The 70,185-nt window shown below is 34.7% G+C and overlaps 10 protein-coding genes across 12 annotated transcripts; 3 read left to right on the top strand and 7 right to left on the bottom strand.

Moving 5' to 3' along the window:
* Positions 1–12,380: 12,380 nt before the first annotated feature.
* On the bottom strand, positions 12,381–18,003 carry LOC106395066 (phosphatidylinositol 4-phosphate 5-kinase 5-like). 2 transcript variants are annotated; one of them, XM_022701075.2, is made up of 9 exons: positions 16,645–18,003; positions 15,340–16,532; positions 15,036–15,203; positions 14,770–14,935; positions 14,561–14,677; positions 14,283–14,476; positions 14,071–14,201; positions 13,916–13,988; positions 12,381–13,827 (listed from the first exon to the last, which is right to left on the bottom strand). In XM_022701075.2, exons 2-9 carry the CDS (start codon positions 16,521–16,523, stop codon positions 13,539–13,541), a joined length of 2,322 nt encoding a protein of 773 aa, XP_022556796.1. In that variant the 5' UTR covers positions 16,524–16,532; positions 16,645–18,003; the 3' UTR covers positions 12,381–13,538. The 2 variants fall into 2 exon arrangements, with proteins under 2 accessions (XP_022556796.1, XP_013691051.1); XM_013835597.3 differs by having other exon boundaries at positions 15,340–18,003.
* A 1,390-nt stretch (positions 18,004–19,393) lies between these two features.
* LOC106395075 (amino acid transporter AVT1A-like) lies at positions 19,394–22,812 on the top strand. Its single transcript, XM_048754436.1, has 11 exons — positions 19,394–19,876; positions 19,956–20,230; positions 20,329–20,543; positions 20,753–20,776; positions 20,858–21,038; positions 21,124–21,343; positions 21,469–21,604; positions 21,988–22,153; positions 22,233–22,276; positions 22,368–22,430; positions 22,531–22,812. Exons 1-11 carry the CDS (start codon positions 19,707–19,709, stop codon positions 22,624–22,626), a joined length of 1,590 nt encoding a protein of 529 aa, XP_048610393.1. The 5' UTR covers positions 19,394–19,706; the 3' UTR covers positions 22,627–22,812.
* Positions 22,813–24,759: 1,947 nt separating this feature from the next.
* Positions 24,760–25,555, bottom strand: LOC106394434 (sigma factor binding protein 2, chloroplastic-like). The gene has a single exon (XM_013835004.3). The coding sequence runs from the start codon at positions 25,422–25,424 to the stop codon at positions 24,999–25,001; it is 426 nt and encodes a 141-aa protein (XP_013690458.1). The 5' UTR covers positions 25,425–25,555; the 3' UTR covers positions 24,760–24,998.
* Positions 25,556–28,984: 3,429 nt separating this feature from the next.
* Positions 28,985–29,860, bottom strand: LOC106392472. The gene has a single exon (XM_013833283.1). The coding sequence runs from the start codon at positions 29,858–29,860 to the stop codon at positions 28,985–28,987; it is 876 nt and encodes a 291-aa protein (XP_013688737.1).
* Positions 29,861–39,157: 9,297 nt separating this feature from the next.
* LOC106396335 (F-box protein At2g41170-like) lies at positions 39,158–41,429 on the top strand. Its single transcript, XM_013836695.3, has 4 exons — positions 39,158–40,002; positions 40,619–40,698; positions 40,770–41,014; positions 41,116–41,429. Exons 1-4 carry the CDS (start codon positions 39,340–39,342, stop codon positions 41,301–41,303), a joined length of 1,176 nt encoding a protein of 391 aa, XP_013692149.1. The 5' UTR covers positions 39,158–39,339; the 3' UTR covers positions 41,304–41,429.
* Positions 41,430–41,912: 483 nt separating this feature from the next.
* Positions 41,913–44,356, top strand: LOC106396336 (rhomboid-like protein 18). Of its 2 annotated transcripts, none has more exons than XM_048754435.1 (8): positions 41,913–42,130; positions 42,242–42,354; positions 42,759–42,899; positions 43,052–43,118; positions 43,333–43,475; positions 43,573–43,674; positions 43,755–43,862; positions 43,942–44,356. In XM_048754435.1, exons 1-8 carry the CDS (start codon positions 42,106–42,108, stop codon positions 44,107–44,109), a joined length of 867 nt encoding a protein of 288 aa, XP_048610392.1. In that variant the 5' UTR covers positions 41,913–42,105; the 3' UTR covers positions 44,110–44,356. The 2 variants fall into 2 exon arrangements, with proteins under 2 accessions (XP_048610392.1, XP_048610391.1); XM_048754434.1 differs by having other exon boundaries at positions 41,914–42,130; positions 43,324–43,475.
* Positions 44,357–44,530: 174 nt separating this feature from the next.
* On the bottom strand, positions 44,531–46,618 carry BNAC04G01650D. Its single transcript, XM_013835352.3, has 5 exons — positions 45,922–46,618; positions 45,598–45,831; positions 45,322–45,424; positions 45,013–45,242; positions 44,531–44,931 (listed from the first exon to the last, which is right to left on the bottom strand). Exons 1-5 carry the CDS (start codon positions 46,314–46,316, stop codon positions 44,694–44,696), a joined length of 1,200 nt encoding a protein of 399 aa, XP_013690806.1. The 5' UTR covers positions 46,317–46,618; the 3' UTR covers positions 44,531–44,693.
* A 533-nt stretch (positions 46,619–47,151) lies between these two features.
* Positions 47,152–50,898, bottom strand: LOC106396376 (CDPK-related kinase 1). Its single transcript, XM_013836747.3, has 11 exons — positions 49,991–50,898; positions 49,499–49,629; positions 49,377–49,418; positions 49,192–49,300; positions 48,720–48,798; positions 48,329–48,625; positions 48,147–48,259; positions 47,948–48,055; positions 47,813–47,875; positions 47,571–47,738; positions 47,152–47,502 (listed from the first exon to the last, which is right to left on the bottom strand). The coding sequence occupies exons 1-11, from the start codon at positions 50,477–50,479 to the stop codon at positions 47,365–47,367; spliced, it is 1,737 nt and encodes a 578-aa protein (XP_013692201.1). The 5' UTR covers positions 50,480–50,898; the 3' UTR covers positions 47,152–47,364.
* A 5,976-nt stretch (positions 50,899–56,874) lies between these two features.
* Positions 56,875–58,527, bottom strand: LOC106394605 (transcription factor bHLH106). The gene is made up of 2 exons (XM_013835171.3): positions 58,150–58,527; positions 56,875–57,571 (listed from the first exon to the last, which is right to left on the bottom strand). The coding sequence occupies exons 1-2, from the start codon at positions 58,441–58,443 to the stop codon at positions 57,113–57,115; spliced, it is 753 nt and encodes a 250-aa protein (XP_013690625.2). The 5' UTR covers positions 58,444–58,527; the 3' UTR covers positions 56,875–57,112.
* Positions 58,528–59,877: 1,350 nt separating this feature from the next.
* LOC106391837 (pentatricopeptide repeat-containing protein At2g41080-like) lies at positions 59,878–62,135 on the bottom strand. Its single transcript, XM_013832559.3, has one exon. It carries the CDS (start codon positions 62,013–62,015, stop codon positions 60,072–60,074), a length of 1,944 nt encoding a protein of 647 aa, XP_013688013.1. The 5' UTR covers positions 62,016–62,135; the 3' UTR covers positions 59,878–60,071.
* Between the last annotated feature and the right edge of the window lie 8,050 nt (positions 62,136–70,185).

Here is a 70,185-nt window from a genome sequence, read left to right as displayed (position 1 = left end):
GACACTACCTCTAGTCAAGTAATGTGATTGTCAGACAACGATAGAAATGACACACGCATGTAAAATGCGTCTTCGTTTAATGGGTTTTAATTTCATGTTCCATTTGATGAAATATGTGAATCCATGCAGTTTCATTTGATGTTTTTCTTGTTTTAATGTTTTATTTCATTGTCTTTTCTTTGGGAATTTGAATTGAATACGGGTCACTGTAAAAAGTTTCAAGTTTAATTTATAATCTTCTTATTCCTACGGATCATAAGATTCGGCCATTCGGGATTTCCAAATTTCACTTGAACATGAATTTTCAAAATACGTTATCGAAGTATACAAACAATTTTATTAACAAAATATGCATGCACTATCATAAATTCGAGTTCATTTTTGTTCCTTGTATTTATAAAAACACTTCTGTAACTTGTCGTCACTCATTCATTAAGGAATCATTTCTCGCTCGATTCACTCTCGATAGAAAACTGAGACTGATTAATTTCTCACTCTCGATAGTCGATAGAAATGATCTCGCTCGACTCATTCATTACGAGTCCTTCTTGTTCTTTTTTTTTTTTGTGCACGAGTCCTTGTTTTGTTAGATAATTTGTTATAATGAGTGCCAAAACATTAAACAAAAGAAAAGGAAAATATGACTGCGTAAATCTGCATGGAAGACTTATTGATCGGAAAATCCAAAAAAAAAACTTAGATACTCTGACGTCAATTAAAATAAAATACTAAAATTTATACTAAAATATATTTATTTTATTTTTATATAGGGGGAAAAACTAGTTTAACTCTAATTCATCCGTATGACTCTTATTTTATTTTATTTTAATTACTAGTTTAAATTTTATACCTATTTTACAACCGAGTCCTTTGTTATCAAAAATAATAATTACGAAAATGTCATTACTCACAGAATTATTTTGTCTACGTTTTATGTAGCCACAAACTTATTTTTATTTTATTTTGCGACAAATTTATCTTAAATTCTATAGACTTAATTAGATTTCTACAGATTTATTTTGATATATCTATCATGTTTGGTCACAGATTTATTAAATATTCACAGATTTAATTAGATTTAATTTCTTTGGCCACATATTTACTTATTTTGATAGATTTATATAGGCCTTGATAGATTTCTTTTTCGTTTGACCACCGATTTTTCTATTTTTGACAGATTTATTTAGGTTTTAACTGATTTATTATCCTTTGATCACAAATTTCCTTATTTTTGACAGATTTAATATGAATTTGATAGATTTGTTTATCTTTTTACCACATATTTGTTTATCTTTTGACCACAGATTTAATTACAATTTGACAGATTTTTTTTTTTACTTTGGCGACAGATTTAATCATTCTTTGGCCACATATTAATTAAATTTTCTTTTAACCGAAATGGTTATTGAAAATCAGATTTAACCATTAAATTATGTATTTTTTTTAAAATACAAATATTTCAATTGAAGTAAAACAAAATCTTTCTAACCAACAAATTAAATTAAATAAACCGAAATAAATTAAATAAACCAAACCGTAACCAAAACTTAAGCAATCGCAGCAGCGGAAGCACGTAAGCAATGCATCATATCTATTTATCACCCCTACTATCATAGCGCATACTTGTGGAGCGCTTATTCCACTTCTATAATGCCAAGAGATGTAGCTTCACCGGTTCCAGAAAATATCACAACAAAGATTTATTCCACTTCTATAATGAACGATTCTCTGTTTTTCGTTCTGTTTCTTGAGAGTTCCTTTGTTTCTCTTCTAGCTCTTCTTCTCACACGTGCCTTTCTGTTTTTTTTTTATACTTTGCGAGTTAAAACTTTTGTCCTATATTGGTACTCCAAGTATCAAAGAGATAATTGAACGAGGTTATATGTAACAATAATTAGTAACTCAGTCAGTAAACCAAAGCATACAAATTCTAAAACAGAACAGACGGCCTTATGATAATTATGGACTGCAAATTGTAGCTGAAACACATTTTGATACTAAACATTCAATTTACACGATAAGACACGTTCACTAAGAGAATCTAAAACTGAACGTACTACTTTGGTGAATCAGGAAATAAATGAGTGATTTGAGGTTCTCCGACAGCATCGTAAATCTCAGCAGCTAGCCTCCGTCTGAGATCTTGAATGGTTTCGTCACGTAACCCTTCAAATGTGCAACCAATCGCAAGACACTCAATGTATTTTATGGTATAAACACCATGCACATTCTCCTTGGGAGTCATTCTGTGGAACTTTTTTCAATCTTCTTACATTGAATTGTTTTTCATTCTTCTTCCGAACAATAGCAGGGACCATAGCACTCAGGATGGACAGAATTATCTTGACAAATAGCTATAATAGCTCATAGTCTTTTGCTGACTAGGAGCTTTTCCTTTATTGTAGAATAGACGCGGATAATTTTTCTTACTGCTAGAAGAAGCCATATCTAACAGTGAAAAACAAAAAAAAAGTTGTTACCATGAAATTCTAGTACAAGAACGAGTGTTAGTTGCTACGATACAGTTGAGATGTGCTGGTTACACTCATTCTATTACAAGAACCCACCAAGCATCAACTTTATACAAGCAACTATCCAAAAAATCAAATCACGTGGTAACAAACCTTCTTCTCAAATCATTCACGCTTCACATCCAAGAAATGTACCTATCATTGAACAATGCATAATCAAGTATGAGACGCATATGATGCGTTGTTGTAACAGATATTCTGATCTGTAACACTTAACACCAAATCAAAAGCTATCCAAACTCCAAACTCCATGGAAATCTCAATGTTCCATAATTTTTTTTTATAAATCGGAGGAGGAAACGAAATACATATTCAAAGCCATGAAGTGACAGACGTAATTAATTGATGGGTGAAGATGGTGGTTCTCGTCGTCGGAGTGTTTGACAGTGGAGATATGATGCAGCGGCATCCTTGCAAACTGGCGCCAGTATGATAATTTGAATTATCATCCTTATCTTCAAGTTTCCTTTTCCTGTTAGGTTATGGTTTTAGTGTTCTTCCTTTTCCTAATTTATATCGCTTTCCTTATTTTCGATAGCTTATGATTTTGTATTCACTATATAAGAAGAGCTTAAACCTCTCTTATGGGGACGTTTGATTTTATAATAGAAGAGCTTTTGCTTTTATCCTTTGTTCGATTCGATTCCATTCATCAAACAGGAAGTTGGTCTCAAGAAGCTATCGAAAGAAACTCTTGATCGATCCAAGAACAGGTCTCGAAGAACCCTAAATTCTTAGATCGACCGTTCACCCATTCGTACGCTGCGCCAGGTTGGTATCAGAGCTTTGCTATGCTCCGAAACTTTCTCAACCGCTACGATGGTTCGGAAAACTCGTTCTCAGCAATATCAAGCTGATGATGCTTTCCCCGCTACACAGCAATCCGTTAATGATCTGCAACAACAAGTCGCAAATCTCACCGCCGCAGTAGCTGCTTTGGCAACTCAACACGCCGCACCAGCTATGCCCTGCCGCCATAACGACCAGCTTTCTAACCGGGAAGATTCCGATAATGAAGCCAATCCCTTTGCCCCGCTCCGCCAACAAAACCCTCGACGTCGCAACAACAACAATTCCGAGTCCGATTCAGATACCGACGTTGAACCACGTAACTTTACATGGAAATCGAGTTTCAAACTTGAAATCCCGGAGTTCAAGGGTTCCAACATAGCCGAAGAGCTCCTTGATTGGTTTGTAACCGTAGAAGAAATTCTCGAATTCAAACAAGTTCCAGTCGATCAATGTGTACCTCTTGTTGCAATCCGTTTCCGCGATCGAGCAGCAGCATGGTGGTCGCAGAACAAGACGACTCGAGCTCGCCATGGCAAATCCAAAATCTCAACTTGGGATAAACTCAAGCGTGAGATGAAAAAAAAAATTTTGCCATATAATTACGATCAACTCTTGTTTCAAAAATTCCAGAATTTAAGGCAAGGATCAAGATCCGTTGACGATTACGCAACTAAATTTTTCTTGATGATTAATCGTGTGGAGACTCAGGATTCAGAACAACAACTGGTTATGAGATTTTTCGGAGGACTACGTCAGCAAATACAATTCACCCTGAACTTATTTCGACCTCAGACAATTTCAGAAGCTCACCAGCACGCCATCACTATTGAAGCACAATCGCGTACAGGTTTCCAAGCTTGGGGAACAAATCGACAAACTAGAGCAAACACTGCAGCTGCAACGACCAATGCAATGGACAATACAACAAATAAAACAGAGACTGCCAGAGTTCCGGTTGATCCGCAGAAACAAAACCGCCCGGGTGGCCTTCGATGTTATTCTTGTAGTGAGACTGGTCATCGTCAGTCGGCCTGCCCAAACAAAGCACGACGTGGCCTACTCCTCGACGACCAGAACATCGACAATGAAGAACCCATCTACAATGAAGACGATCAAGATGAAACAGAGGAACTTCATGCTGACTCCGGTCCGTTACTGATGCTTCGACGCTCATGCTTAGCCCCGCATAGTATTTCGGCAAACCTGCAACGGAACAACCTGTTTCACTACAAGTGCACTATCAACGGCAAAGTATGCAATTTCATCATTGATTCTGGAAGCTTTGAGAATGTAATATCCTCTGACACAGTTAAGAAGCTCACCCTACCCGAAGAAAACCATCCAACACCTTATAAGCTCGCATGGTTACAGCAACACACCGACTTATTTATTACAAAGCTCACGATGGTGTCCTTTTCAGTTGGAGATGCTTATCACGATAAGACTTATTGCGATATTGTCCCAATGGATGCTTGCCACCTGCTCCTAGGACGACCTTGGGAGTCGGATCGACGGGTAACTCACGATGGTTTCCTTAACACTTACAGCATTCGATTTAACAATCGAAATTTTGTTTTAAAACCTTCACCACCGGCCTCTCTCGCCACAACTCCCACAACTTCAACATCAACAAATCCGACAACCTCACCTATCCTTCTCCTGCAACGTACACCATTCAAAAGTTTAATGCGCGAGATATGAATTGTTATACTTCTGGTGCTCTCTCCAACATCACAGACGGTTTCTTCGACACAGCCACAACTCGACAACATCCTCACCGATTTTGCGGACGTCTTCCCTGATGACCTCTCGTCCGGCTTACCACCATTGCGGGATATACAACACCACATAGACCTCGTACCCGACGCCTCATTACCTAACCGTTCCCACTACCGAATGAGTCCATCGGAACAAGAAGAACTTCGTCGTCAAGTGGAGGAACTTTTAAAAAAGGGTTTCTTACGCGAGAGCTTAAGTCCTTGTGCTGTCCCCGCCTTACTCATTCCTAAAAAGGATGGAACTTGGCGGATGTGTGTGGATAGTCGCGCTATTAACAAGATTACAGTACGCTACAGATTTCCTATTCCGCGTCTTGACGACTTACTGGACCAAATTGGTTCTACGTCCATCTTCTCCAAGTTGGATTTACGAAGTGGCTACCATCAGATTCGAATTCTCCCTGGTGACGAATGGAAGACTGCATTCAAGACACGGGAAGGTCTATTTGAATGGACAGTGATGCCTTTCGGTCTTTCTAACGGTCTGAGTACATTCATGTGCGTCATGAACCAGGCATTACGACCGTTTATTGGCAAATTTGTGGTACTTTATTTCGATGATATCCTCATCTTTAGCTCCTCCTTAGCAGAGCATGTTGGACATCTGTGCGACGTCTTGTCCGTACTTCGCCGTGATCAATTTTTCGCTACAAGGAAGAAGTGTGCGTTTGGTGTCTCAGAAATCCACTTCCTTGGTATATTGTCTCCACTCAGGGCTTATCAGTCGATCCAAGCAAAGTTGAAGCAATACGCTCTTGGCCTACTCCAACGACAATTACCAAAACTCGCAGTTTTCACAGTCTCGCTTCATTCTACCGCCGTTTTGTCTCTCAATTCAGTAGCCTTATGTCACTTATCACTGATTGCATACGAGAAGGCAAATTCTCTTGGACAACAGCAGCCGATCGTGCATTTCACATTATCAAGGAGAAGCTTTGTTCAACGTCTATCTTGGTTCTTCCCAACTTCACCGAGGTCTTTGAACTCCATACGGATGCTTCCAAGACATGCATAGGCGCGGTTTTAAGTCAGCATAATCGCCCTATTGCTTTCTTCAGTGAGAAATTGTCAAACTCTCGTCTTCGCTACAACACGTATGACGTTGAGTTTTATGCCATCATCCAAGCTATCAAGCATTGGCGTCATTACCTCTTTCATCGCGAGTTCGTTTTGTATACTGACCATGATGCTTTAAAACATCTCAATACACAAGACAAAGTCTCGTCCCACCACGCTTCTTGGATAGCTTACCTCCAGCAATTTACTTTTGTCATCAAGCATACCTCAGGGTCGTCGAACCGCGTCGCAGATGCACTAAGCCGAAGGCATTCTTTACTCGCCACAATGCACACGACCGTCCCCGGTTTCAGTTCTTTCGTAGATCTCTACGAGAGTGATCCCTTCTTTGGGAAGGTTTACGCTGATACTACAGCAGGCCTTCCAACGCCTTATACGCTCTGCGATGGATTCCTCTTTCGCGACAATAGGCTTTGTATCCCGGATTGTAGATTGCGCCTTAAGTTGATTTATGAGTTGCACCACGAGGGACATGTCGGCCGCGATCGAACCCTTCACCTGATCGCTACCTCTTACTTTTGGCCTTCACTACGGCGTGATGTGGAGCGCTTTGTTGAACGGTGCGTTACCTGTCAGAAAGCCAAAGGCCATGCGACTAATTCCGGTTTGTACATGCCTTTGCCGATTCCAACTCAACCATGGACAGATATCAGCATGGATTTTGTGGTCAGTCTTCCGCGTACTCAACGTGGCTTTGATTCCATCTTCGTCATCATCGATTGTTTTTCCAAGATGGTCCATTTTATTCCGTGAAAGAAGACGACAGATGCTCTAGAGGTTGCTACGCTTTTCTTTCGAGAAGTATATCGTTTACACGGTCTTCCTTCATCGATCGTTTCTGATCGTGACTCGCGCTTTCTTGGTCACTTCTGGCGTTCTCTTTGGAAGTTGCTTGACACCAGCCTGGATATGAGCTCCGCATATCATCCTCAAACTGATGGCCAGACAGAGGTTGTTAACCGATACCTTGGCAGTCTCCTGCGTTGTTTAGTAGGTTATGATGTCAAGACTTGGGATTCTCGCCTACCACAGGCGGAATTTGCTCATAACCGTTGTGTCAATAAAAGCTCGGGTTTAAGTCCTTTTCAGGTGATATATGGCATATTCCCGCGTGCTCCACTCGATCTTTCTTCCCTTCCAGATCGTATCTGAATACATGGCGATGCATCTGTTTTTTTCGATACTATCCTTGACATGCATGCTACAACTACCCAACGACTTGAAGCCTCGGCCGCAAAGTACAAATCTACAGCTGATTCACATCGACGACGTCTGGTATTTGATATTGGTGACTTGGTGTGGGTTCATTTAACTCGTGATCGCTTGCCTGCACGAACCTATAACAAGCTCAAGTCCAAGAAAATCGGGCAAGTGGAAATTGTGGAAAGGATCAACGACAATGTTTATCGTCTTAAGCTCCCTGCGGACGTCACTACCTCTGATGTCTTTAACGTCTGCTATCTCACGAAGTTTTTTCCTCCGGACACGCCATCTGATTCGAGGTCGAATCCTACTCACCCAGGGGGACCTGATGCAGCGCCATCCTTGCAAACTGGCGCCAGTATGATAATTTGAATTATCATCCTTATCTTCAAGTTTCCTTTTCCTATTAGGTTATGGTTTTGGTGTTTTTCCTTTTCCTAATTTATATCGCTTTCCTTATTTACGATAGTTTATGATTTTGTATTCAATATATAAGAAGAGCTAAAACCTCTCTTACGGGGACGTTTGATTTTATAATAGAAGAGCTTTTGCTTTTATCCCTTGTTCGATTCGATTCAATTCATCAAACAGGAATTTGGTCTCAAGAAGCTATCGAAAGAAACTCTTGATCGATCCAAGAACAGGTCTCGAAGAACCCTAAATTCTTAGATCGACCATTCACTCATTCGTACGCTGCGCCAAGATAACAAGAGGCCCTCTCACCGGCGAAGTTGACACTACTCGGATGAAGAAGATTAAACCGCCGACAATTTTGAACTCAACATCTTTGACGAAACAGTGGTTTTATTTTTCAGAATGTTTTTCTTGTTCCTGTCGACGGCGGCTAGGGTTTCAATTATTTTTTACTTTTTTAATTTTTTTATTTACTAAGGAATTAAATGAATAACGACAAAATTGTAGTAAAGAGGAACTAGTAGGGTTAATTGGTCCTTTTTATCTATGTTAGATTATATTGATTACACAAAGTTAAACTAGTAATTAAGTAAAAGATTAGAATTAATCTGAGTAATTTTCTCTTATTTTTACTTTAGAAAAGGATATTTGATTTAACTATACTCTGCATTTACCAAAGCAGACAAGGTTAGAGCACCCCTATCCATTAAGTTTTCATTTTGGGGTTCTAAACCCACAAAAACTGACCACAAAAACTAATATTTTAATATTAATTAATAATATAATTAATTAAATTTTCTGTTTTAACTTGGATTAATTATAAAGTGACATTTGTTACAAGAGTATCTAAATGACATCTTACAAGTTTTCAAATGAGTTCTTTTTTTTCTCCAATTTTTATTAATGTATCATTATTTAAATACTAGATATTCATTGAGATATTTCAATAGAATTGCTCTCAGAGCATCAGGAGCGTTTAGTTTCTCAACAAGTGTCTTAGACATAAAATAATAATTTAGTTTAGAATTTTAATTAAATTTAAATAGAAAAAAGTCAAAAACTAAGAGTCTGACTGGTTCAAATACAGCGGTTGCGGTTGCGGCTGCGGGAGTTTGCGGTTGCGGCTGCGGGAGTTTGCGGTTTCTAGCGGTTTTAAGAGATTTGTACGACTGGTTATGCGGTTAGAAATTGATGCGTTTACGGGATACTTATGACTGGTTAACTACCAAATGCAGCAGCTGTTAAATAATAAATTAACAATATTTACATTTTATATGATTATAAAAATATCAAAAATCATAATATTATAATAAATATTAAAATTATATTTAGAAAGTTATAGTTTTAAATTTTTTAAAATTATAGAAAATATTTTTATTTTTAAATTTTATAGTATTAATTAAAATATAATAGATATATATTAGTATTTTATAAAAAAAATATTGAATATTTTTATATTTTATTTATATTGTTTTAAAAAAAAATTATCTTTCCGCAACCGCAAATGCTAGATGGAACCAGCTTTTGAATTTATGAAATTTAGAGCGGTTTGAAACGGTTTAGAGCGGTTTTAGTGATTGTTGCAAAACACCAACAACCGCTACCAACCGCAAAAGCTGCGTTTTGCGGGTGATAGCGGAGAAACCAGTCGTACCCTAAGTTAATTATGTGACGCAAACGTCAAAGTACAAAACTCTTTCATAAGAGATGGGAAGAATTTTCTCTTCATCTCTGTTATTTTTATTTCCCTTTCTATTCTTTTGTCTAATTGATTTATCAAATTAACGCTAAGAGACTTTTGTACATACTAGCGCTGATGTTGCTTTAGCCTTTATGAATACGTAAATGCTTTCTGACGAGTTTGGTTTGCTCCTAGCTCATATTAAAATAAATTATTTGTTTTCTTTGAGTTTGGCTTTTCAAACTTTAGAACAAAGCTGCTTTAGTCCATATTCGGCGTTGACATTTTAGAAACCATAAGCCAAAACCAGTGCCAAAAAAAATTTCAAAAAAAAAAAAAAAACCAGTGCCAAAACTTGTGTCAAACGGAAAAACAAAAAATATTGTAACTACATAATTTCTTTAATTTTTTTTCGTTGGGAAAATGAAGTATAATTTTTTTAAGTTCGAAACCTTTTTAGGAAACATATTGATTTTATTAATTTTAAGTTTGCAATCAGCTACGTAGTCACTTGAATTGATTGCAAATAGATCTACAATCATATAATTTTCCGGACTGAATTACAACAGGATAACCAATCAAGAAGTTGTATTTTGTTATAATGTGTGATTTTTTAAAAATCATTATTTTAATTTTTTTATTAACAGAGTTCTCTCTGAATGTTACTTCTTCTATATATGAAAAAAAATATTTATTATATTGTTTTAAGTTTTTCACACATATTAAAAAGTTAAATACATGCATTTTTATTATTTTATGGTTTTACCAGTACAGTTTTATCATCCATATTTTAAGTTTTAATTTATGTTTTAGTTCTGAAAATAAGTACATTAATTATAATGCAAAAACATTAATCTTTCAAATATAAAAGCAAAATTTAAGACATTAAACAATCAAAATTTATAGCGAAAATTAGCAAAATTTATAGCGAGAAAGTTTTTTAAAAACAAATTGAAACTGAAAGGGAAAATACAATTCATAGACTATAGTTAAGGAGGGAAGAGAAGAGAGGACGTAACGATTTCCCTCGTATATGCAATGAACTTACACTGATCTTCTCCTTAAATCTTATTTTCTGTTTTGGTAAGATTAGTAAACTGACATCTACTGCTTTCGGTGAGGATGCAATGAACGTGTCAATTCCAGTTGTTGATGCTTAGAGAACTTTCTATATTTCAAAGATTGGAAAGTTTCATGGAACACGATTAAACCTAACATCAAGACAAGCACCTTCACACGTGCCAGCTATATCTCTGTTTTGATTCCACGTGAGAGCTGAGACAAGAAGGAATAAACATCAACTTAAATTAAGCTTTTGTCAACCAACACACACGTACCTTTCTCATCGTGACCCATATTACCCATAATGGGGGACCAACAGAAGTATCAGTTCAAGAAAAAATTGAAGTATTAAAATTTTAAGCGTTCAACGTATAAAGAAAATCTAAGACCTTTTTGTCAGAATGTAAAAACGTATAAGGAATCTAATCTTTTATTTCAACGTATAACTTTAATACGATTAACTCAAAAGTTGAATTCAAAACCAAATTGAGCAGACAAAATTTTTGGAGAGGAATCAAAACCGGGCGTAGAGATTGATAGGAGGATATGTCATACGATATGAAGAATTGTAATCTCTCATAAGAATAATAGTTATGATACATACATACTTATATTAGTGATATTTCCTAACCTATATATATATACAAATATATGTAAATATCTTATATAATAAATATAAAATATTTATTAACAATATCTATTATATTATATATTCTTCAATACCGGCAGGTATATACTTTCCGGTGATCCATCTTATAATCTTTAATTTGTATTTTTTTAAAATGTTTTTAAACATTATGAAGATTTTAAACCCCTAAAAGTCATCAATTTATTATCAATGGCTATTATCGTTCTATTTTTTCTATGTTTTGAACCCCCAATACGTAATTCGTCGGAAATGCGTAGGAAATTTCTGACGAATTTATGACGAATTTCCGACGAATATATTTCTGACGAATTGTCGACGAAAATGATATATTCCGACGAATTTCCGATGAAAATGGTATATTCGTCGGAAAATCGTCGGAAAATAAAATTTGTCCGGGAAAAAGCCCGCCTAATTTTTCGCTAAGAACCAAAATAAAAAATTTCGACGGATTTCCGACGAACACGTTCCATCAGAAGTTTTTAATATAAAAGCGTAAGCCCCTTCTTCTTCCCCATTTCTCCTCTCTCTCTCTAAACACACACAAATTCACAAGTTTTGTGAAATTTAAAAAGTTTTTATTATTTTATAAAATGTTTTTCAAATTTTTAAAACCTTTTTGGAGTTTTTATAATTTTTGAAAGTTTTATGTAAATAGATATATATAATTTTCAAGTTTTTATTATTGTTGTTTTTTTAAAACGTTTTTATGATTTTATAAAACTTTTTAAACTTTTTATAAAAAATAATTAAGTTCTTATAAAAAGTTTTTAAGTTTGTTATAATTTATAAAACGTTTTCTAGTTTCAAAAGTTTATCAAAAAAAAATTCACTTTTTTTAGAACTTTTCAATCTATAAAAGGTTTTTGTGTTTTTTAGATTTAATTAAAATATTTTTCAATTTTTAGGAAATGGGTTCAACAATTACAAATTTTTTTAAAAAATTTCTTAAAACGTTTTCTCTTTATCTATAAATATTTTCAATTTATAAAACATTATATTTTTAAAAAATTTCTAATAAAATTTATTATAAACGATTTTAAAAATAATTATATTACAAAAACGTTTTCCTAATTTTAAATTTTATTTTATTTATATATAAAGAATTAAAAAAATTTATTATAAATGATTTTTAAATTTTGTTATTAAGTAATTCAGTAAACTATTATATTTAAAATAATTTTTTTTATTTTTTTAAATAATTTACAAAATTTCCGACGGATATCATTTGTTGGAATTTCGTCGGAATTTTATCCGTCAGAATTTCGTTAGAAATTTATCCGTTGGAATTTCGTCGGAAATATATCCGTCAGAATTTCGTCGGAAATTTATTCGTCGGAATTTGTCTGTCGGAATTTCGTCGAAAATTCGTCAGAAAATCCGACGAAATTCCGACTAATTTTTTTTTCGACGAGTTAGAACCGACGGCCTTTTTTGTCGGAAATTCGTCAGAAGTGGACAAGCTGTTTTCTTGTAGTGCTGGGGTTTGATATTCCCATGAATGCAACATGCAGGATATCCTCCTTTTTTTGCAACTATTTTTTTTTTTTGCAACTAAAAGGGTTAAACCCGGGTCTATTAAAGACACAGACCTAACCCCCGGGTGGGAGGTGCAACCCACGGATGGATCCTCTCCCGGGTATTCAAATGGGCCGTAAGCATGAGCCCATATCCGCGTGGCCACATGTGGAGCTAGTAATTTCGCACTAGAGGGGAATCGATCCCTGGCCTGGACCAACAGGGCAACTCCTCCTCTAGTGGAAACCACTAGGCCACCTCTAGTGGATATCCTCCTTTTATTACGTTCTTTTATTACTAACGACTGGACGAAGTAAACCGAAAGATAGCCGAATCCAGACCGAGTTAGAAAAGAGAATAACCCATGCCAAAATCAAATGGAGAACTTGCTGTAATGTAATAACTAAGAAACTGAGAGACTTTGACTATGCAAAGAAGAAACTACACACATGCTGGGCTAGTTGGTTTCTGGTGGCCTAAAGCTTGGTGATTCAGATGATAAATGGTACCCAACAAGCCATATACCATCTCAAGATTGTGACAATCATTCCGCAGAGCCCTTGCTCAACATATATGTAAAATGACTTTGGTGACGCATGTTTGTTTAGAGGTAAACAAGAACAACTGAACTGAATGAATACATACTACTAATTAATACTGAAAAGGTAATTAATATAGATAAATAAATGGGAAATATTGGAATCTTTACTCTATTTCTTTATTGAAAAAAAAAAGAAATAAATTAGGAGTCAAAAATATAAGTAAAATTATGCATCCTTATTTCTTGGGATACAAGAAACCTAAAAAAAGCACAAAGACAATAGGAACCCTCTCTCTCAATTGTCATCAGTGAATACCTTGAAAATAAAGTCACGGAAACGCCTCGAGTATAATCTTGGATCAACTGCTGAAATAGAGGTAGGATCATATTGTATGCTCTTGTAAGCGTGTTCAAGCTTTTTACTGATATCATAATCTTGAAGAATGTCAATAATACCAAAGATCATCACCACATCGTAGAACTCTCCCGTAGGCTCTCCCACAAGCTCAAGCTCACTGTCATTTTTCCTCATCGTTCTCTCTGCACGCGCTGGCATGTTGGTTCCCAGTCTGATACTAGCCCACCTACAAAACAAAACCAAAACTAATGTTAAGTGTTTCTCTTTTGAGTTTGAAAGGTGTTGGTATTGTTCTCTTGTGTTGTATTATTTACCTTGAGGGTTCTGAAAGTAGGTCATCAACCTCTGATCTAGAGAGACGATGGCCTGCGTCTTCTTCAGATTCACCTGTAAGTAAGAAACCAATCTTAGTTTTCCTCTTATGTGAATGATTCAAAACCAAAGGTTATTTGATTTGACAGAAGCAAACCAATAGGTGTTTGAGCTCCAGAAGGAATCAGCTCTCCAGCGACAGAAGCTTCTCTGAAGTGAATCCCAACTAGAAGACTGTAATCCATGATCCTCTCCTGTTCTAAAAACTCACAGTCTTTATCAATTTGCCTGTAACGTGAACAACAAGCCATGAGAAATAAAACAAGCATGTGTACCTTATGAAGAGTAGAGAATAGTGGTGTTCTTTACCTGATGAATTCTTGGTACCATGCTTTCTGTAATCTGAAAATAAAACCTAGGTCTTGGTCTTTTAAGATGGTATTTGAATCTATTTCTGATTCTGGTTTGTCAGTGGTACGACCAAGAGAAGAACCTTTTAGATCAAAGCGTCTGTGAACGGAGTACTTAGAACAAAACAGATTACCCATTATGACAAACCGCACCTGCATTAGACCAAGAGAGATATAAAATCAAACGTGGCCTTTCTAAAGCCATGTAACGTTAAGTGTTATTGTTTTGTATCTAACTTTTTTTTGTGTTGGTCCATTCAATTTCACACAGTGTAGACCAAAGAATCTGATCACCAAAGAGTTTTCAAATGCTCTAACATGGTTGTAATATGCTGCAAGCATCCTCAGAAGCACCTACACATCAAGAAGAACCAAAAGAAACGTTTCAATCTATGCAACACAAGTAGTTGGTAATAGCAACCGGTAACTTGAGAAAAAAAACTCACTTTTGTTTCAGACTTCTTCATTGTTTTTATCATGTAGCGATCATCATTTGTTAAGTAAAAGAAGCTCCCACTTTTACCAGGAGATGAGAGTTCTCGGAGAGCATCATCCCCACAGATGGATAACATATAATCAGCTGGGTCTACTTTAAATAGCTTCCTCAAGCTCCTGGAAAATTAAATCATAAGCAAAAATAAAACAAGTTAAGCACAAGAAAAACATAACTATTAGCAATGTGAAAAAAGAAGAGTAGCTTTGTAGTTATAACCTGAAAACTAGTGGACAATAATCTTTCCATTTGAACTCAGTAGATTGATGTGGAGGTGTGTACTTGGTTCCTTCACGTGGAAACCTCCTCCATATCTTATCTTTTGGATCAAATGCTGAAGGCTTCAGATCGAGTGATGCAGATGGAGCTTGTCTTCCCACAGAATGCCTGTAGAAACAACATCACTAAACTTGACACCAAAAACACAAGCATTGTATAATTTATAATATATATAATTTGTAATATATATACTAACAAATATCATATTATATAATTTATAATATATAGTTTCTCTAATTTGTACCTGATTCCTAGTTGTAGATTAAGCATAAGATCGTAATTGCGATGGTCTTTGGATATAGTCTCCCCTTGCTTCCTCCCTGCCTTTGGAAGTTTCATAGGCACAGCGCTTGGCTTGAGACTATGAAGACCTTCAGCCTCCAATCTCATCAACTCTGCATCTAACTCCTTCCTCATATCAGCACCTCCTTCACTTGTATCATTCCCCCACATATTCATCTTCTCAAACGCTCTATTATCTACATCCACACTTACCCTCCCATCAACTAACATCCTCCTAGGCTTCTCTATACGCTTAGAAGAGTTCCAAACAGAAAGTTTCTTCTGTGAAGGCAGCATAGGTACTCTCTCTCCGCTACAGATAGTGTACTCACTCAAATTATTGAACAAATCTTTAGGATCCCATTCAAGACTCCCTTCGTTTCCTGATGGATAATAAGTACCATTCATTTCCTCTGGATCTTTAGACCAGTTACCAACATAGAAACTCCCATCATCCCATTTATAAGTCCCATTCCCTCTAGGGAACCCTTCATCCCAACACCCATCGTATCTATTCCCATTTGTCCATACAAAGCTCCCTTTACCAAAAATAGTACCGTTCTTCCACTCACCAGTGTAATGACACCCATCGCTCCATTGATACTTCCCTTGACCTTCTTGTAAACCTCTCCTCCATTCACCATCATATGCATCTCCATTGGCAAAACTCTTGACCCCATGTCCATGCTTCAGGTTCATCACCCACTGACCTTTATAAGCATCTCCACTTGGACCCATGTATGTGCCAATACCATCCATGTAACCACTTTTGAACTCTCCTTCGTACGTTGCACCAGATGGCCACCCGAACTTTCCATGCCCCATGGTTTTTCCATTGTACCATTCTCCGATGTACATGCATCCGTCTGTCCAGAGGTATTTTCCTTGTCCGTGAGGAAAGTTGTCGTACCATTGTCCTGTGTAGTAGTCCCCATTGGGAAGTACTCTCTCTGCATGGTAAAATTCTTCTAAGCTATTCCTGTTTGTGGTGGTCTCATCATCATTTTCATCACTTGTGACATCGTGGTCCGTATGTGGAGCTACCGATACTGTCCCAAAAACGCTGTTTGCCCGCTTCTTCGCTTGTTGGGTCTTGCGCAGGGTCACTTCCCATGCTTTTAGAACATAGCTTTGTTCCTTGCTCATTGTGCTAAACTAAGAAGAAGAAAAATTATCTAAAAAGTATGTTATTAGCACCTAGAAACATGCCCTCATAAAAACATGAACGTTCCTGTCTAGATAACGATCTTAAAGATGTACCACATACCCTAAAAATCAACAAACATGAGTGTCATTGATCTTTTTTTTACACAGATTAGGATTGAATATTGCTCTGGACCATGTTCCAAACCAAACAAAGAAAAAGAGGGTAAACAAATGGCCAAAAAAGAGCTAAAAGAAAACAAATGTCTCCGAGATTTCATCTTTTCTTATCAGTTTTTTTTTCAAACTAATTTTACCATTATTCAAAGAAAAACTCGTTCATGTCCTCAAATCAATGAAAGCCTTGAAAATTAGAGAAACAAGCAAGGCCCTCAGATTCTCTATATTTAGCATCTCCTTGATTCCCGCGCACGCAAAGACATATTTCTTATAAAATACAATGAAGTTTACAAGTAACTTCTCAAATTTGAACTTGTCAACGGTCAGAAACAGAGTTAACGTTCATGTTTTCGAAAACATGAAAATTCAGCTCACACTCGTCCTTGTTTCTATGTATATCAGATACACGCATAATCATCATCCAGTAAAGATTCTTTTAGAAAACAACGCAAAGCTATAAGATATTTAACAAATAGATTCATATCTTTTTGAGCTTGGCGAGAAGGAAAACAGTAGCTGAGGTGACGGCAGGGGTGAACAAATCATTGGGAATGAACGTAGGACCTATGCGGTTCTTGAGGAAGACGGCAAAGGCAGGAACTCCAAATATGAAGAGTAGAAACTCTTTTATTCCTCCGACGCCAGTGAACCCAGCTCCTATCAGAACATCTTGAAGAAGCTTCTGAAATTCTTCTTTCGGTATTTTCTTCCCCTCCCAAAGGTTGAGTCTCTCCGATATGGTTAGACCATGATGTTTTATTGCCTTGTTAGCTTTTGAATTTAGATTTTAATACAGAAAACGACATATTATACAAATAAATATACAATTATTTATAATCACTTTTAGAGATAATATGAATGATATTTCATGAAAATGTCATGTTTTAGCTCTCCTTTGCTTTGGCTTTATCAGTTTATGGTCTAAAATTCATCGTGTTCTTGCATCGCTGTTTTTTTTTTGGTTTGTTTTTTTCTTTTTTTCTTTTTTTCGTTTTTTTTTTATAACCGTAGTGTGATCCCAAAGACTTTCTAGGTCCAAGGACTAATCACTACGAGGCTTACGAAATTGAAGAAGTTACCTCATAAGCTTCTTGTAAATTATCAACACTTGGCACCTTAAGTTGGTACTACCGAGTCTTCTATTAATTTATCACGTCACATGGAATCTATAATTAGGTTCATAGTAGCATATTCATAATATATATCCTGATGCCGACTATTTGCCTCGAAAAAAAAAAACATCTTTCTTTTTTTTTTCATGTTGTGACACATTTGAAGTATAAGAGTAGCATTAACGCAAAAAGGGGAAGGTGGGTTCTTTTTTTTTTTTTTATTGTTTTGTCCGATCTAAAAAAAAAAAAAAAAAATGGACCAATCGCGGCCGCCACGTGTTAGTGGGACCCGCGAACAGTATAAATACTCCACCGGACTCGCCTCTGCCGAAGAGGAAGAAGGACTGAGTTTTAGGTTTTTTGCGAGCCCCATAGCTCTTGAAACCCACTAAGAGCTTGCGTTAATGCTGGCCTAATATTGATAAATAAATGTTGGAGGCGTGGCTTGTGACTTGTGACTTGTGACTTGTGAGAGGTGGGCTCAGTATCTTGGCATTTCCTGATCGATAAGCCACATACCGGTAACGTGACAGGTGAACAAAGGATCAAGAGAAAAAGTGGAGAGTTAATTTCATTTTCCTACTTATTTTGTTCATAGTCAAGATTAGTTTATGTTTTTTTAAATATTCGGTCACTTTATAACTTTTGGAAGCCAAATTGTAGTAGAGTGACTGAAATAATTCGTTATTATTTCTGTTGTAACCAACAATTTTTTTTCCTTCTAAAAATGACATACAACATCATAAGTAACAGATTGTCCTGATTTTGCAAAATATCAACGTGGAAGAGACATGCATATCTATCTTTAATAAGTCCACGTATAAAAGTTCATTGGAGAAAGTTAACCAAAATACATATGCGTCAAAGGATAAATTGTTAAAAACGAAATATGACCATATGAAGCTTTGACACTTGTAGAAAATCACATGCCATGACATAGAGATAACGTATTTCTATTTCTTACTGACAACGATTACAATTACACCCTATTCCCTCGTCGACTTCGCGTCACTCAAATCTTTTTTCTTCTTCTTAATTTGGACTCTTTCGAGACATTAAGATTCAAATCAACGAATGAGTTTTTAGAAAGTACTAAGCATAAGAATCCAGCAACATTCATGATCGATGATTAATTAGTTGTTATCAAAACCAAAAAAAAAAGAATATTAAAAAAACAAACAGATTTACAAAAATAATCTCAGTCTCTCTATGCTATGATAAAGTAGGAGTTGTTCATGTACTTGAGAAGAATACTAGAACATTTAAACACATAATGGAATTTCGATCTTGAACATGATAAACGCGATTTCCACAGACCCGTGTGGACGGTGATCCCACCGCAAAACCATCTCATCTCACCACTTGTTACTGTCTTAAATATCTTGCATTTTTTTTAATTGTGATCTATTTCTTTAAAAACAAACTCTCTCAAAAGTAATATATCTATATATATAATATTAATACAGTTCAGTTTTTTTTATTAAATTTATATACAAAATATTGAACCAATCAGAAAATAATACATATCTAAATAATCTTTTGAAAGTTTTTTTTAGTGAAATTTTTGTTTTCTCTTTCTTTACTACCTTTTCATTATTTTTAATCTTAAAATAATACTCTAAAATCTCCATCGTTGCTGCCAAGTCACCACTTCCCGCCTTATAACAAGGCAAGTAACTCGCAAAACAGAGTCAGATAATTTTAACTGTTTCCCATTTCGTCTCTCTCGCCACCTCCTCCTCGCTTCTCTTTGCAAACTCTGTCTCAAAAACAAAAACACCAATCAAAGGAGATCGAGATCTTGTTTGATTTATTTTGTTTCCTTTTCTTGTGTGATCTTTCTTTATATATCCTCTACCGTTTCTCTCCTTTAGAAAAAAAAAACACTCAGCAAATGGAGAAGAAACCAGAGTTTACGTTCGACGACGATGAAGACAGCAGCAAATACGAGAACGACAGCGAAACTGATCGTAGTGATGTCGCAGATCTTCCTGTTGACGATGACAACAACAACAACGACGAGGATACTTTCGTTTCACAGGTTCAATGGCCTCAGAGCTTTAGGTAATAACAGTAACGTTTTTCTTTATAAAGATCGTGAAAAATATCACTACCCTATTTGATCCTGTTGCATTTGATTCAGGGAAACGACTGATTCGTACACGATAGCTGCATCACCAATCTTCGGATCTCTAAGGAGCAATCCGAGTTTCTACAATACGAGTCAAAAGCCGAGTTTCTACAGACAGAGCAGGAGTAATCTTGATGTTGAGTCTAAAGCTCCTTTCCTCCCTGAGAGGAACGAAGAATCCGACAAAGCCTCAGCTGCACAATCTGTTTGGTCTCGTAGAGGCTCATTTGCTGAAGAGTTAGCTATTGGAGGCTATGGCTGCAGCTTAACTCAAACCATTTTCAATGGTAACCCCAAGAAAAAAATATATATCATATATAGTGTAGAACCGATAGATGTCACGCCTTGTGACTTTTTTATTCTTTAACTTTGTACTTTGTTACAGCGATTAATGTAATGGCTGGAGTTGGACTTCTCTCAACACCTTATACACTGAAAGAATCTGGTTGGGCGGGGATGGTGATTCTTGTCTTGTTTGCTGTTATATGTTGTTACACTGCTACTTTGATGAAAGAGTGTTTCGAGAACAAGACTGGTATCATCACTTATCCTGATATTGGAGAAGCAGCTTTCGGGATATATGGTCGTATTCTCATCTGTGTAAGTTATTAATTAATATTCGATAAATTAATATCTTAAAAAAAAAAATTGTTAGGCTGATATGTTTTGAATATGGTATGACTCGGTAGCATTAGTTGACTACATGGACGTAGCTGATTTGATGAACCATGTTAAATTTCTATATCATTCTTATTTTTTCATTTATCATTTTTCCGCATTGTTATAACATATGAAATGTTTTCTCGCAGGTGCTATTGTACACAGAACTATATGTAAGTGAAGCTTTTTTCTAAAGCTTGTTTCTGTATGTACAATGTGAATTTAATTTAAATCTTTTTCTACTTATTTTGTAGTCATATTGTGTGGAGTTCATCATCTTGGAAGGTGATAACCTGACCGGGCTTTTCCCTGGTACATCACTGGATTGGCTCGGTATCCATATCGACTCTCAACATTTATTTGGAATCTTGACTGCTCTCATTGTTCTTCCAACTGTTTGGCTGAAGGATCTTCGCATCATCTCCTACCTCTCAGGTATAATTTAACTGCTCTTTTCTTTCTTATATTACATCTATTTCTTTAGTCAAGAATCTTGAATCAGCTTTCTTTGGTTCTACAGCTGGTGGAGTTCTTGCAAGTGTTTTGATAGCATTGAGCACGTTTTTCCTCGGAGCAACGAGCGGGATCGGGTTTCATCACACTGGTCATGCTGTGAAATGGAATGGGATACCGTTTGCTATTGGTATATATGGATTTTGCTACTCAGGCCACTCTGTGTTCCCAAATATTTATCAATCCATGGCTGATAAAACTAAATTCACCAAAGCAGTGATCACAACGTAAGCCAAATATATTTTCAACTCTTATATAAGTTTTTGATGCTTTGGTCAAGTTTTTAAACCAAAGAGTTGTTCTTGTTGTTGTTGTTGTTGTTGTGTGTGTGTGTGTGGTGGCTACATTGCAGTTTCGCTTTATGTGTTTTGATGTATGGAGGAGTTGGAATCATGGGTTATCTCATGTTTGGTGAAGCAACCTTGTCTCAGATTACACTAAACATGCCAAAGGACTTGTTCTTTTCCAAAGTGGCTCAATGGACAACGGTTAGAGCACCCACCTCAATGAACTCCCTCTTGGGTTCATCTTTTCAATTTTTTAATATTAAATTATTTTCTTTCTTTTTGATTTTTTTTTTTTTAAAAAAAAAAAAACTAGACCAATCGCAGGCCGCCACGACACGTGGGGCCCGCGCTACAGTGATGAACTTTAGGAGAGAGGGGTTCATCCCAGAGAACTTTAGGAGAGAGGGGTTCATGGGATTGAATTATTTTTTTATTTTTTTTTTCTTGATTTTTGTGTGAACTCCCCCCATAAACCCTCAATGCGGGTGCTATCAGTTGTTTCCCTCTCCATCATCTTTGGAAGTTGCATTTTTATACACTAAACACTTCATCTTGGTTTTGTTTTTATTTATTTTTATCGTCAGGTAGCGAGTCCGTTTACAAAATTCGCTCTTCTGATGAACCCACTAGCTAGGGGTATAGAAGAATTATTACCAGAAGGAATGCCAGAGAACATATGGTGCTTTCTTCTTCTAAGAACAGCACTGGTCGCTTCTTCCGTTTGTGCTGCTTTCCTTATTCCATTTTTTGGTAAGAACGTCAGGCTTATGAAGGTTTTGATAATCAGCCTCAAGACTCATTATTGTTTTGGTTGCAAATTGGGTATTAGGTCTTGTGATGGCTCTGATAGGATCTATACTTAGTATACTCGTGGTTAGTATTCATTATCTTTCTCTACCCACTTCTTTAATATCCTAATAACATTGTTCGTATGAAGACACACATTCTTGTATGTGTGGGTCAGGCAATAATAATGCCAGCTCTATGCTTCATGAGGATAATGGGTAACAAAGCTACAAGAACACAGGTATATATGTAAATTGAGCTTTTAAGTCTCTTCTTGACAGTTCTTGTAAGTAATTTTGGGGGCGAATAACACTGACTTGTGTTGTGATATGTGATACCAGATTATTCTGAGTTGGATAATAGTGGCGATTGGTTTGGTAAGTGGGACCTTGGGGACATACTCTTCGGTTGCAAAGATCATTAAGAACTATGAATGAAGAAGCCACCATAGTCTCTCTTTTTTTTAGTTTAATATTTATGTTTATGCTAATAAAAATCTTTATTAAGATTAATTTGGACTTTTAAGTAATAAGAATTAGTGAAAGGTTTTCCTTTCTCAAAGTTGTCATGCTTGCTTTTTGTAATTTTATGTATTTTTTATTTTTGTGGGCATATTTCTTCTATGTACACGTGAATTGGTTATTTCATTCGCAAACATTAAAAGTTTAAAACCTAAGAAAGAAGACAGTGGAATATTGGGCCTAGCTTGTTTCGAAATTTTGATATTTTCTAAGATTTCTCTCTCTCTACACCAGTTTTATTTTAGAGAGAATAAATCTTAGACATTTTTTTTTGGACTAAAGGCTTAAATCTTAGAAAATATCATAATTTAAGAACTGCAAAAATTCAATTTTTGTTTCGAAATGTTCTTTAAATAATTAATAAAAATATAAACTTGAATATTATATAATGGAAACTTTTTACTTAATCAAAATGTGCACATGATTAATCGAAGAATTTTTAAAAAATTAGTATGAAACCATAATTAGTATTCTTCATTTAATGATTTAATCATTTACCCAAATATCCCAAGTCTCATCATAGCCGACAAAACTTGGTGGATGGAAGTAACGACACTTGAAGGTTGTCGGTCCTGCCAAATGTTTTAATTGTTCAACCAATAGAGTGTTTCATAAATACATACTATAAAGATTTTCACTGTTAGTTGACTTTTTTATTATTTGCTAGATGACTTTTGTTATGAATATTGGTTTTCGTTTCTAATGAATGCAATTTTTTTTTGACAAAAGGGCTGCGATTTCATGAAATATCTCATGAGCGAGTAACAATGACTTCCAGAAATTATAAAGCAGTGGTTTAATGTATGTTCTGATATACAATGGTAGCTCTTCTATATGGAATTGGTGGTGTTCATATACCTTTATTGACAGTAAGGTACATTTCATTTGAATACAAACTTATTAGATTTCTTTTTTTCTTTTGGAGCAAACTTATTAGATTTCTTAAATCAGTAATATGATGGAAGGATGATGACACGTCATAGATAGTCATAGAATTACGTATATAGATAATAAACTATGTACTAACAAGTCAATTCTTGTTGACAAATACTAAGCAAGTTGGATTTATTGGCCCTGCGAAACAAGCGTCAAGACACTAAAATATAAGCGGAGGTTCCGAATGGATGCTACAGTCTACATATTTTTTTATACTGAAGAAGCTAATTCATATCTTCTATCGTCTTCGCTGAAATATAATTTGCATCCAGAAATGTTCGATAAATTATAGTAAATCACCTTGAGGTTAAAAGACTAATGTATTCAGGATATGAACATAGAGAACATTACATGGGTACCTTGTAAGAACTAGAGTGTCCAGAATTTCAACTGAGAAAAACTTACATTTCTTTGTGTTTGTACTTTGTATTATGAAGTATAACCTTTCATCGTGAGGAAAGTAATCATAAGCTTTATAAACTTTATAAATTACAGAAGAACACAACCGACTTAAGAAACTTATTACTTTTGTTTCGGGGTTTAATGTTTTTAAATCGCAAAATCGTTACACAAACTGCGTAAGACTTACATATATCCTAAATGTTCACTATATTAGACTACTATATAACCTTTCACCGTGAGGAAAGTAATTATAAGCTTTAAAAACTTTATAAATTACTGAAGAACACAACCGAGTCAAGCAACATATTACTTTAGTTTCGGGGTTTAATGTTTTTAAATCGCAAAATAGTTACACAAACTGCATAAGACTTGCATATATCCTAAATGTTCTCTATATTAGACTATACTATATATGATTTCATGGAAATTTGAAAAACAATTATTTATTGCTATATAGTTCTGTACTTCTATTACATAAAGATGGGGCCATGCAAAAATAAAAATCTTTCAAAAATCCAAAAAGAAAAGAGACACATCATACACCTATGATCTATCCAAATGTTCTGCTAAAGTCCATAATAACATAAAAGCTTTAGATGTTTCTTTTTCCGTTTCATTCCCGATCATTTTCTACATCGGAGATCGAATTGATTACAGAATTATTGCCACCCAACTAATTCAATATGTTTCAATAATGAAAATGTTGACATGTTACTTCAAAATTTCGATTATAAAACAAAAAATACAATATTTCTTCCTTGAAATGAACACGATTTATTTACTCACAAACACAAATAATTCACCACAAACCAAACGAAAGAAGAAAAACAGAATCCATATGTTATATATCCATATATATAGGTATCGACGAAACCCTAAACTATAAGACGATTTCTTCTTCTGATCGGTGTGACAACTTTTAAATATATATATATATATATATAAGATTTTCAGAGAGAGCCAATGCTCCCTAAGGCATTCACATTGTAAAACCCAGACGAGAAAAACGCAGACAGACCTGCCGACATTTGAGGAGCACTAAAAACTTCTTCATCCAACGGTGAATAATACTCACTGACCCCTTCTTCCAACGGCTCAGGATTTATCTCCTCTTGTTGGGGATCTGCGGCGGCGTAAGTGGTGGGCTCCGGAGGTAGCTCGGCGGCGTCTTGACCGGTGAGTTCTTGAACAAGCTCTCTGAACTTAGAAGGGCAAGTCTCAACTCTCATGGGATTCGATATGTAACGGACTTTGATGGGTTTGTTATCGTTCGTCGTCGTCGTTGCTTTCCTCTTTTGCTTCGGTGGTTTTCTCGTCGGTGATGAAGATGGCTGTCTCTGGTTTAAGCTTGTGAGCAACGTCGATGATGACTTCATCTTCTTGATTCTTTGTAAAGAACCTAAAAGGAAGAAGAAAAAGAATATCCAGAGTGTAAGGTCTCTTGTTTTAGCCTAAATATATAAATACTACAAGCTTCTTTTTAGGGAGGACAGTGGAGATGAATGCGAAGGGAAAGGAAGCAAACAAAAATTTAATGACAAGTGTCACAAATCCCATTGAGTCCTCGGCTGCTGTTAGCCGACGTCGCGTTCGCTCTACGCGCCATAATACTCATTTACTCACCGTTATTTGTCCATGTGATTAGTAGCTTTGCGCTTTAACAAGGTTGATTTATTACCTGTTTCTCTCTTTTAATAATGTAGGTGGACTTTTGATCAAAAATAATAATAATGTAGGTGGGCTTGGTGTGGAATGTGGAGTTTTCATTTCCCTTTTCAGACCTATACATCAATGTTCTATTTTATAATTTATAGTATAAATACGGTACTATATGATATAGTATGTTGATATGGCCAATTTTAAAATGCATAACCAAAACAAGAGTGGTAATCTATTGATCATATGCTTATTTACATACATCAATAACAATAATAGTGTTTTGAAATCAATTTAAACAGTCTAAAATAATGATTCAAATTGTTCAATGGTTATATAAATGTGCGAGTCATGTATTTAAAAATTGAGTCAATTAACTAAAAAATCATAAAAAAATTGGAAATTAGGTAAATACATATGATGTGACAAGTTTTGTATCTATCAACAAATGCACCATTGTGTAAGATTTAAGGTATTGACTTAATTAGGAAAACAAATTGTGTATATAGAATGCAAATGCACTTAAAAAATTTAGTACTCTTTCTGTTTCACAATGATATTTTGCCTTAATGTACAAAAATTAAAAAATTTACTTCTCTAAAAAGTAATTTTAAATATATAATTTAAAAATTATTCAATCAATTACAAAAATGACTACAACATATAATTGATTACATAGTTTTCAATAAATTTTTTAAAAAACATAAAAATATCAAAACATTTTGAAACAGTAAATGTCTTCAAAAACATTATTTATTATGAAATGGAGGGATTAAAAAGTTTTTTTTATAACTTTTTGTTATAATAAGGAAATTACAAAGAAAACATAAGTAACGATACATTAAATGTTTCTCTTTAACATTTACTTATTAGTTACATAAAACGAAATATTATGTCTCAGTTAACAGATCAACTTAATCAGAATTGTTCAAAGGCTTTAGTAGACTCCTCGACGTGTTATGTACGTGAGTGAGAAACAATCGCGTGACAGACAAATGTGACTGAAGTTGAAATAGAAGCCGCCGTCGGCAAATTAGTCATCAAGGTCCACAGAAGCGCCACGTCTATATCGGTGATTTAGACACATAGACGCCATGACGTCACTTGGCCCTACGATAGTGATGTCACCACCTTAATTATAAGTGAAACTGAAGACAAAACAAGTTACACAAATAACGAAGACAAAGAAGAAAAAACAAATTTAACCTTCGCCGGAACCATGGAAGGTCCAGGACTCCATCACGTAATTACGTTGATACTTAGCCATCATGAATTAATCCAAATTAAATTAATATTCTTCTTGACTCTTTTTAACCGACAAATTCGGTAGACACGCACCTTTGTGTACCTTTCTAATTCTTCTTTCAGTGTATCTGTTCAGCATGTTTAGCATGTTTTATGTTAAATATGTCTTTTACGTTCGTTTCGTCTATTGTTTAGTGTTTGCTAAGTTACCAGTTAAACTCATGAATTTACATCTTTAAAATTAATAGTCATGAAGTTAGGTACATCTTTAAAACTAATAGTACATCCAATAGCACTTATTACCAATGATCTTTGGACAAGAAAGAAGATAAGACCATCCAAACGAGATGGTGTACTGTCGATGGTTTGAAAAATAATGGGATCGCGAACATGTCCGATATTGTAGCACTAAGTGCGTTCCTTCCGGAACCGACCGGATCAGCCGATAGTGCCTATAAAAAAAAAGAAGAACATGTCCCTTATGCTTGACATACCTTGCAACACAAAAAGATCAACCTAAAATGCTAGTAACCTCTTCATCTGTTTCGACAACTTACTCACTTGGTATGTATTTACGATATTCAATTTGAATCAATCCAATTGGTGAGCACGGAATCGCAATAAAAAGTGTCTAGCTTTTTCTTTGAGCAAACATAAATTTCATTTCATAAAGAAAGTATTACACCTCCACAAGTGGGGAGGGAACAACAACATTAGCTAGAGCCGATTTAGCTACCTTCTCCAAATTCAACTATGACGTTGTAGACAAAATCCGTGCTTTAGTTTAGTGGATTTTAGTTACTTTTTCAAGAAAACGTGTATATTTTCCATATATCTATTAAAACTTTGTTAAGAGTTACTATAAATTTCAATCAGCTAGTACTATTTTATTTCTAACTATAGTTATTTTAGAGATTTTCTTTTGGCTGACTCCAACAGAAGTTATTTGCTAGAACTTTCTTTAAATATTAATCTTACACTTTCTTTGCAAATTATAAGAATAAACCAAATAGTAGTGTGCTTTATGCGTAAATTTTCAAAAACGTTTTTAGTTTATCAAAACAAATTGCCAAATAGTATTTAATCTTGAAATGTAGTAGTACAGTGTGATTAGAAAGAAAGGAAAAAACTTATAATTTGAGAAGTGATTGACATTAAATGAAGGGGGTCCAAGTGAACTAGTGGGAAGAGGGAGGAGGCACTGGGGGGTATGTGCTGTATGGTCAGGTACTAACTAAAAGGACCCTTAAAATCGGTCTAATGTTAGAGCATCTCCAATGCCATTTTATCTCTTTGTTTTTGCACTCCAACAACTCTTCGTTCCTTCAAATTTTAAAAGGATGAATAGTACACCCTCAAATTTGAAGATGCACCATTCACCACCTTAAAACATTATTTACTTTTTGTTTTAGTCACTACAATTATATATGTTTGACAATAACATGAATAATTTTTTTATATATATTATATTTTAGTACTTATCATTATATTTTCTTTAAATAATTTTGATTTAAATTATTGTATTAACATAATTTGTATTATTTATAGTTATATTTGACTAAATGTTATTATATTCTCTCAAAAATATTTTATTTTAATATGTTTCAATATTTTAATGATTTTTGAAAATTTAGTGATTATATTTAATTATTAATAATTTAAAGACTAAAATGTAAATTATTAACTTTTCTAAGAAGAAATTTGAGAGTGACTGTTGGAGAACTACCCCTTCATCTATTTATTTTAAGAGGGGACCCCATTAAAAATGAAGAGGTTTGTTAGAGATGCTCTTAATGTGGGACCTCTAATCTCCCCCATCCCATTTTTAACTTCTGGTATTAATTAGAAATCAAAACAGAGTACACACAAAGCCCAAACAACAAAAGCACACTAACAACCTAAACACGATCCTTGCCTTGAGCAAACACAATACAAAGGCAAGCTCCTTCACAGAAAGGAGGACACATTAGAGGAATCGGCTTTCATTGACAAAGAATTCAAAAAGCCAAGAAAGGTGTCCATTAGCCACATAAGATTACATTCTTCCTTCTCTGGTAATGCTTTGAGCAATGATTACCGCTCCTCTGTTTTCCTCCTTCAAAACGCTCAAGAGCTGATAATCCGACATCCGCCTCAGAAGCTGATTCAACTCCACCACATGATAACGCAAGGCATGCCAATGGAGTGGTTTCTGCGCCGCCATGAAAATCTCTTTATAATCCCCTGTAAACACCACTTTGTTGTAATGCAGACTCGTCATGCTTTCCACTGCCCAAAGAATTGAAACCAGCCTTGCTTCATCCAAGCTACGTACATTCGAAAACACTCTACGACTATGCATAAGAACCACTCCTCTATGATTCCTTACGACCCACGCAACACCCATCAACTTCGTTTGCTTTACCCAATCAAAGCCCACATTACACATCAACCAATCTTTTCTAGGGGGACTCCATTTCCTTTTAATCGACACTACCTCATTAACACTCCTCTTATTAGTTTCTTCTTCTACTTCTTGAACTAAAAACCATTCCTCTGCTTCATTTACAGCCTTCTCCTTAATCTCTTCAGGTGACCATCTCCTACCCTTAAAAATCAATTCGTTTCTGCTCTTCCAAATACCCCATAACAGCCACGGCCATGTTCTAATCACTTTTACCTCGCCTCGTTTACTGTTCTTCAACTTTAACAGATAGTTTAAGCTTCCAAACATACTTTCTTCCTCAAAACCAATCTCTGAATGAGGAATCTCAGATAATGCCCACACTTGTCTCGCTGGATCACATTGGAAAAGAGCATGTATAATGGACTCTCCCTCGACGCCACACATCTGGCATCTACCATCAATCTGCATTCCTCTTTTGATAATAAGCTCAAACACCGGCAGTGCTTCATTCAACGCTTTCCACATAAAGGTCTTAATCTTGGGAGCCGAGAGGATTTTTCACACTTCTTCTTTAATGAGGTTAAGAGATGGTCGCTCCAGCACCTCAAGAAAATATTCTTTTATCTTTTGATCCCTCGCTAACCAATAAGTCGACTTCACCGTCAAATTACCAGATCTATTGTGAATCCAAGTGAAAGAGTCAGCATGAGATATCGAAGGTTGATATGAAAGAATCAGCTCCACATCTCTAGGAACAAAGATAGCTTGTAAAGCCGACTCATTCCATTTCCTCGACGTTGAGTCAATCAGATCTCTTACCATAAACTTGACATCAAAGGTAATGCATTTAATCCAAGGAGCTCTCAAACCCATCTCCAGATCATCTATCCATTTGTCTAGCCAAACTCTCGTGTCGCCTCCATTCCCTATACTCTTTTTCAACCCTTTTTGAAGAACTCTCCCCCATCCCTTTACTCATCCCTTTACTCCAATAATAATTTCCTTTAACTACTACAGTAGTACACTTTCTTAAGAAACATGATCTGATCTCAAAGTGTTATTTAAAAGCTGGATTATAAGGAAATAGTATAAGTATTGTGTATCAGTTCGCTAATCAAACGCTTCGAGAATTTGTTAGTACTTTTATATTCAATATGTATACATTACCCGGTTTAAGGGTTTTATCCCCTATATATTAATTGAGAAACATTTGAAAAGATGTAACCTCAATTTTGTATTAATTAAAATAGGCCCCAATGCATAGGTGGCACTCAATTAGGTAGTCAATTACATTCAATTGAAAAATAAGTAGGTCCACATTCGATTTTTATATGTTGTTAGATACATAAGTTGGTCAAACTATATGATATAATGATATGATATGCTATTTTCTTTCCTTAAATAAAACCTACGGAATTACCATAAATGACTAATATATATGACAATTAATGATTTTAATAATAAAGATTTGATAACAATTTATATCTCCTCCATCATTTTTTGTTTAATTTTATATTATTAAAATAAATTAAACAATCAAATTAGCTATAAAAGTAAAATTTAGATTTTTTCGTATATGTTATATTTTGAATTTTTAAAAACGACAATAAATGACTAAAACTATTAAAATTATTATGTTAAAAATTAATGATCAATGGTTTAACATTTTTATTATAAGAAGATACACATGATTTTAAAACCATATGAGTAAAAAATATCATTTAATAATAAAATAAAAATATATATATATATATATAAATTAAACACTATATACCATAAGATTACATAAATATTTTAATATTAAAGCTTTCAATGAATTTTCAAGAACATTTATAAATTATAAACTTATTAAAGATTTCAGATTGAAAATTTTGTTATCGATGATTTAAATATTTTGTTATAAAATGATATGAATGATCATAGAACCGTATGATTATAAATTCTTATTTAATAACTAACTATATAAAATATACTATTCTTAGAAAAATAGGTTGGTCCATCTTAACTTATATTACACTTTTTATTAAACTAACTATCAAATTGATAAATAATGTACCAAAAAATGTTTTGTACTTTCCTTAAATAAAAGCTACGAAATTACCTAATATGATTAACATATATGTGAAAATTAATTATTATGAATTATAAATATTTGATAACAATTTTTGTATCTTAGTTCTTTTTTAAAATTTTATATTATTAAAAGATATTAAAAATCATATTAAATATATAATAAAAAAAATTTATATTTTTTTTATATGTTATATTTAAAATTTTTCAAAACGTCTATAAATTATTAGAAATTTGAAGATCCCTACTCTTAAAATTTTGTGAACAATAGATTATTTTTTTTGTCATAATAAGTTACAAATGATCAAAATTGTAGTAATATGAATTTTTATTTAATATTATAAGAAGATACACATGATTTAAAACCATATGAGTAAAAAATATCATTTAATAATAAAACATATATATATATATAGATTAAACTATATACCATAAGATTACATAAATATTTTAATATTAAAACTTTCAATGAATTTTCAAAAACATTTATAAATTATAAACTTATTAAAGATTTCACATTGAAAATTTTGTTATCGTTGATTTAAATATTCAGTTATAAAACGATATGAATGATCATAGAACTGTATGATTATAAATTCTCATTTAATAAATGACTATATAAAATATACTATTCTTAAAAAAATAGGTTGGTCCATCTTAACTTACATTATATTTTTTATTAAACTAACTATCGAATATTCGAATTGATAAATAATCTACCAAATTTTGTTTTTGCACTTTCCTTAATTAGAAGCTACGAAATTACCTAATATGATTAACGTATATATGAAAATTAATTATTATGAATAATAAATATTTGATAACAATTTTGGTATCTTAGTTCTTTTTTTAAATTTCATATTATTAAAAGATATTAAAAAATCACATTAAATATATAATAAAAACATTTATATTTTTTCTTATATGTTATATTTTGAATTTTTTAAAACGTCTATATATTATTAAAAATTTGAAGATTCTCACTCTGAAAATTTTGTGATCAATAGATTATTTTTTTTGTTATAATAAGTTACAAATGATCATAAAATATAACGCATATGATTTTTTATTTAATAAATATTCAAACTAAATAATATATATATATATATATATAAATACTAATGATTTAAAGCAACAAGATTGGCTGATCAATTTAGTTGTCCAGTTGAAATCTTTCAAAAGTATGTGAAAGATTAAAGTCAAAGTAAATATAGATTTAGAATAGTAGTTATATTTTACTAACGAAAATACACAAAAAAACCGAACCGAACCGAAACCAATCTGATATCTGGATTGAACACCCCTAATCCAAATGAAGCCAAACTATTGTTTCATTCTCCAAAATATAATAAAAATAATAACTTAATTCCGCGCAAGGCGCGGATCTTATCCTAGTTCTTAATGATAGATCGAACGAAGCTTTATAGATCCCCAAAGATGTCAAGTTACGGCTGTGGAAAATTAAGAATGGCACGCCTTATTCAACCAATCAGTTGTGGAATTTTTACAATTATGGGGGTCGGACCATAGACCGGTCCTGGCACGGATTCAGTCTAGGGTTAGGAGGTCACGAAAGAATTTCAGATTTGACAAGAGATGGATTGGAAAGCCGGCCTTCAAGGAAGCAGTAACTTCGGGGTGGGGACGATTTGATGAAATTCCAATGATGAATTTTCACCAAAAAGTTACCTCATGTCGAAATAAAATTAGCTCATGGAAGAAGCAAAATCTTACAAATTCTGCTATATTGATAAAAGATCTCAAAGACAAGATAGATTTCGCACATGATGATGAATTCACTACAACAGAAGAATTGGAAGATTTGAGGAAACAACTGATTTTGGCGTTTAGAGAAGAAAATACTTTTTGGGAATAAAAAAACAGAGATCAATGGCATAAATATGGGGACATGAACACAAAATTTTATCATGCCATTACAAAGAAACGGAGAGCACATAATCGGATAATTAGTATCAAAGACAAACATGAGAAGCTGGTAGAGAGTGAAATCGAGGTGGAGAACGTAGCTATTCAATACTTTCGAGATCTCTTCTCTACCTCTTCGCCGACAGAGCTAGACGCCTCAATCCGTTTTATCTCGGAAAAGGTGTCCAATACCGAAAATAGGTTACTCTTAGAGGAACCGTCAGAACATGAAATTAAAAAAGATCTTTTCGATATCAACCCGAAAAAGGCACCCGGTCCTGATGGTATGACTAGTAAATTATTTCAGAAATTCTGGCGCGAGATGTGGCAAGACATTATTAGACTTGTCCGCGATTTCTTTGCGACGGGTAGTTTTGACCCACTTTTGAACCAGACGAATATCTGTCTCATCCCAAAAAAGAAGAAACCCGGGAAATGACTGAGTTTAGATCTATTAGTCTTTGTAATGTCAGTTACAAGATTATATCTAAACTCATATGGAAGAGACTTAACAGAGTTATCCCGCACTTGATCTCCGAAACACAATCGGCCTTTGTGGCAAAACGTTTGATTACTGACAATATCCTGATAGCACAAGAAAACTTTCACGCCCTACGGACGAACCAACGATGTAGAGAAGACTTCATGGCTATCAAAACAGATATGAGCAAAGCTTATGATAGAGTAGAATAAAGCTTTTTAGCTGCTTTGATGATAAAGATGGGCTTTGATGAAAGACTGGTTGACCTCATTATGTGTTGTGTCACGTCGGTCACATATCAAGTCTTAGTCAATGGGCAACCGAGAGGGCGTATCCTACCTAAGAGAGAATTAAGACAAGGCGATCCCCTCTCTCCTTTTCTGTTAATTCTGTGTACGGAGGCATTGATATCACTGCTGAATGGAGCAGAAGCAAATAAGAATATTACGGGTCTACGTGTTGCTAGGGCAAGCCCAAGGATCTCTCATCTTCTTTTTTCCGATGATAGTCTTCTTTTCTGTTAGGCGGAATTAAGCCAATGCAAGGAGATCATAGACATTCTAGATACATATGGGAAGGCATCTGGACAACGACTAAATGCATCAAAGTCATCGACTTTTTTTGGAAATCGAGTGGAACATTCTCGGAAGCAAGACATTAAAGCTGTGTTAGGGTTCTACTCAGAAGGAGGCATGGGGATGTACCTTGGATTACCGGAACAAATTGGTGGCTCGAAGATGAAAGTTTTCTCCTATATACAAGATCAGTTCAATGGGCGAGTCAACACTTGGTCATTAAGACTTATTTCTAAAGGAGGACAAGAAGTTCAAATAAAAGCGGTAGCGTAAGCAGATCCGACATATGTGATGTCGTGTTACTTGCTTCCACAAGGCATAACCGAAAAATTAAAAAGCACGACGTCTAACTTTTGGTGGAGTTCAAAACAGAATAGCAGAGGTTTGCATTGGATAGCATGGGACAAGATCTGTACCCCCAAAGATTTGGGGGGACTAGGTTTTCGAGATCTTCATGATTTCAATATAGCGCTTCTTGCAAAATAATTGTGGAGACTGGTCCATTACCCAAACTCATTACTCGTACGTGTTCTAAAAGGAAGTTACTATAATCACACTACACCATTAGAAGATCGACGTACATACTCACCATCATATGGATGGCATAGTATTATGGCAGCGAAACCGTTACTTATTTCGGGTTTACGGAAAACAATTGGTACGGGTCGAGACACGAGAGTTTGGAGTGAACCTTGGGTTCCAGATGAAGTGGCTCGACCACCTAGACCTGCTGGTCACATTGTATACAGACTACCCCAACTCCTTGTTCAGTCCTTTATTAGGACTGATACCAAGGAGTGGGATACACAGCTCCTCCGTGAGTTTTTTCATCCAGATGATATCCCCTTGATCCTGGGACTGAAACCCTCTAGCTCTCTTGTCCCGTATGGATAGGTCTGGAACCATACAAAATCAGATGTTTACTCTGTTAAAACATGATATGACTTAATCTGATCGACTAAGTTGAGTCTTTTACAAGGAGGGGCCATCGGACCAAGCATTACAGGTCTACAGGGCCATGTGTGGAATGTTAAGGCCCCGAGCAAGATGAAGCATTTTCTGTGGTAAGCTATTTCGGGTTGTGTGGCCACGGCAGAGAGACTCACGTATAGACACATGGGCACTGATAGGAGTTGTCCTAGATGTGTTGGTCCAGTGGAGTCGATAAATCATCTTCTTTTTGAATGCCCCCCAGCCCTTCAGGTGTGGGATTTATCGGACTATCTGTCCCTTCCGGGTTACTTCCCGAGTACTTCCATATATCAAAATATGAAGTTCATGTTTTGGAAGTGAAAAGAGGTGGCTCCCTTGAGACCACAATTTGATACCTTCCCATGGATCTGTTGGTACATTTGGAATGCGAGGAATGATAAACTATTCAATGGGAAAGAAGTATCCCCAATTGATATCCTTCAACATGCATAGAGCTGGAAATTTTAATCATTGCCCGCGGGCCCCGCCCCGTTTGACCCGCTGCGGGTGCGGGTCGAACCATTTGAAATTTTTAAAACGCGGGTGCGGGTGCGGATCGAGATTATTTTGAGCGGGGCGGGTGCGGGTCAGCCGAATTTGAATCGCGGGTACCCGCCAACCCGCAAATTAAAAAAAAAAAACATTTTTGAAAAAAAAAACATTTTTTCGTAAAATATATAAAAAACAATAAATATTTGTATAATTTTAATTATAAATATATTTTTTTAATAGTATTTTTTAAAAATAACTATTATATAAATAAAAAAATAATTATTTTTAATTAAAATAATTATTATATAATTAGAAAATAATCATTTTTAATTAAAATAACTATTTTTAATATAATTAATATTACCCGCGGGTTTGGCGGGTTACTCGCGGGTTTTGGCGGGGCGGGTGCGGATATAAAAGTTTTTGTTTGCGGGTTATGCGGGTCGAGTTTTTGAATCGAAAAAATGATTCGACCCGCGGCGGGACGGGGCGGGTCGGGGCGGGTTGACCCGCGAACCCAGCACTAAACATGCATCTCTGGAGGCAGAATGTTGGAGAAAAGCAAACGAAAAAGAGGAAACAACTGAAGAACAGGAAGACCCTCCTCCTATTGAAACTGAGGCAGTGTCCCCTTGGATGGCCCAAATCCCTACCTGCCAAATTGATGCATCATGGATTAATAATGGCAGCGTCAGTGAATTAAGGTGGAGTCTTAAGGATCAAATGGGCCTAGAACTCTTTGGATTACGTGCTTGCCAGAGGAGCCTCTCAGCCCTGCATGCGGAGATGGATGGTTTCCTTTGGGCAGCCTCTTGTATTAGAGACATGAGGATAACTTCGGTACGGTTCGAGACGGACTGCTCGGACCTAGTGGATATGATAACAAACCCAACGGAGTGGTCATCCTTCTCAACAGAGATCGAGGCTTTTCAGAGGATACATGAGGGCTTCGAGAATGTGAGTCTGTCTCATATTTCTCGGAGTCGTAATGGTTTGGCAGATGCGCTAGCAAAGGATGCAAGGACTATATGCTACCTATTTACCCATATAGATCAGATCCAGACAGATGGAAGTGCTCGTAAGAGAATCAGCTCGTGTGCTCTTCACTTGATCTAGTTTTAGATGGGTTAGGGGAAAAAAAAAAGTAGACATAAAAGATAATTCCAAGTTTACGATTTAGCTCCATGCCCACAAAAGTTAGAAAAATATCGTATATAACGGATGATTTAGTTTTTCCTCATGAGATAACTAGGTCTAGTTTCTACACGTCACGCCGCTGTGAACATGCACGTTTCATTAAAAGGAAGAAGAAAGTTACTACGACCACATGTCGTTGAAATAAAAGAAAAAGCTAACACATTTATAATTATCAATCTCTAGCTAGCTAATTATGACCAACTATGTTGATTGAGATAAAATATTAATTTTGGCCTAATTAATTACAGAGATGGCAGTAAAACAACAACCGAATAAATTGTTGAAACAAAAAAAAAGAACTAAACTGTGAACTAAAAAGTAAAACGGCTTTCGTGCATGGTTGCATCATAAGGAGAACATGTATGTTGACTTTTAAAGTAAACGGATCGATGCAAAGCCAAAGGACTTATTCTGATCGAATCTATAAAGTTGATACGTTCTCTGGAGTTATTGTCTACGAAGTTGATACGTTCTATGGAGTTATGTGTTCTGAGACGTTGATTTGATCTCAAAAGAAGTCGTTTGGATTGATCCGTTTAAGTTTTGTTCTTTGTTATTCGTCGCTGAAAATAGCGATTACTAAATTTACGTAGGATCTGATCTTATATTTTGATCTATGTGCTTTGACTATGTTTTGAGTATACTATTTTTCATAGGATTAAATTAATTCTAAATCTGAAAACATTACACCCAAAGCAGTTGTATGTTTTATGTTTTTTGATTGAGAAGCCCATTGGACTGGATTATAAAATCAAAACCTTCTCCATTAACGATTCTCAAAATCCATATCTGCAAAGATAAATAAAAGAAGCCTATTGGACCTAATTTCCAGTAGATAAATTGTCTTGTTTTAGTATGCAAATTCGCAAATACATTTTGGAGATGGTACGTTAACTAAATAATCTTCAGAAGCAAGAAACATTTAACAAGCTGATGGTCAGAACCCCATCTTCCTTTTCTTTCACTTCCTGAAGGAATGAAATTGCTATGACCTAAAAATACACTTGCATCAGAGACTCCTGTCAAAAAGAAGGTTTCAGAAGCTTCAGTTCACTCTGCCTTCTTCCCCTGGTACTGCTGATAAGGAGTTCACCAACAACACCAGCTTAGGGCATGATTAACCCCGGTCTCTTACCCGGAGTTCTTAATTCATGATTTGACATTTTTTTTTCACTTTTCGGCTAATTAAGAGACGAATCTTAGAGCATGATTATTGGAGGGTTCTTAACGAAATATAAGAACATGTCTTTTAACTTTTAACTAAAAAAATTAAGAACCGGCTCTTAAATAAGAGTTTTAAGAAACGGTTCTTAGTTTTTTTAGTTAAAAGTTGAGAGACGGGTTCTTATATTCCGCTAAGAACCCCTCCCTAAGAACCTCCCAATAATTATGCTCTTTCATCTTTTATCTAAGAGACGGTTCTTACCTTTTTTGGTTAAAATCTAAGAAAAGCTAAGAATAGTCATTTAACCCAAGCTGAGAACCATGGGGTTAACGATGGTCTTAGGGAATTGTTTAAGGCCATGTGGGGCTTGAATTTACGCTTAGGTTATCTGTAACTTAAGAGCATTAGATTCTTACTTAGGAAATTAAAAAAATCTATTGTTTTTAAAACCTAATCAACTGCGTTTGTCGTATAGTCCACGTCACTTTTAGTTGAATTACCACCCAACATGAATTGACCAAGTCGGTTCTGATTTCGTGAGATAGTGGGTCAAAGACTTCTAAGATAACGTGGATAGATCCCTAAACCCAAATTTTGTTCCATAATCTTTAAAACATATACACAAAAGTAGTTGGAACTTTGGTAGAATTAGTCTACACACAAAAATTAAGTCGTTGGAAAGGCGTTCACTAATCCAAAACATTATAAACTTCGACGTTGTTGATAGTTATAATAGTTTAAAGATTAAGTTAGGTGCACCCAGCACCAGCTGTCACACACACGACAGAAACTCTTTAAGGCCATTGTCTCTCATGGTAATGCCAATGGAGTCTTAATGACCAAACCAACAACATTGGTTCTTCCTCTGCCCCACCTAACTCTCACCAGTATTAATTTATTGCTCACCCAATTCAATGTTTTAAAATTTAATAGCCTCACAACGAACGAGTCTTTACAAAATTATAAACAACACTCCTTGCATATTTGCTTCATATTTGTAAAATACATAGGACACACACGCAAAGCATGAGCCACATGAAACAACTCCTCTTGAATTGCGTGTGAATCACCCTAAAGGCAATACAGTATCCTTCAAATCTCTCTCTCTCTCTCTGTATAGCAACTCATGCTATTGTCATTTTGTTCTCTCTGTTTCTCTTTTCTACACCATTTCTTGTTTTCAATGGAGAACAAGTACCTCAACATCCTTTCGTTTTGTTTTTCCAACACTATTTGTGGGTTACTCATAGTTTCTTGGCTCGCAAGAAACATTATCTATACTAATGGATTATCAACAACGCTAACATGGAGAAGGAAAACAAGAAAGAAGAAGAATCAAGATGATGAGAACAAAATGTCACTGCTAGATTTGCCTGACTTAACCTTAGACTGCATCTTAGAGAAGCTCTCCCCATCTGAGCTATGTGCTATGACTTGTGTTTGCTCTGAGCTAAGGGATAAATGTGTGAGCGATCATCTTTGGAAGAAACACATGGAGAAGAGATGGGGGAGATTAATGGGTGATGCAGCGATTAAAGAGTGGAAAACTCATGTCGCCACATTAATGGCATGTCACAAAAACTCGAATCCAAGCAGTTATAGAAGTAACGCACAACAATGGAGGTCGAGGCTTGCTGCGAATCTTAAACCTTTTTCATGGTTAAAAACAAACCATGGTTGCCACAACAGAGGTTCATCATCATCATCTCCTATTGATTCTGTGATGTATTGGTACTCTAATCTGGAGAGTGGCAAGTTCTGGTTTCCTGCTCAGGTCTACAACAGAGAGGTAAAAACATTTCCAACCTATTTCTATTTTTTCTTTATTTTAGAGTTTCTTTAAGGGTTGAAGATAGTTTAATAATCGAATTACACTGAATAAAAAGACTTCAAGTTCTGATGATTTATACTCCCTCTGTTTTTTTTTATGTAGGTAGTTTTAGGTGAATGCACAAATATTAAGAAAATTATTAATTTTTCCAAAAGTAGCATTTGATATATAAATTAGGTGTAGTTAAACCAATTATAAATAAATATATATTATTTGATTGGTCACACTATACCCAATAAAAGTAAAAATTACTTAAAATTATGAAAACTACTTATATTTTGAAACAAACAAATTTTACTTAAATTACTTACAATAAAAAACAGAGGGATACTTCCTCTATTTCAAAATATAAGTAGTTTTAGTATAAAATATTAATATTAATAATTTCATTTATTTTTAATATATATGATCAACCAATTATAAAAAGTAACTATAAATTATTTAATTGGTTACATAAGTATAAAAGTTACATGAAATGTGAAAACTATTTATATTTTTGAATAAAAAAAATATTTTCAAAATTACCTATATAACGTGAAACAAGGGAGTATAATATGTGTTTGGTTTGATGCAGAACGGGCATGTTGGATTCATGATGTCGTGTTACGATGCTAAAGTCAGATACGATAACAGGACTAATACATTTCAAGCAAGGTAAAGAATGACACTCTTGAAAACTTGTTTCTCTCATGTCACTGACTCAATGTTTCTTTCTCTTTATTCAGATACTCAGCGCATGGTCGACGTGCGGCGGAGGAAAACGTGACGTGGCAGAGATTGAGACCGGCTCTAGTGGAGACAGAGTCACGTGACCTACACGTGTCCGACTGTTTGCAGGGACTAAGACCGGGAGACCATTTCGAGATCCAATGGAGAAGAACTAAAGAGTTCCCTTACGGTTGGTGGTTCGGAGTAGTGGGTCACCTTCAAAACTGTGTCGGAGAAGAGAACTGCCGTTGCGTCTCTGACGGTAACATATACGAAACTTATCTTCTTACTTCAGAAACGTTTTGAGTCGTTCACGAGGGAATGAATAGATGTTTCTTGTGTGTGATTATATATATTGGGCAGAGAATGTGGTGATGGAGTTTAGACAGTTCAGACCGGAGTCGCCGTGGAAAACGACGGTGTTAAACCGGAAAGACCACCGTGAGACGGGAAATGAAGTCAGTGGTTTTTACGGTGGTGTGAAGAAACTGGGTACTGAGGAAGAGGTTTCTACGTGGAAGCGGTTATGGCCTTCGCAAGTTTTAGATTAGTATTTATTTAATTTTGGTGGGGAGTTTGCTTAAGAAGTAGCAATCTCATTTAACTAAATTTGGAATTTCTACTCACACTGTAAAAAGAAAAATATAAATCAAAAAGAAAACAGACTTCAGAGAAAAGTGTGTACATTGGCTTTGCTTGAAGAAACCATAAACAGAAACAGACTACTGGTTTGGCGAAAGAAGGGTTTATCACGCATTAAAACTAGAATGTTAGATTTACAAGAAAAAGGAAAAGTAAGGATCTTACTTGTAATATTATTTAATTAATTTATAGCATATGCTGATAATTTATCTCAAAAGGATACGAAATATTCGTTCTAAGAAAAAGAAGATACGAAATATTCCGGAATCTTTGCTGATTTTTATTTATTTACAACTTACTTCTAAATGATAAATATACTAATTTTTTTTTAAGTTTTTAATGGTAACAAAATTTAAAGTGTAAAAATATCTCTTAACCACAATTATATGTATTTTTTGAAGTGGTATTAGTTTTGGAGTTACAGAAAATGATCTAACTTATATTTATATATGTTTAAAGTTAAATTATTATTTTAATATGTGTTTTAGAAATAAAAGGAATAATGATCTCATAAAAAAGTGTATATAAAATTAATATTATTATCCTTATTATTATCTGAGTGATGTTTATTTGAAATTAGAGAGATTACTGAAAATTCCTGGAAAGATCCTTCCTTTCCTTGGGTAGAAAAACACAATTCCAGATTCATTCCACCACGAGCTTCCTCTCCGCGACTGTTTTGTCTTTTTCTGTTCATCCCCGATTACAACGATGAACGGAGGTCCTTCTGGTTTCAGTTACGCACCCTCCCTCAATAACCCATCCCCTCCTTTGATTCGATCAAATTATTGTAATTTTCCATCATGGGTTTTCGATTTAACGATCGAAAGTTTCCAACTTTTTGCAGATAACGCTCCCGTCACGCGAGCCTTCGTCATCACGAGCGTCCTCTTCACTGTCTTCTTCGGGATCCGCGGAGGAGGAGGAGGTTCTTCTTCCAAGCTCGCCTTGTCTTATCAGGTAGTGAATCTCCTTTTTCAAATGTCTTCTCTTTACTCTTTGTTCGATTTCAAGCTCTTATAGGTTACATAAGAACTGTTGTTTATTGTTAGGTTTCCACTTTGGTTTCAAAGGTTGTTGCTTTATTGAGTGGGGGAGAAGCTAAATTAAAGATCTTTAGGCTTCAAAGAGATGTTACCATTATGTTAGATAGTTTGATAATGACCATCATCATGTGTTAGATAACTTGCCTCTGCTCATGTGATTGTGTATGCCAAAGATGTTTGATTGTTTAAAAGCTTCTTGTTTTGGTGTCTCTGTAGAGTAACTGTTATGAAAGTCTCTTCCTTTTTTGTGAAAGGCTTGTAATTTGTAATGAAGAAAAAAAACATTGTATTGATAATCTTATGGCAATTTGATTGTAGGATGTTTTTGAGAAGTTTAGGATATGGAAGCTGATCAAATCGAGTTTCGCCTTCTCCTCCACCTCAGAATTGCTCTTTGGCGTGTATTTGCTTTACTACTTCCGAGTCTTTGAGAGGCAGATTGGTTCGAATAAGCACTCGGTGAGGAGATAGTTCAGCTTCAGTTCTTTCTTCATTGTAGATTTGGTTTGTCATTTCGTTTATGCCTCTTATTCTGGTAACTAGAAAGATGATTGCCTTTTAATCTCTAAACGATTGTGCTTACAAGACATTAACTTGTACTCGTTCTGCAGGTTTTCATCTTGTTCTCTGGGTTTGTATCACTAATTCTACAGACCCTCGTGTTATCACTCTTTAAAGGTATGTATCTTCCAATCTTGTGAACCTACACTGTTTTGGTCAGTTCTGGTACTTTAGAATAATGCAGACAATGGGAAGGGAATATAGTTAATGATTAAGCTTAAATTAGCCTGGTTGCTAGTCTCACCAATCACCAAATTGCATAGGGAGGATTAGGATCGGTGATGATCTATTGTTGGTGTCAAATTCTGATTATTTTTTGTAGATACTACAGCAAACCTACTGACATCTGGACCATACGCTCTCATATTTGCTTCCTTTGTACCCTTCTACTTGGACATTCCTGTTTCAAAGAGGTTCAATGTATTTGGCCTACACTTCTCTGATAAATCATTCATATATCTCGCTGGTGTCCAGGTAAAAACAGTACCATAAATTTTTATTTGTACAATTCTTTTTATACAGTTGAACCCTTTTTTAGATAGACAAGTTACTCGGTTTCCATTTTTTGTAGCTGTTACTATCTTCTTGGAAGAGATCCATGTTACCTGGTATTTGCGGCATAATTGCTGGTTCCTTGTATCGTTTAAACATCTTTGGTATCCGCAAGGCAAAGGTATATGCCTTTCTTACCTTTTGCTAACAGTATTTGTCACTTTACTAACACTAGTTTTTTTGTCTAAAACACCTTCACAGCTCCCTGGGTTCATAGCTTCGTTCTTTTCCCGAATGTCATTGCCATCCTCGAGCAGCCATTCTCAGGCACCAAGAAGGACATCACCCAGCTTAGGTCGCCAAGCAGTGGTAAGGACAACATCTGTTTTTCTTTGCTTCAAACCCCATCTTCATTTGCCGACATGCTGTGTTTGAGTTTTTTTTATAGAGATCTTATCAAGCACCGATACCGTCAAGTATAGAGCCATCTGAGGAAGCTATAGCTACTCTGGTGTCTATGGGATTTGACCAGAACGCAGCTAGGCAGGCTCTTGTACACGCGAGAAACGATGTCAACGCAGCCACCAACATTCTTCTTGAAGCACACTCTCACTAAACCTTTGATAGGAAAGATTCCATTCGAGATGCAGACGGGAGAGGTGTTCTTCTTCTGCTGTGTTCTAACATTGCCTTGACGAAATCATGTCCAGCGAACGATCTGATTTGCATCCTCTTTTTCTTTCTTTTAGCTTTTTTTTTGCCGTTGTATTTTAGGACAACATCTGTAGGTTGTGTCTATGTAGTGCACATTTGCTAGTCTTTTCTTGCAGATTTGAAAGATATATGGAGAGGCCATTCTATGATTTCAATCTTCATATCTTACTGATCTTTCACAGCAAACATAAGTTTGCTCAGTGTTCTAAAAATCGGTTTAAACGGATTTAAACTAAACAATTTTTTGAACGATCAGTTTAAGTGTTTAAAAAATCGGTTTAGACATCCGCCTAATCAATAATCTACTATAAAATGCTTAATGGTAAAAGAATAATTCATTGTGAAAACTTGCTATAAACTATTATTAATGAGTTGATATACATAAACATAACAAACAGACCAGGAAGCAAGAAAAAATAATGCTCAAATAACTCTTTGCCTCTGGTTACACATTATACATACAAAAATTTGTGACTCTTGTCTGGATCAATGCGTAGTCTTTAGTTCTTCCTTGTCTTGATCCATGGTGTAAACTGGTATCTCCCAGTTCTTGTTCTTTTTTGGATCATCTGTTAAAGTAAGATCCGTTTCAAACTCTCTAAACGTCTTGAAGAATGTCTTTGCACCCATCATTACCAGCCTCTCCACCATGAATAACTGATAATTGTTCTCGATTACAGGATCTAAAATCTCACTGAAATTCGACGAATAAACCACTTTGTACCTGTAGTGTAAACAAGAGAGTCTTAAGCTCATCTTTACAAGAACATTCAAACATGTAGTAAACCTATAAACTTGATTTTACCTGGCAGAGAGAGGAGAGAAGAATCCAGGGGTTCTCTCATTAGAACCGATGTAAAGAGTTCTCCCTGGTGGGATCTGCTTCTGTATCCTGCTCATGATAAACTCTGGGCGTGTGTCTCTGTCTAAATGCGGAAACTGTGTTTTTCCAACGTTAAACCTGTCTTTTCTTGTTTTTAGTTTGTCACCTCGACGAACATGGATTGCATCATAGTCACCAAGTTGTGCTTTTATCTGTTCAACCAAAACTTACTTGATATCAAAGCTAAAGACAACCTTCAAAAAGCTAAGATTGTATGGAAACTTCATTAACCTTTTCTGCAGCATTTCTCAATCTTGGTGCTGCCATACTCGGCAGAAACGAATAAGGAAGCATGACGTTGCTACGATCAATTCTATCTTTGCACTCAACAAACCTAACACCAAGAAGATACAAGAATCAACAATGCTCAAGTCCCGGGTAAAGCCGAAAAAAATTTATAGATATAAGCCCCCAAATATGTAAAAATAATTGTTTTTATCGAAATCTTTACTAAATAGCCTACGGTCCCCAAAATCTCAAGGATGGTCCTGGTCACATTGGTCTTACCATGCGAGAGGACTTGCGGTTCGGTTAATGAGCAAAAGATTTGCATAGTGACTAGAGTCATTAACCTCACGCCTACTAGCTCCACTCACATGCGCAATCCCACGCTCCTTCAGCTTCATACCTGTCGATAGCACAATGTGCCACGTCTCCGAGTCGTCCAAGATCACAGGGATCTTCTCAGAGATGAGGTCAACATCATACAATGACTCCATCGCACAAAAACTCACTTCCCAACTAAAAACACACACACAAACACATAAAGAGACATCCATGATCCATCTCTTGTCTTTAAAGTACAAAACACAACAAAAAGTAAGTTCTCACCTTTCATTGTCGGATCCATTGAGTACACCTTTCTTGTTATGTATCGGATTGATGCACATCCGAGAAGGCATTACGAACGTTCTGTTGAGAAACATGGCTTCTTCGAGTGCGCATCTAAGGCTGGATTCTTGGTGACCCAAACCAGCGCAGCTCTCGCAGTTCTTGCCGGGACAGTCGACTCTGTCTCCCCAGTACAAGTACTTGTCCGACAAGGTGTGCTGTCTCTTGGTGCGAGAAGACCTCGAGAAGTAATCAACTAGACCAGATCCTCCGGTGGAGAAGGACGAGGAGAAAAGGAGGAGGAGCAATGCGGCAGCGGCGAGGAGAGATAAAAGGACAAGTCTTTTGGATCCGTGAGTGGTTTTGGACCTATGGGTTTTGCTCATTGTAGCCATTGATGATGATGAAAGGAGGAAGAAGCAAGAGGAAGGAAGAAAGGAACAGTCTTTTGTGATGTATCAGAGATCTGAAGGAAGGTCACGTGGGTTCTCTACGGCGAATGTGAGACAGTGACCACGTGTCTACGGATCATTGCTCTGCTCATGATCCAAAGATGTTTCAAGACGGTTACTGAAAGAGTAGTCAACACGTAAAAAAGTGTAGCAGCGCACGTATCTAATAAAGATTACAAAAAAAACACACACTTTTGAGTTCTATCTACTGTCGGAGACTCTCAGATGTCGTTGTGTATCCCATTTATGGATCTGATCCTTCTCCCCATCTAAGTGAAAGTCAACTGATTTAAACCGAATCTAAACCGAAAGTTGAAGGATACGTTCTAATTTTTGGGTTCTACCACATCAAGTTTTATATGATGTTCAAGTTGATTTCGGATAATAATACTTCGGATTCAGATATGTTTTATCTCTGTTTAAAATTGATTTGAATCAAAACTCATTGTGGATTTGGTTAACAATTTTTTGGGTTCGGTATTTTAGATATCATATAAAAATAAACATGAAATTATTTGATGTACTTACTAAAGTTTCAAATATTTATTTTAAATACGAGTTCCCATATACAGATCATAATTTTTTGAGTTATTCATTTTTTTTTGTTTTTTGATAATCAGTTAGATTTGTTTAATAATATATTGTGGGTCAAAACATTCATACCAGCCTACAAAATTTATTAAATATATTAACATTTTGGATTGAATATATATTTGGGTTTTTCTGTTTAGATTCGGAATTCGAGTTTTTTTGCCCACGCCTAGAGTAACTGGAGCAATCACTTTAAGGGTGATCATATTCAATGTGTAAGAGATATGGAATGTCACATTCCTCTTTTATCTGAAACCACACACATTACACACACATAATTATTGAATCTTTTAGACTCAAAATATTACCACATGAACACAAGAGGAAGAAACACAGAACTACACTTTTTAGTTTGCATCTTTTTTTTTTTCTCAATCTAAAAACAATGTTCGTTGCTCCTCTAAGCTTTCTGTAACGTCCGAGAAGAAACGCCGTGTAGTAGCCTGACAAAACCCAAGAAACTAAGCTTCCCATCTGAATGTCTTATCCAATCCTGAAGCACAACGTGCACTGGAACTGATGGCCCCAGTCCAAGTTCCTGCAGCAATTAACACATTTTCATTAAGTTTCCTTCTTCATGAGTAATAAAGGGTGAGAGTTTCATACCGATGCAAGTTCCTCAATCATGATGGGTCTATTCCCATCTTTCTCAAACAACTCGTAAGCACGCCGTGCGTGTTGCTCCCACGTTTCCATTGCTTCCAGCTGGTAAACACTTAATGCTGATGCACAGAACTCTTCAAAGTCTAGCTTCTTGTATTGAAGACAACTTATCTGCATCCCAAAAAAAAGATTAATAACGTTTAACCACCAAACTTAATAGTAAAGCTTAAGTCTCATTTCCTTACCATGTGAACAAAATCTAATACTCGTGAGTCCTTAGTAGCATCTGTTGCAGTCTTCAGGATTGCCTGAGATTTGCATAAAAAGAAAATCAAGAATCACACAAAGATGTTCCAAATGAAAAAGAGATTAGAACTCACTGTTTTGTAATTCTGCATTGAGATGTATCCATTTTTGCTTGGCCCCAGCAATGTAAACTGCTCCCTCAGATAAGCTAACTGTGGTACAGTTAATGTCTTGGCAAGAGCCTGGAACCATGAATAAAAAGAAAACGCTTTTATTATCAATAATTGAATCTACCAAGTAGTATTAGTCACAGCTTCTTAGAATCAAACTAACCTGCAAAGCAGATTTTCTCAAAGAAGTTGACATTATGTACACTTTCACAAGCTTGTATATGATCATATCAGATGGTATCTTCAGCTCATGGGAAGCAACCAGCCACGGATGACCTGAGGAACAAAGACAAATGATTCTTCAAATAATGCTATAGAGATGAAGTTATGATTATATATACTTACACAAAGCCTGTGCTGCGGTTAGTCTTTTACGGTAATCTTTATTCAGCAATTTTTTCACAAAATCTACAGCATCAGGTGATAGTGAAGGCCAAGGAGCTTCTTCAAAGTTTGGTTCTGCTTTAAGAACAGCTCTAAAGATTCCGGATTCAGTACGTGCCCAAAAGGGTCTGCTCCCACAGAGAAGAATATAAGCAATCACTCCTATACTCCACATGTCAGCTTCTGTTCCGTATGTACGGTGCAGAACCTCTGGGGCTACGTAGTAAGCACTTCCTACAATATCATTCAACCTTTCATCTGCAGAACATGTGTAAAACACTGTCAAGTTATCATATTTAACAACGAGATGGGTACATATAATGTCTTGTCATTGTTATTCACATGTTCTGACCTGGCTTGACGTAATCAGAGAGACCAAAGTCTATTGCTTTTAGAGGAGAAGTCTCATCCTTAGTGCTGAAGAGAAAGTTCTGTGAGAGGAAAATGAACAAATAGAAAGAAAACATAAGCGTCATCATCACTCTTGCACAAACTAGTGGAATAATTCAATCTTTGTGTAACAAAGACTAATGATAATGTGATGGGGCCTAGAAAGTGAAGTGTCACCAAAATTTAAATCATTTCTTAAAAAATGTCACAATGACATTTCACACAGATTAAAAAAAAATGATTTAAATACATTTATGTTCTTATAAATTACACCTATTTGACGAGAAAAATAAAATTATTTATAAGATCAATACAGTATGCAATTAATATTAAACTAAAAGTAAGTACAATTTATAATAAAATTCTATAAAAGACATTTTTATGTAACAAGAATAAATGACACTTATTCAGAAAGAGAGGGGAGTATAAAGTACCTCGGGTTTAAGGTCACGGTGAACCACACCTTGTAGATGACAGTAAGCTACTACACTAAGAATCTGAACCATAACTTGTTTAGCATCATCTTCTGAGTATTTGCCACCCCTAATATGAGACCAATCCCAAAAAATTCAATACATCAATAAGCAAAGGGAGTTCAAAAGCCACAAAAAAAAATTACCTTTGAAGTATTTTGTCCAAGAGTTCACCACCTTTACATAACCTGATAAAAACAAGAGATTATAAGTATTTTTCATCACAAGATGATTAAATGAGGTTAAGAAAAAATAATGTAATGCTTACTCCATCACAATATAAACATTTTCATCATCTTCAAAAGCGTCATAGAACTGGACTAAGTTCTTGTGACCAGTCAGAGCTCGCAGTATCTTCACTTCTCTACTAACGTCCTCAATTGCAATTGCAGTCGTCATCTGCACTCAACAACAATATAACAACACTAAGCAACGAGCTAATGGAGATAGCTGGTAGCTGGTTTAATCAGTATCATCTGAAAACTCTGTTTCAGACCAAATAGTAAAAGCAACGAACTAAAGAATCAAACTTTGTTCAATCATAAGCATGATCTCTAAACTAGATGGAAGTTTGGAACAAATCAAACATCATTCGCCAACATTTAAAGCAGTTCCACGTAGATTCACATAGAGAAGCCAAAACAGAGCATTTAATGAACAGAGCACAATCCTAACACATCAGAACAGAGCACTTAATGAAACAGAGCACAATCCTAACATTAACGGACACGACATTAACAGAAACTGTTAAAGATCAAACCTTTGACTTAGGGATGACTTTAACAGCAACTTCTTGACCCTTCAAGCTTCCCTTTTTACCCTTGGCAGAGCAAGTATACCCAAAATGCCCCCGACCCACCTCCCCATCAATCTCGTAATGCGACGCGAAGTGCTTCGAGAACCCGAAGCTCTTATCAAGACCGATCTCGAACTCCTCCCCTTCGGGGATCGAGACCTCGCTGGGGGGCTTGGCGGAGGAGCCGTGGCGACGCGCGAGGAAAGCGCGTATGTGCTTGGCAGGGGAAGGAGGAGGGAAAGGTCTCTTGAAGATGCGGAGAGGCGTTGAGCTCGCGCTCGACGAGACGGAGGGAGAGGATTTGAACAAGCTGGGTAAAGGGCTTGGGCTGTAAAACGGAAAGCCGGAGGATTTCGCCGCCGGAGGAGGAGGAGGAGGAGGCTGAGGTTCGTCGGGAGATGGGAGGCTCTGTTTTGATTGGTGCTCGATGGGTTTGCCGTGGCACATCCCCATGGCTTGAGAAGGGGAGAAAGATTGAGACTTTTCGATTCAAACGACGAGAAAAATAGAAACTTTCGAGAACTCAGTTTAGGGATTAGATCACACGCAAAGAGGAAGGAGAAGGTGAAGGAGGGGAAGCGAGATTCATACCAAAGAGAAGGGAAAGTTGAGTAAATACACTAGGCGAAGCAAAAGCAAAGTGTTCTCGAGGATGAAAAAAAGAGAAAAGAAGATGCTTTCACAGTAACAACAAGAAGAGAAAAGGTAGAGAGAGAGGGGAATAAAGGAGATAGAATAAAAAAAAAGGAAGCAAAAGCTTTGATTGGTTTACTTTTTTTATTTTAATTTATTTTTAATGTAGTTTAACATACATATATATCCCTCTTGCCATATCTTTTGTTAAATGGGAATAATGTGATGTTTGGTTGCCAAGAATGAAGGAAGAGTTTTGTGATGTTTAGTAGGTTATATATGGGTTTTTTTCCAACAGTTAAAATTTTATTAACTTGGTAACATAAATACAAAATTGGAGTTAACCAAGATGGTGGATAATACAAGCACTATTTGGTGGCCTTTCCTTGCTAACATATGTGCAAAATTATTACAAGTTCGTTTGCTATCAGGGCTTATCATAATATAAAGAGATTTTAGGTTTTAGATAGAGTGGGGGAGGAGAATAGACGAGTCTATAAAAAGAAAATTGACAAAGTATTGTCAAGACTCACGGCAACCTTATCTTTTGCAGTTTGCACTGCCCAATTTGGTATTTGGTATAAGTATAATTACAAACAAAGAATCCAAAAAGAGTTCTGGAATCATGCCAGACTGATAAAAGGAGCACATAGTCTCGAAGTTGGCACTTGATAAAAAGAAAGCTACCCAATGAAAGGCATAATTAGTTTTCATATACTATGTTAGCAAATACTTCCTCTCATAATAATATGTTTTGTATTTTTATGCATATTAAACGCACACTAAAATTTGATAGTAAATAAGTTTATTATTAACTGTTATTAACCTATTTAAAATAATGCATAGAAAACATAAATTTTATCTCTTGTAAAAACAAATTTCTTAAGTAAAATATTTTTCTTTCAAAAGCAAAAAATAATTATATGAGATTTGCTTAATTTTTACTAACTACATACGTAAACTTACACCCAAAATCCACACATCTAATTTTATTTATGTTTCTTGTAGAATTATTAACATGAATATTACATATTAATATACTATACAACATTCAAATTTCTTTGCATTTTTACAGACTGAGACATAAATTAAGCTCTCCAGATTTTGGTTATTGGTTTCTTGCCACATCTCATTTCCAATTTTTATTTGCCTACTCAAACTTTGAAAACAACATGTATGAATTTACTTACACGTCAAAACCGAGATGAATAGATTAATAAACAATAGTTTGTGTTTGGTACCACTAGCATACTAGCCACTAGGCACAAATGATTTGAATACATCGATGAATTTCTTATCGTAGAAAACAAGTATCGTCGGTGGCATAGTTTAATCAACCGAATGTTTGTTTTGTTTTATTTTTACATGACAGAGTGTTTTACAGTACAACCTAGGCTGTTTTTCTTCTGCTAATTAATGGGTTAAGTAGATTAGAGGCTTAACTATTCCACAAATCTTTCAAATATTTATGTTTATGCCGCAGTTAATCACGTATGGACAAAAACCCACCTGACATTTCAATCACGTTTTAAATAATGGTTTCGTCTAAGATAAGAAAATACATATTTTAATTCTGTGCATCCTATGATATTATCATTAAATATTTCATGGGGTATACATCCTATGCAATCAATAGTCATCATTCGTTTATATCATAAAGATACATTTTGTGTGTAATGCGTGAGATAGTGACTATCTCACGTGTTTTACAATGAGTTACAAACTCGATTAGTTAGGAAGGCAAATGATCTGACTGATTTTTTTTTATTGAAACGAGTCTCTGTAGTGTTTATAAAATTCAGTGGGTTCAGATGTCAGTTTGAAAAAACAAAAACAAAAAATGAATACCACAAGTTTCATCATACAAACAAATAATAAAATTTGGTTTAGTTACGGGTTCTTATTTTTCTTGAGCCATGCAGAAGAGCTCAGTCAACAATACAAAAGTTAAAAAAAAAAAAACCATTGAGAAGAGCCAAGTCAATAATAATCGAGTAATCATGTTAAAAGTATCAAGATGGCAAGATCAGTAGTATTATACAAAATGGCAATATTATAAATGAATTTGAACGTGTTAGTTATAAGTTCTAACCTAACCGAAAGAAGATTCTGAAAGTAAATATTAAACTAAACAAACAATGCCCAAAGAAAGTGGAAACCAGAGAATGCCTAAAACAACCACCGTCGGTGGGCTTAGAAGTAAAACAATGAAAGTGGACTGAACAGAAGAATATCTATTTTCCCTGACAATTTTCTCTTTCACTTCATTTGCTTTTGCCACCTCTTTGCATTTCTAATTTCAATCTATGTATGTCATTTCTAAACTAAATCCTTTTCTTAATTGTATTCACTAGGTTTTTGTTGCATCTACAAAATATAATCAGAGAATTATCACAAAAATTAAAAAGGCGTAAGTTTCGATTCAGTTTTGGTCCCGTCCAATTTTATAAAGTGACATTCCCGTGAATTACTTGGAGTTTTGTAAGATATGGTAATTTTTTTTTAACACAAAGAAATGGTATAAAATGATTAATTATATGGGGTAGCAGCGTTGGTGCCTTTGACGTACGGCATAGGCTTAGCGTAGAGACATGGTGTTGTAACTCAAAGTGTTATCGAGTTGTCATGTCAGAGTCACCGTCACAGTGGACTGCGCTACTCAACTCTAATTTGGGCCTTTCTCGGGAAACCGTAAGAAGAGGGGTCCAAGTCTTTTTAGATGGGCTTCAATCCTCTATTATTCTCTTCTTTTTTCTTATTTGTCTTCACTATCAATCCATTCAAGAGTTTGGTATTGAAAAGAGGAACAGTTTGTTCATTTCATTTATACAGAGGCAGCCCTCAGGGGAAGCAATGGAACCTCAGGCTCCAGGCCTTTATTAATTTAAGAAAATTATCGGCCAAAAATTTCCAAAGAACCCTAAGTAGCCTAGTGGTTAGTGAAAACCAAAATAGAGATGGGGGTACAGAATCTACACTAGCATTTCTCCTTGTGCTGTTGTGCATACATTTTTTACATATCCCTTTTTATTAAAGGTGAATTATTTAGAGTCTCTCCATAGTAATAGCCAATAGGCCTTGTTTTTTATTGCTTCCGGTCTGGAAATAAATATTAAGGGCTGGCACTGCACTTATACGTGCAATTTTAAAAATCGAGAGTGATTGATTGTCTCACTCTCAAGAGTTGAGTTTTTAAGTAGTAAATCTCGTACGAAACCCTAAACATATCTTAAAAAGTATGGTTGCATATATACATGATTCAATTTTTAGTTATCAAAAGTTTTGAAGAGACATGTTACGTATTCTAGATAAAGTAGTCACGCATATATAAAACAAGTTTATACGCAGGTACAATGTATAGATGTGGGTGTAATTTAAACATTGTGATGTTTCATAGTGTATAATTTAACTAATGGTTTTATTTTAAAATATCTATCAATTTCAATAACATTTAGATAAAATTTAAAGGTTATATATGTTCATAGTCAATATAGATTTAGACTTAGATAAAATTCAAATCAGTCGTATAAAAGATTTACGTTAGATCAGTCAGTCGTCTATTTAGAAGTGTTGAGCATGACTACATGTTCTGACATACTAACTGCTTAAATAATTAAAAACTCAAAGCTTAAGTGTGATATATTCACGAATATAACAACTCAATTTGTTTTACAAGTCGAATGAACTAGTTATAGTTCATTTCTGAAAAAGCTTTCTAAAACATTTGTGTCAAAAGAAAACCAATTTCTGCATTAAAACGATACCGAATATTACGCTGAGGTTGCTACTTCAGCATTTTAGGAAATTCCCGGTAAACCCTGTAGTACGTGAAAAGGTTCCAACATTTCTGCGGGTCGATAGACAAGAAAACCTGAACAAGACAGACAGCAAGATCACATGAAAACAAAAAGAAAAACACATATTTGACGTGTAGTATGACAACTCATATTTGCTTGTTTGTGAATTGTAAATAAAATAAAGCAAACACACAAAATAGTAGTAATATTCAAAAACGAAATAGGATGGTCAAAATAGTGTGGTAAGATAAGAAAGGGGGGACTCACATGTTCACACGATGAGACACTAACGTGTGAGGTTAATGATTCATGATTAATTTTGTCACAATACCCATAAATGTTAACAGGGTTTTTAAAAACTTGAAGGTTGTTTTACTATTAATTGAGATGAATTACAAATTTAACTTTAATAATAAAAATAGCGCCAAAGCTATGAAGACTTCTATACTTTTTGGTCGAGAGGTTAAGTATAGAGGGGACACGAGCTGCCCCAAAACCATCACGCTCCATGGACAAACTTTCTCCACCTTTTGTTTCTTCTTCTTCTTAGTTTTCTTCAATATACTTTATTAAATTCTCCAGAAAACTAAGAAACAATTATAAGAAAAAGAGAGAAAAGGGAAAAAGGGAGAGTGATGAGAAGGGTCGGTCTTTTTTGTCTCATAGAGCCAATGGCCCATCAATTCTCCTTCCTTTTGTCAGTCCCCTTTTCTCACGCTTCTCCTTTCTTTAAATCTTTAATCCACACATTCTCATCCTATTCATGTTATACAACTCATAATAATTCACTAAAGCTGTTTTCGATGATTAGGAGATCTCAAACCAAAACTCAAAATTTTGGGGCATTTCTCATTTAAAGACATAATAATAACCAACCAATAGTTGAAAACCCCGTTAGAAAAACTCGAATTCTTATTATTATTTTTTTTTTTGCAACAAACGGCTATTTTATCACTCAAACTTAACCAGACCAGAATAAAACAACCAATAAAGCAAAAAAAAATCTATGAAAAAAAATCTATTACTCAAACTCGAATTCTTATTCTTATAATCAAATTCAAAATGAATTAAATATCCACTATATCACAATGAAATGATTTCTACTTATAAGTTTGTTATTGAGTTAATTGATTCATATGTCCTATTTCGAAATACAAAACGTGTAGTTTCTTTTTTTTTTCTTATTTATCCTAGTGTATATATATCTTCAAAGTTGTTCAAACTATTGAACCATTATATGTGCATGAGTATCCAAATATATCTTCATGAGATTTTCAACCACTAAACCACTATATATACGAACACGAGTATTGAGTATCGGTGTGTGAATATACAATTTAGGCTATTCATCCACAGCTATCTAAGCAAATGATCACTCATGTACTATATCAACCTTTTGTGGAGCAATACAAATGATATTAGTAAAAAATTCATGTTATGGGAGATAACATATATATATGAGTATCGGTGTGTGTAAAACTACCATTTAGGTCATTCACCCACAACTATCTAAAACAAATAACTCATGTATTTTTTTTTGAGCAACAATAACTCATGTATTAGATAACCTTTTCTGGGAGCAATACTAATGTTCATGCTATGTAACAAATGTTCATATTATGGGAGATAACATATATGTGTATATATTATATAATCCCAGGTATTTATACATGTTGTCTTCTATATATACGTACTTGATTAAAGAATGTAATCCGGGAGGCTTTCGATTCGAATATCTAACATCTTTTTGTCTTGTCCATATTGTATATATTTTCCATAGGAGCTAACACTAATTTTAAGACCAAATTAAAGAAGTGAGCTAAGCAGTCTTTACCACTCGAGTAAGAGCTCAAGCATATACAGTAGTATATACTTGTGTTATGCGTATGTGTACGCTTTTTCCATATAATCCAAAAAGTCGAGACTAAATATTAGTAATTAATTCTTTATAAATCTGAACTAAAAGTGTTTCAGTTCGTCAAAATCTCATGTTATATATAGAAGTAGACTAAATACTCATTTATTTTTGAAGACGTGCTACTTCTTATATATAAATATGAAAAAGAAATCAAAACCTGCTTATATTCTTCGGTCTAGAAAATGTGGTCACATGTACACATTTAGTAAGACATGAACAAATAAAGGGAGGAGAGACTGGATTCATTTGGGGACAAAGGTGACATAAGGGTCGCTTTGAAACTGCATGCAAACATATAGATCTCTATTCACCATGTACTTGTTGTATAAATTCACATATGTAGTGTAATATGTGGAAGTATTGTTTCTTTTGTACTTCACTACCAATCACAACTATTACTAATTAGATTTTTCTATGTCGACAAATATCCTCACAATCTCAAAAACCTAGAAGTCCTCACACCAACGACTCAAACATAATTGAGAGTAAGTATAGAAAAATAGCAGGAAAATATACTTTATATATTATATATAATCTTCTTCTTGAAATAGGATAAGAAAAAAGAACACACCAAACCTACTTGCAACATTTGCTTACACTCCCACGCTTATAACTAAACCATAGAGCATATCATAAAGTAGGAACAATAAAAAAGGTTTTGGTACTTATAACCAAGTTAATTATGATGATACCCTATATAAAAATAAATTAAAGACCTTTTAGTGTACTCTCATCATCTCACACCATTATGATTTGATCCAGCGCACGACGGCGTTTTGACCGTTCTCCACCAGAACTACGTTCCATCAGTAACTTGCTCGACCGCTCGAGCAGCGACTTGAGAGCATTCTGTAAAAAATGCACAGACTCGACGCCGTGCATCTCTTTGTCGGCAGCTACAACAAGAACACTTCTTGTCCGACCACCAAGAGTAACCATCTCAGCTCGAAGAGTCTTCATGTGAAGAGACTTAAGTATCTCCATAAGGTCAGGCAAGAGATCTGATCTGTCGTCACAGCATAGAGAGGCTTTGAATATTATATGACCGTCATTTGAATAGTCTCCATAGTGTAGAACGCTAATCTCGTCGGTCTCTGAAGGTAAAAGAGTTTGGTCGGATTCGGATATCTCTAGGGTTTGTTGTTTAAGTTCTTTGACTCGTTGAACCACTTTGGCGAGTAGTGTGGCTTTATCAGTCTGAAATGGAACACATGAAATCTTTAGAAAAAAGGCTTTTCTGAGTTTTGGATCAAGAAGTTGAAATTTGATTCATATCATAACAATTTAACTGAATAAAGCTTGACAACTTTCCCAAAAAGTGATATACTATTCCAACAAGATTCAGAAAAGGCCATGAAGCTTTTTGTTTTTTTTTCCTCGTCTTCTAAACCTTCTCACTATTTGCAAGTTTTAAATAACTAATATGACTATGCATACATGCAGTGAAAATTGATCAATGAATATATAATGAGAACTAAGGATCATCTTTGATAAAAAACATGTGTGTTAGTAAGAAAGAGTATTAGTATGTATTTTAATCCTGTAACAATATATCAATTAAAAACTAGTATTGTTTTCTTAGTTAAGAAAAACTAGTATTCATCAGCGAAAACAAAATCGAATGGAACATAAGAAAATTCTAAAGATGCAAAACCCTAGTATACCCATTTCAAACATTTTTAAAAATTGATAAGATGTAAGCATATGTGTATATATATGGGGATATACATACCACATGAAGGAGTGTTAGTAGTGTATATAAAACTTTATAATACCTTGGAGTTGCAAGAGAGTACGTTACGCAGCTTGTTGAGATGAGAATTGATTCTCTCTCTTCTTCTTCGCTCAGCTTCTTTGTGATTCCTCAAAGCAGCAAGAGCTCTGTCTTGAGCCATCGTTTCTCCGATGCCAGAGATCGCTAGTGGGTAGTAAGAGGACGTAGACGAAGATGACCCGCATAAGCTCTGCATAGTCGACAAGTAGTCGTCTGAGCCGCAGTACCCACCTCCGGAGATTTGGTTTCCAGAGAGGAATGAGTACAACATCTGATCTGAACTCTCTGGTTGCATCTTTTTAGTTCTTTCCTTTGCGCCGCCTTCTTTTTGTTTTTAATGGAGTTTGTGGAGCTTTCGGTGGGTTCTGTCCTAGTTTTATATACGTAAAAAGAGAGTGTGGAAAGTACTGTAGATTAATAGTTATTAATATTATTACAACATTCTTTTTTGTAATATGTGGCAGTGTATATGAAATGATTTCTGATTGTCTATATTATTAACGTGTATTTATTTTTCCGAAGAAATTCTAAAATTAAATAGGCTTAAGTTGGAGTAATTAAAAAATAGATAACCTATCAAAAATGATTTGTGCAATTGAAAGTAAAGCGTGAGAAAAAAATATATGATAATTCTGGACTAATAAACAAATATTTTAAGTTTCCAAAGGATTAAATCGCGTACTATCAACCAGATGATGGAGTTCATAGACCAAGTGAACGAGCGTAGACACCCACTGTGAATCGTGCCGTTGCATTTATATGCTAGCTAATATCTAAAATGTTCCCTGCAATACAAATTTACTTTTTTGGTAAAAATACAGTGGTGAAAAAGTTACGATAGAGTTTGGAATATTTGTGGAGGGTATTTAATCAGGAGGTCATTGTCTTGGCACCATCATCAATGTATCATCATTCTAAATAGTTTTATGATCTATCAGATGATATATTCGTAATATTCGTTAGTGATGTTTGACCGCTTTGTTTTCTCTCAAAGGCTAATTTCATCTTTTTTTTTTTCTTTTTTTCTAATTTCATCTTCTTATTTACGAAATTGATATTGTTCCAAAAAAAAAGGAGTGGTCACTAATCAGTATATGACAATACTCTTAGTTTATAACACATGTAAAGTCGCAATGTTACAGGGCCTAGTTTAAACGCAGCGGCTGTTGTTGAAGAGTTTGCGGATGCGGGTGGTTGCGGTTTCTAGCGGTTTTAAGAGATTTGTACTACTGGTTCTGTGGTTAGAAATTGGTGAGTTTGCGGGATATTTATGACTGATTAACTATATCAAATGCATCAACGGTTAAATAATAAATTAATAATATTTACATTTTATATAATTATAAAAATATCAAAAATCATAATATTATAATAAATATAAAAATTAGATTTAGAAAGTTATAGTTTTAAATTTTTAAAAGTTATAGAAAATATTTTTATTTTAAAATTTTATAATATTATTAAAATATAATACATATATTTTAGTATTTTTATAATTTTAATTTAAAAATTTTATTGAATATTTTTGTATTTATATTGATTATTTTTAAAGAAAATTTTTGTATCCTCCCACTACCGCCCGTAATTGCAAATGCCAGCTTTGACCAGCTTTTGAATTTATGAGGTTTAGAGCGGTTTGAACCGGCTTGAGTGATTGTTTCAAAACACCGCGGGTGGTAGCGGTGAAACCAATCTTACCCATAGTGTAGTGTTGAATAGAATTATCAAAAGTATGAACCGTTTCTCTTTCGATGAGGGTTATTACAAATGGAGCAATCACACAATCTGTCAAAATTACAAATGATGTAACCTCAGATGACTAACAACATGGTACTTATGAATAATAACAAGAATCTGCAGTGTAAAGAATCTTAGTCATGTGACTAAAACGTTCACAACCTTTGTCTTACTGCTACCCCCAAGTTACCAATAATCACCGCAAGAACACTTCCCGTTAACGAAATGATGGAATCTACTACCATCTCTCAACGTGATCTCTCTGTTTTTGATCACCGATATATACTTGAAAGCAACATGGCAATCTCCGCAAACCCGCAAGTTCTTGATTATTCTAATGGGCACACCTTCAGGTAACACCATGAGCGCATACGCAACCGCTAGCTTTTCGCTGTGCTGCACAAGGTCTGACTCTTTCTCCTCGTCATCCATATCATGCAACACCGAAGCTGTATCAGGCTTGTATCCTTTCACCTTCATCTCCAGAGTCAGCTCTTTGAGGTACGAATAGATCTCTTTCGATTGAGACTGAGAACGATCTCCCATCTTAAACCGATACACTTCACCTTTGTGTTCAAACCAGCTGACTCCCGGCTCTTTCTTCACGTCCCTATCTCTCATTGACTTCCTCACCTCCGAGACGTCGCGCCATCGCTTAGCCGAGGCGTGAACGTTTGCAAGCAGGACGTAACAAGAAGAGTCGTTAGGGTCAATCTTGAGAATCTCTTCGAAGGCTCTCTGCGCCGTCTCTGCGTTTTTGTGTACGCTGCACGCAGACAGTAACGTTTTCCATATAACGGCGTCTGGTTTCATCGGCATGGACCTTATCCTCGCCTCGGCTTGATCCAAATCCCCTGCTCGACCGAGCAAGTCCACCACACAAGTGTAGTGCCTCAAGCTGGGCCTGAACCCGTACTTTTCAACCATCGTATCAAACAACTCAAGCCCTTTGTCTCTCAAACCAGAGTGGCTACACGCGTAAAGCAAGTTCAGAAACGTGACCTCGTTGATCTCCATCTCTGTCTCCTCCACCATAGTATTAAACAGCTTGATAGCCTCTTCCCCTCGTCCATGAAACCCATAAGCAGAGATCATCGAGCTCCACATCACTTCATCCTCATCTCCACGTTCCGAGAAAGCTTTCGCCGCGTCTTCAAGACACCCGCATTTCGAATACATGCTGATCAACGAACTCACCATAGCTACAACAGAGCTAGCTCCAATCTTAACAGCTTCCGCGTGAACCTGCTGACCTTGACCTCTGATCGCTAAATCAGAACATGAACTAAGAACAGTTACAAAAGTGATCTGGTCCGGTCTATAACCAGAGATTTTCATCTTCTTATACTCACAAAGAACAGTTTCAGGACATCCCTCTTGAGCGTAACCTGAGAGGAGTGTGTTCCACGCAACCAAAGTACGAACAGGCATCGACCTAATCACACTTTGCCCATCTCGCAACTTCCCATTTCTCATATACATATGAGCCAACGAGCTGCTAACTACTGAATCCAACTCAAGCCCGTACTTAACCATATAGCCATGAGCCTGCTGACCTATGAACACAGACCGCAACCCAGCGCATCCGCTAAAGACACTACCGAGAGTGTACTCATCAGGCGAAAACCCTAATTTATGCATTTCTCTAAACAACCTTAAACCCTCTTCGTTACACTCGTACTGAATCAAACCCGCGATCACCGCGTTCCAAGTTGCGACCTTTCTTTCAGACATTTCATCGAACACCTTCCGCGCATTAACCAAATCGCCATCACGTACATACCCGTTGATTAGTATGTTAGATGACATGTAATGCTTCTTGTTCATGCGATCGTATAATGCGACGGCGGAAGGGAAAGCTCCGAGCTTTGAGTAGAGGGTCATGAGGTGGTTGCATATGAACTTGTCTGAGGAGAATCCGGAGACGACGAGGAGGCAATGGAGCTGTTTCGTAGACGGGAGGGATTGTAATGATTTGATGAATGGGGTGAAGAGAGATGTGTTTGAGAAGATGTTGAGTCCGAATCTATTGAAAGCTTCTCGGAAGTTACGCTTTGAGCATAGAGTGGCTATGGTGTTTGAAGAGTCTGATGATAGTGGACGGAGAAAGGAGGATACTTGGTGTTGCATTAGAGAAGTAGCCGAATGGTATCACTGTTGATACGCCGGAGAAGAAAAGAAACGAAAATGGAGTGAGAGTGTTTTTTTTTTTCTTCTGCGTCAGTCAGTTTAATTGGGCCGTTACAAATAGCCCAATAAATTTTATGGAGTAAGAGCATATAGAGGTTTTTTTAGTTTCTCGGATATTCGAATATATTTTCGAGTCTTGAAGAGTATATATATATATATATATATATATATAACGTCTTAATTATGCTGTTACAACGCTGATAAATATTACATAGACGATTCTACAGCCGACAATTCTACTACCATATGAGAATATACGTCTGACTGCATTGCTCCGAGCCATCCTATGAGATCTATGTTCGATGATACGCCATGCACTATGCTGAAGACCTCTTGTAATCTTTTTTCTCCGTAATCTGTATTTGCGTTTGACATTCTGGTGTAGAAGCATTAATGAACCCTTAGTCAAACCATTAGACTAAGGGGCCTTCCACAAATGGGGATTTTTAGGGCGGGATTATTTAGTGGAATATAAGAAACTGTTTCTTAACTTTTAACTAAAAAAAGATAAGAACCAACTCGTAAATATCTATGGAGTAAAAGCATGATTAATAGACATCGCTCTAATTTTTATAACAATTAATTTAATAAAAATCTATATACTGCTTAAATCATTCAACTAACCACTATAAATATCAATTCTCTAGAGAAACAGACACAAAAAAATATTTCAAACATTTTTGATCATCATCCTTTGTTAGTGCATGAATCAATTATGCAATAAAACAAGATTGCCATAATTTTTGTTTTTTCTCAAAATCCGAAGGTTAACACCCATAAAAAATTGGTTTACACTCTTCAGTGTTGTATAAAAATTTCAAGCCACATTATACATTTGTATTAATTTATTCTAAACTCTCTTTTATGTTACATAAACATCGCTCTAATTTTTAACAATTAATTTAATAAAAATCAATATACTGCTTAAATCAGTGTAATAACCACTATAAAATATATATTCTCTAAAGAAACAGACACACAAAAAGATTTCAAACATTTTTGACCATCATCCTATGTCAATGCAGGATGAAATTATGCAATAAAACAAGATTTTCATAATTTTTGAATTTTTCTCAAAATCTGAATGTTAACACCCATACGAAATTTAATTTTCGGTAAATGCTCTATATAATGAAATTTTCTCTGTTTAGTATTGTTTAAAAATTTCTAACCAAATTATAAATTTGTATTAATGTATTATAAACTCTTTTTCATGGTACATGAGTATTGTCTTTAACTTTTTAACCGTTAATTTAATAAAATTTCATATATTGTTTAAATCAGTGGACTAACATGAAATCTCTATTCTCTAAAGAATCAGAAGCAATAAATATTTCAAACCTCTTTGACCATCATCATATGTCACATTAGGATGTAACTATTCCATAAATCAAGATTTTCATTTTTTTGATTTTCTATCAAAATCTGAAGGTTAACAACCCCTACGAAATTTAGCTTTTAAGTAAGTGCTCTATATATATTGAAGTTTACACTCTTTTAGTGTTGTTTAAAAATTTCTAACCACATTATACATTAATTTATGCTAAACTACCTTTCACGGTACATAAACATCCCTCAAATATTTTAACAATTAATTTAATAAAACTTTTATACTGCTTAAATCAGTGGACTAACTGTTATAAAATATTTATTTTCTAGAGAAACGGACACAAAAAATATTTCAAACCTTTTTGATCATCATAATTTGTCAATGCAGGATGCAACTATGCAATAAAACAAGTTTGCCATATTTTTTAATTTTTTCTCAAAATCTAAAGGTTAACACTCCTACAAAATGGAGCTGTGAGTAAATGCTTTATAAAATGAAGTTTACACTCTTTATTGTTGTTTATAGTTTTCTAACTACATTCTACATTTGTCTTAATATATTCTAAATACTTTTTCATGGTACATGAGTATCCTATTAAATTATTAAACAGTTAATTTAATAAAACTTCATATATTGCTTAAATTATTGGACTAACTAGGCTTGGGCGTTCGGATCTTCGGGTCGGGTTCGGTCCGGTTCCTTTCGGGTCTGAGTTTTTTGGATCCTAAATATTTAGAACCAATAGGTACTTAGAAATTTTCGGTTCGGGTTCGGGTCGGTTCTTCTCGGGTCCGGGTCGGTTCGGGTCTATAATTAAAATACTCGTAAAGTACCCGTAATTTTTCGGGTCCATATCGGGTCCGGGTCGGGTTCGGTTATTTAGGATATGAAAAGGACATGACACACCCAAGTCCATCAAATTTAGTTGATATTTTTCATATATATCTAAAATTTTACAAAATAAGTTAAATGAAACTATTAATAATTTAAATAAAACATTTTTAAACTCTAAATTTTACATTTTAAATCTTTATATTACTTAAAAATATTAAAAAATAATAACAAATGTTGTTAACAAAAGATATTTAAACTAAATCATAAAATAATATATATATAATTGAACACAAAAACATCATAGTTTTAGATATACATATTTTTAAGTCGGGTACAAATCGGTTCTTATCGGGTCGGGTCTATTCGGGTCGGTTCTTTTCGGGTCCGGGTCTATTCGGGTCGGTTCTTTTCGGTTCCTGTTCTTTCGGGTAAAAAAAATTTAGACCCAAAAAGTACTTGTAAATTTTCGGTCCGGTTCCGGGTCGGGTATTTTTGGGTCGGTTCGGGTCTTCGGGTCCAGGTTAAAATGCCCAGGCCTAGGACTTACCACTATGAAATGTCTATTCTCTAAAGAAACGGGTACAAAAAGATTCCAATCATCTTTGACTATAATCTTATGTTTGTAAAATATGCAACTATGCAATAAAGAAATATTTCCATATTTTGATTTTTTCTCAAAATCTGAAGGTTTAGTGAATGAATTCTGAAGGTTTAACCACTTCAGAATTATTTCTCAAAATCTGAAGGTTTAACCCCTACGAAAATGAGTTTTTTTCGGTAAATGCTCTATTTATGGAAGTTTACACCCTTTAGTGTTGCTTAATATTTTATAACCACGTTCCAAATTTGTAATAATGTATGATAAACGTTCTTTCATGCTATATAGACATCGCTCTAATTTTTTAACAACTAATTTAATAAAACTTGATATATTGCTTAAATCAGGAGACTAGCCACTATAAAATATATATCCTCTAGAGAAATGGACACAACAAAGATTTAGAAACTCTTTATCCATCATCCTATTTGAGTTCATGATGCATTTATTCAATAAAACAAGATTGTCATATTTTTTGTTTTTTCTCAAAATCTGAAGGTTAACCACAACGAAATGGAGTTTTCGGTAACTTCCTTATATAATGAAGTTAGCACATTTTAGTGTTGTTTGAAAATTTCTAACCACATTATGTATTTGTATTAATGTATTCTGAACTCTCTTTCAAGGTACATGAGTATTGTCTTTAATTGTTTAACTATTAGTTTAATAAAACTTCATATATTGCCCAAATGAGTGGACTAACCACTATGACATCTCTATTCTATAGAAAAACGGACACAAAAAATATTCTAAACCTCTTTGACCATCATCCTATGTAACTTCAGGATGCAACTATTCCATAAAGCAAGATTGTCATATTTTTGAATTTTTTATCAAAATCTGAAGGTTAACCTCTATGAAATTTAGTTTTTCGGTAAGTGCTCTATATATCGAAGTTTACGCTCTTTAGTGTTGCTTATAATTTTCTAGACACATTCTACATTTGTATTAATTTATTCTAAACTCTCTTTTACGGTACATAAACATCGCTCCAATTTTTAACAATTAATTTAATAAAATTCAATATACTACTTAAATCAGTAGAATAACCACTATAAAATATATATTCTCTAGAGAAACGGACACAAAAAATTATTTCAAAATCTAAAGGTTAACACTCCTACGAAATTGAGTTGTTAACTGCTCTATAAATGAAGTTTACACTATTTATTGTTGTTTACAGTTTTCTAACCACATTCTACATTTGTCTTATTATATTCTAAATACCTTTTCATGGTACATGAGTATCCTATCTAATTATTAAACAATTAATTTAATAAAACTTCATATATTGCTTAAATTAGTGGACTAACAACTATGAAATGTCTATTCTCTAAAGAAACGAGTACAAAAAGATTCCAAACATCTTTGACTATAACCCTATGTCTGTGAAAGATGCAACTATGCAATAAAGAAATTTTTTCATATTTTTGATTTTTTCTCAAAATCTGAAGGTTAACTCCTACGAAATTAAGTTTTTCCGGTAAATGGTCTATATATGGATGTTTACACCCTTTAGTGTTGCTTAATATTTTCTAACCACATTCTAAATTCTTAATAGTGCATGATAAACCTTCTTTCCTGGTATATAGACATCGCTCTAATTTGTTAACAATTAATTTAATAAAACTTTATATATTGCTTAAATCAGGGGACTAACCACTATAAAATATATATTCTCTAGAGATATGGACACAACAAAGATTTAAAACTCTTTAACCATCATCCTATTTGAGTTCAGGATGAACTTATTCAACAAAACAAGATTGTCATATTTTTTGTTTTTTTTTTCTTCTCAAAATCTGAAGCTTAACCCCAACGAAATTCAGTTTTCGGTAAATTCCTTATATAATGAAGTTAGCACATTTCAGTGTTGTTTATAAATTTCTAACCACATTATGCATTTGTATTAATGTATTCTAAACTCTCTTTCAAGGTACAAGAGTATTATCTTTAGTTTTTTAACAATTAGTTTAATAACCACTATGACATCTCTATTCTATAGAAAAACGGACACAAAAAATATTCTAAACCTCTTTGACCATCCTATGTAACTTCAGGATGTAACTATTCCATAAAGAAAGATTGTCATATTTCTGATTTTTTCTCAAAATATGAAGGTTTAACCCCTACGAAATTAAGTTTTTCGGTAAGTGCTCTATATATTGAAGTTTACACTCTTCAGTGTTGTATAAAAATTTCTAACCACATTATACATTTGTATTAATTTATTCTAAACTCTCTTTTATGGTACATAAACAATTGCTCAAAATTTTAGCAATTAATTTAATAAAATTCAAAATACTGCTCAAATCAGTCGAATAACCACTATAAAATATGTATTCTCTAGAGAAACAGACACACAAAAAGATTTCAAACCTTTTTGACCATCTTCCTATGTCAGTGCAGGATGAAATTATGCAATAAAACAAAATTGTCATAATTTTTGAATTTTTCTCAAAATCTGAATGTTAAGACCCATACGAAATTTGATTTTCGGTAAATGCTCTATATAATGAAATTTTCTCTGTTTAGTATTGTTCAAAAATTTCTAACGAAATTATAAATTTGTATTAATGTATTATAAACTCTCTTTCATGGTGCATGAGTATTGTCTTTAATTTTTTAACTATTAATTTAATAAACAACATATATTATCTAAATCAATAGACTAACATGAAATCTCTATTCTCTAGAGAAACGGAATCTATAAAGATTCTAAACCTCTTTGAGAATCATCATATCTCACTTTAGGATGCAACTATTCCATAAATCAAGATTTTTATATTTTTGATTTTCTATCAAAATCAGAAGGTTAACCCCCTACGAAATTTAGTTTTTCAGTAAATGCTCTATATATTGAAGTTTACACCTTTTAGTGTTGTTTAAAAATTCTAACCACATTATACATTAATTTATGCTAAACTACCTTTCACGGTAGATAGACATCCCTCAAACATTTTAACAATTAATTTTATAAAACTTTTTATACTACTTAAATCAGTGGACTAACTGTTATAAAATATTTATTCTCTAGAGAAACAGACAAAAAAATATATTTCAAACCTTTTTGACCATCAACATTTGTCAGTGCAGTATACAACTATGCAATAAAACAAGTTTGTCATATTTTTGATTTTTTCTCATAATCTAAAGGTTAACATTCCTACGAAATCGGGTTGTCGGTAAATGCTCTATAAAATGAAGATTACACTCTTTATTGTTGTTTACAGTTTTCTAACCACATTCTACATTTGTCTTAATATATTCTAAATATTTTTTCATGGTACATGAGCATCCTCTCTAATTATTAAACAATTAATTAAATAAAACTTCATATATTGCCTAAATTAGTGGACTAACCACTATTAAATGTACTAGGTCCGGGTCCGCGCTACGCGCGGATTGTGTAATTATATTATTTTCTTTGTAACTGAAGAATATTTTTTTTTTGGAGGTATGGGAAACGTCTAGCCTCTTGGTAGTTATGATGCAGCCTGCTTTGATTCAGTGTGTTATGATAGTTTCAGTTGAAGGTGGAGTAGAGTTTAGTTGGTGGGTTTATTTTGGTGTACTGTCTTGGTGATGATCGGGCTTTGCAGGTGTGGTTCCTAGCTTGGAATTTGGTATATAACCTTTGTTGGTCAACTTTGGAGTTCCATGTGAATGAGAAACGTCTAGCCTCTTGGCAGTGCCAGTGCCGTGCGAAGGTTTAGTGGGGCCTGAAGTGAATATAAAAATGTATGTCCTTATAAATTTTTTTATTAGAGTATAATATATATTTGAAAACATATTAAGAAGAAAAACGATAACTTAATTTTCTTCCCTCTTTTTCAATAAACTCTTTAACAAAATTCTCATAATCTAGATTTCTAACTAATTATCTTTCTATAGATATAATTGCTATACCATTTAACTTTTTTTGTAATATGGTTGATCGCATATAAAATTTTATGAGCTTCAACTTAGAAAAACTTCTTTTGGCAGTGACTGAAACCCGAAATCGTCAATAATATTTGATAAGCAATCCATGAGTCTGGATAACACTCTTCCTTTCCTTTCAAAAACTTCAAAACTTCAAAAGGTCTCTTGTAATCTAGTGGTAACGTCTCTTTTGGAACCATGAGTCCAAAACACAAATCACCCCTAATAACATCAAAATGAGTTCCATGCTTTAAAGATGCTTTAAGCTTGGTACAAAATTCCATCAAACTATATTCACTTGCTGATTTCAGTTAAATGACAACTTTAAACCATTCAACTACTAATTATTTTTGAAATTTGGGGTCCTAAAAATTATACTCCCTCTGTTTTTATTTGTAGGTAGTTTTAGCAAAATAGATTTGTTTCACAATATAAGATGTTGAAGAATCCAAAGCAATAAAATAATATAATTAAAAAGCATTTAATTTTTATTTTCCTTTTATTCTTCTTAAGAATAGCAATAGCCTCACTCTTTAATTAAATGTTCCAGACAAAATAAATATGTTAAAAATAAAGAAACGTGTTTTCTTTGCTGATTTCTAAGAAGTTAAGAAGTCTTAATCTGCGTGCTTTTATGTTAAACTACCTACAAATAAAAACAGAGGGAGTATATTTTTGGGGCCCTAGGCGAAAGCCTTTTTGAATACACTTGAAGCACAGCTTTGCCTCTTGGTAGTTATGATGCAGCCTGCTTTGATTCAGTGTGTTATGATGGTTTCAGTTGAAGGTGGAGTAGAGTTTAGTTGGTGGGTTTATTTTGGTATACGGTCTTGGACTCTTGGTGATGACCGGGTTTTGCAGGTGTGGTTCCTATCTTGGAATTTGGTATATGACCTCTGTTGGTCAACTTTGGGATCCCACGTGAATGGAAGGATGTAGATTGATAACAATTTAACGGGAACAATGCTATAAATTTATACTGTTATGAGCCTAAACTGTAGTTTTGTAGGTGGACAGAAATATTCATATATCTTTTTGACTGTAGGTTGATGTTTAAATATTTTGTAATTAATGATAAGTTTTTTTTTTTTATGAAATCTCCAAATATATTTGTTTAAATATGACAAAGGTGAAATGGTTTTTATATTACCCGTTTTATTACTGATTTTACACATGCATTTGGAAGGGTACGTAAGCATAACTAAAAGTTTGCATTTTTTTTTGTCTTACGCTGGGTTCAATATACATAACCGGGTACATTCATATGTCGTCTGTGTTCTGCCTATAATTAATTATTTGTTTAAATATGCAACAAATCATATAGTTCTTATACCCGGTTTAATATTATACTACACATGCATTTAAAAGACTTTGATTTATATATGAGAGTTCTTAATTGGAAACTTCTTTTGCTTTACAAATGT

This window comes from Brassica napus, chromosome C4 (assembly GCF_020379485.1).
Source record: "Brassica napus cultivar Da-Ae chromosome C4, Da-Ae, whole genome shotgun sequence".
In the NCBI taxonomy this organism is placed as follows: Eukaryota; Viridiplantae; Streptophyta; class Magnoliopsida; order Brassicales; family Brassicaceae; genus Brassica; species Brassica napus.
This window is presented reverse-complemented; position numbering and strand designations above follow the sequence as displayed.

Coding starts and splice junctions, on each gene's coding strand:
- LOC106395066 (XM_013835597.3), bottom strand. CDS start 16,523: ATGAGCAAGGAACAAAGCTATGTTCTAAAAGCATGGGAAGTGACCCTG. Junction 14,678..14,769: donor TGAAGAAGTCTGAAACAAAA/GTGAGTTTTTTT, acceptor CTTGATGTGTAG/GTGCTTCTGAGGATGCTTGC. Junction 13,828..13,915: donor CTACTTTCAGAACCCTCAAG/GTAAATAATACA, acceptor TTTGTTTTGTAG/GTGGGCTAGTATCAGACTGG.
- LOC106395075 (XM_048754436.1), top strand. CDS start 19,707: ATGGAGAAGAAACCAGAGTTTACGTTCGACGACGATGAAGACAGCAGC. Junction 21,344..21,468: donor ACCAAAGCAGTGATCACAAC/GTAAGCCAAATA, acceptor GCTACATTGCAG/TTTCGCTTTATGTGTTTTGA. Junction 22,154..22,232: donor TTTCCTTATTCCATTTTTTG/GTAAGAACGTCA, acceptor ATTGGGTATTAG/GTCTTGTGATGGCTCTGATA.
- LOC106394434 (XM_013835004.3), bottom strand. CDS start 25,424: ATGAAGTCATCATCGACGTTGCTCACAAGCTTAAACCAGAGACAGCCA.
- LOC106392472 (XM_013833283.1), bottom strand. CDS start 29,860: ATGTGGAAAGCGTTGAATGAAGCACTGCCGGTGTTTGAGCTTATTATC.
- LOC106396335 (XM_013836695.3), top strand. CDS start 39,340: ATGCTATTGTCATTTTGTTCTCTCTGTTTCTCTTTTCTACACCATTTC. Junction 40,003..40,618: donor CTCAGGTCTACAACAGAGAG/GTAAAAACATTT, acceptor GGTTTGATGCAG/AACGGGCATGTTGGATTCAT. Junction 40,699..40,769: donor ACTAATACATTTCAAGCAAG/GTAAAGAATGAC, acceptor CTCTTTATTCAG/ATACTCAGCGCATGGTCGAC.
- LOC106396336 (XM_048754434.1), top strand. CDS start 42,106: ATGAACGGAGGTCCTTCTGGTTTCA. Junction 43,119..43,323: donor CGTGTTATCACTCTTTAAAG/GTATGTATCTTC, acceptor TATTTTTTGTAG/ATACTACAGCAAACCTACTG. Junction 43,675..43,754: donor TTGGTATCCGCAAGGCAAAG/GTATATGCCTTT, acceptor ACACCTTCACAG/CTCCCTGGGTTCATAGCTTC.
- BNAC04G01650D (XM_013835352.3), bottom strand. CDS start 46,316: ATGGCTACAATGAGCAAAACCCATAGGTCCAAAACCACTCACGGATCC. Junction 45,425..45,597: donor ACCGCAAGTCCTCTCGCATG/GTAAGACCAATG, acceptor TCTTGGTGTTAG/GTTTGTTGAGTGCAAAGATA. Junction 45,243..45,321: donor TGAGAAATGCTGCAGAAAAG/GTTAATGAAGTT, acceptor TTGGTTGAACAG/ATAAAAGCACAACTTGGTGA.
- LOC106396376 (XM_013836747.3), bottom strand. CDS start 50,479: ATGGGGATGTGCCACGGCAAACCCATCGAGCACCAATCAAAACAGAGC. Junction 49,419..49,498: donor AATGTTTATATTGTGATGGA/GTAAGCATTACA, acceptor TGTTTTTATCAG/GTTATGTAAAGGTGGTGAAC. Junction 47,503..47,570: donor TGATTGAGGAACTTGCATCG/GTATGAAACTCT, acceptor TAATTGCTGCAG/GAACTTGGACTGGGGCCATC.
- LOC106394605 (XM_013835171.3), bottom strand. CDS start 58,443: ATGCAACCAGAGAGTTCAGATCAGATGTTGTACTCATTCCTCTCTGGA. Junction 57,572..58,149: donor TACTCTCTTGCAACTCCAAG/GTATTATAAAGT, acceptor GTTCCATTTCAG/ACTGATAAAGCCACACTACT.
- LOC106391837 (XM_013832559.3), bottom strand. CDS start 62,015: ATGCAACACCAAGTATCCTCCTTTCTCCGTCCACTATCATCAGACTCT.